Consider the following 56,979-nt stretch of genomic DNA (forward strand, 5'->3'; position numbering starts at 1 on the left):
AGGCCCAAAATTTTATTACACGAGGGACAATGTGCCCTAAATCTTAAGTTTAGTTAAATATGTTTTTAAATCAGCACCAGGGACAGTACTTACATTGAATAAAAAATGTCTCTTCCATAACCCTACCAGCTATGATCTTTCGATGTTGTGAGGATTAATATGAACTTCTGATCCTGTCACAGGCATTCATCAAAAGTGCAAACTATACCAGGCCATTCCAATCTATTGCTCTACTCAAAAAAAAAAAAAAAACGATTCTCCTAAGAAAAATTACTCTATGAATGGAGGAAGGGCAGGTGAATGAAAAGTCCACCTCCTCCATTCAGGGAGCATGGTGGAAATTAAGATTTCAATGGAAGTATCTTGTCTCAGCCAGGCCAACTCACCCCCCTTAGACACAACACAGACTTTTCTCCAGGTTTGTCTAATCAGTTCCTAAAAGACGTATGGCCCTACAAACAGGTATACGCTGAACACTTTTTCCACAGGGGTATCTTTCTATCTTATAAAGCGCTACAGGCCAAGATGTGAAACTCTACATTCCTCTTCTGGACATACACTCAATTAAGACATTTTTTTAACCACCCAAAATGTTCCCCTGACTGGTCTCGTTCTCATACTCCGTTTGAATCTGCTTGGGAAATATGACACAATGTCACATGATATCTATATTGTACGCCCTTTTGTTTTCTAAGTGCACCCCAAATACCAGTAAAATCTGTTGGACATGGGAAACACAACTTGACCTCAACCTTACAGACAAAGATTGGGATAGAATCCGGCTCACTCACATGCACAAGGGGTCAATGAATGCTACCATTCAGGAAAGGGGATACAAGCTTTTCTTGGGGTGATACAGCACACCCACACTTCTTCACAAATTTTCTTCTTCAACTCCCCTCTCTGATGGAGTTTTGTACCTGAACCTGTCTCCCTGCTACATATTTGGTAGTCCTGCTCGAAACTGCAGGAATTTTGGAGTGTGGTGCATGATGGGATAACTAAGATCACCACTTATACACCTGATTTTACTCCTGTCCAATATGTGCTACACCATATTTCCCTCCCAAAATCCAAATACCATAAATCGCTGGCTCTTCACTTAGTAAATGCTGCAAGACGATGTATCTCCGCAAAATGGAGCACCACTACCTCCCCGACATTAGCAGATTGGTACTGTTGGGTCAGTCATATAGCTGAAATGGAATAACTGATCAGTGTCGTGCAAGATAGCCCCTCTAAATTTACCCGCACATGGGCATGTTGGCTCCACTTTCAAGAAACATTGAGTGCGGTAGCGCCACAAACTGTGCTGGGCCAATTGGCTGACACCTGTTCTCATTGATAACCTGCCTTGAATGCAAAGCATTTAAAGGCAATTCGGTACTCTTCTAGTTCCCCCTCCAATCTGAGAACACATCCTGTTTTATATGATATACTTTGGTCTCCTTCTGGCCGTACAAGCCATGGGCTTCTCTCTCATACACATTGAAGTCCTCCCATCCCCATACTTTCCCTTCAAACCCCTCTATCCACTAATCTCACAGCTGTAAGGCTACATGTCCCCCTAAAGATGACTGCAACTCGGGTATTATCACATAATGCAACATCTGGTCCTCACTCCACCAACCATATACAGTTATACAAGAGGTATACCAATTCACGTGTAGAAACAGATATTAGACAATATATCTATCATTTTATGTGCTCTGCTCTCCTATTTTTTCTATACGGTTGAAGATACAGACAGTCATCCCATCTGGTGATTGGCTATAATGTAAACAAGCTGTATGATATGCAAGGTTACATGGTTTTTTTTGTAATGAATATGGTCGCTATTGGAAATTATGTACCTTACTATAGATGATTATGTTGCTTTACTTTTCTGTAATTTACTATAAAAACCTATAAATAAATAATAAAATTATTGGAAAATAAAATAAAAGATTTCAATGGAAGTAGCAGCCATCAGCACAAAGGCACATGTCCCTGGACAACGTCAATGTTTGACGAAACTCATAGGGAGGAGCGACGTGCTGACGTCACTGTCCTGGAAGGACAGGTTTTTGTAGCATATTTTTTAAGGCACTTTATGTACATCTTTGATGTAAGTGCAACCTTTATTTTATGTGCAGTAAATGTTTTTGCAATTTTACACTATTTGGAGCCTTTTGTATTTTGGGGACTTTCCATCACAACCATATCGGGACGATTAGTATGTCAATGCTGGAGAACCTCCTTCTGAAGTTTAAAAAGGCCCTGGCTGGGTATGGAGCCACAAGCGCTTATAACTTCTTGTAGTGAAAGGTCCATGTGAAATGGTAAGCGAGTCTTTTAGGGCCAAAACAACTAATCAATTAATCGACAACTAATCGATTATGAAATTAATTGATTAGTATTTTCATAATCGATTAATCTGCCAGACCAGTAACATAATGGGTTTAAAAAACTGAAAATGAGCTCTTTAGAGTACAAAAAGAGCAAATGATCGCTACTGTAAATATTACTTTTACTGTTGCACAGTAAAAAAATGAACCCCTTGCAGTAGCGATTATTTGCTCTTTTTGTATTATAAAGGGCTAATTTTTTTTTAACCCCATTATGTCACTAAACGTCTTAGGCCTGGTTCACACCTATGTGTTTTTGGTGCTTTTTGCAGAAACGCACTGCAGTTCATTTACCGTTCACATCAATGCTTTTTTCAGCTGCTGCGTATTTGGAAAGGGTCAGGGACTTTTTTCAGCGCAAAAACTATGCTTTTTTTTTTGGTTCAATATACTTCAATGGAGAAGCTGCAGAAAAGCATGTAATGTGTTTTTGCAGCAATTTCTGTTATTTTTTTTTAATCATCCCAACAACAAATTGGCCAAAAAAAGGCATAAAAAAATGCAAAAACGCAAATTGCAGCAAAATCACATGTGCAAAAAACCAAAACGCACAGCAAAAAGCACTGCAGAAACAGATAAAAAACAAACTGAACTGCATAGGTGTGTACCGAGCCTTATGCTGGCCACACGGATCAATTTTCAGACGAGAATATTCATACAAAAAATCTTTGTACATTCGCTGAATAAAGAATGTTTAAAATTTTCACTTGCTTTTAACATTCTGTTTTAAAATGAATGTAATTTCTGAATGAAAAACCACATACACTGTCTGAAAATTCCTTTGCCCAAGAAGTTTTCTATTATTTCAAAATGTTCCTGTCACTGTGGTTGAAAACAAACATCGATTTGACCCCACTAATGATTAGAAAATCAAACAAACGTTCTTAAAATTAAATTTTTTTTTGAAGGAAGACATTGTTTTTGTATGGCCAGCATATAATATATTACAGTTCTGTTTGAAAATCTGCAAAAGAGTTTTTAACTTTTTTCTTTTAAATAAGAAAATTTGATCTCTGAGTCTGATGATATTTACTAGATTCAACCTCTAACAGCATATACAGTATATCTCTTCTGTCCATTATTCTCAGAGTGGATTAAAGGTTTTACTCCCTAACCATACAGTTGGTTATTTATATTTACCACTGCATATAGAGATATTTAAGAATAAATTGCCTTTTTTTAAAAACTTTACATATTAACTAAATTATACACCACACTTTTAAGGTTATTAACCGATTAATCGAAACAACAATCAGCTAACTAATCGATTATGAAAATAATTGTTAGTTGAGGCCGTGGTTCTCAACCTTTCTAATGCCGTGACCCCTTGATAAAATTTCCCAAGTTGTGGGGACCCCTAACAGTAAAATTATTTTCGTAGCGTGGGTTGCCAAGACAAGTAATTTGCGCCCCTACCCCACGGACATTTAATGCTCCCGGAGTCCCTTCTACTCGTATTGTATTAAAACCTCTTATGGTACATTTTAGGATGTACCACTCTCTTTTTTCTCCTTTCTTTCCCTTTTATCTCTCTATCCTAATTTCTTGTTTGTTTCCCCCATCCCGCTCTCTAGCCATCTTTCTTGTTCTTTCTCTTATTCTTTTTCTCCCTTTTTCTTTGTTCCTCCCCTTCTTTTGCTCTCCCTTCCATGTATTCTCTATTTTTATTCATTGGTGGGGAGTGGGGGGAATGGGATGAGTGGCATTGCTGGTGGGGAGTTGGGATGAGTGGCAGTTCTGGTGTGGGGTGGGACCAGTGGCAGTGCTGGGGGGAATTCTGATCAAACAACTTAGTTGCTCTTGATCAAGGTCATCTGCTGATCTGAGAACTGTAGTGGGAACTTTTAATGGCAACTCTAATCATGTTGGGAAGTACATCGTTTATGCTGTGTTACTGCATCTGCAATTAAATACATGTGGCACTTCCATATATAAATCTCCTTTTTATATTTTGATGTGAAAAATATTTTATTGTATTTTCTTAATAAAGTAAAAGTCTTTTTATACAAAAATATTTGATACTTATTCAACTTGCACCTTAAAAACCCCCACTCTTTTGGTTCTAAACACAATTTTTCTTGGGATGTGGTGCTAGAAATTAAACTTGAGTTCGTGCTCACATAACTTTCTAATCACAGGTAGTGTTACTCACTATGTCTCCGACTTCACTGTGTCTCCAGCTCTGTGGTGTCTCACAGCAGTGACACCTATGCCAAAATCAGGAGATAGGGTCTCCTCCAGCCCCTCCCACTTCACATTCCTCACCAGTCAGCTGACCTCTAGTCTCTGCCCCCCACCCATGCCGTGAACTGAATGGGTGGCTGCAAAGAGGCTGAGTGGGCGGCCGCGGCTCTAGGAACAGCCTAGCTGGGCGGCCACAGGCTCCAGAGAGAGCCCTGCTGGGCGGCTGCGAAAAGGCTTGGAGAGTGGCGCGGGCTTCAGGAACAGCCTAGAATTTGGTGACCCCTGGCAAATCGTCATTCGACCCCTGAGGGGGTCCCAAACCCCAGGTTGAGAACCACTGCCCTAGAGTCTTTCAGCTTTTGGTGGTGGTGTTGATGCACAGAATCACAACTCTAGGTGGTGTCATTCACCAAAAACATTAACATACGTCACTCGTGGACTCTTCTGCTCAAATTTATTTTATTTACTTTTTACTTTTTATTTTTCACTCAAGTAGCGCCACTCAGTAAAGTTATACAATATTGGTACTGTGCTGATATCTCACGGAGGAGTTGCTGCTTGTACTCATTTTTCTTATTGTTTCATGTTAATATACATTTAGAGCACTTATTTTACTTTTACTACTGCTCCTGCTGCTTTCAAGCAAAGTCAGCAATCCAATGAGGGGAGAGAGGGGGTGGGGCCGCTGCTCGTGTGCCCCCATTGCAAGCTGCTTGCTGTGGGGGCAGGAGGGAGGGGCCAGAAGTGCCGGCGAGGGACCCAAGAAGAGTAGGATCTGGGCTGCTGTGTGCAAAACCACTGCACAGAGCAGGTAAGTATAACATGTTTGTTATTTAAAAAAAAAAACAAAACAAGACTTTAAGGTGATTGTAAAGTCTCTTTTTTTATATAACAAACATGTTATACTTACCTGCTTTATGCAGTGGGTTTTGCACAGATCAGCCCAGAGCCTCCTCCTTTCGGGTCCCTCTTTGCTGCTCCTGGCCCCTCTCTCCTGTCGAGTGCCCCCACAGTAGGCAGCTTGCTATGCAGGCACCCTAGCCGAACTGCAGCTCCATGTGTCTATTCAGACATGGAGCTGCCTTTCAGCCCTGCCCCCTCTCTTCCCTGATTGGCTAACTGACTTTGATTGACAGCCGCAGGAGCCAATGGCGCTGATGCTGTGTCTCAGCCAATCAGAAGGGAGAGTCCTACATGGCCATGGGATTCGTGGACAGAGATGGGGCTCAGGTAAGTATTAGGGGGTGCTGGGGAGGCTGCTTCACACAGAAGGCTTTTTATCTTAATATATAGAATGCATTAAGATAAAAAAAAACCTTCTGCCTTTACAACCCCTTTAATATCACTTTAAGCTTTCAAGTAGGACTTTTAGAGTTTAACTATTCTTAACAAGCAGTGAATACATTTTAACCGCAATGCGACCAACTGCCAGAGTTGTACTGCGGCAACATGGCTTGGCTGCGCGAATCCCCATCATGGTACGTCGGTGCCGCAGACGGCCACTAGGGGGCGTGTGCACACCCCCTGCTCACCCATGGAGCCAATGCGAGTGCCCAGCGGTGGTGATCACCGCTGGACTCCCGCGATTGCTCGGGGCACACCGAGAACCGGGATCTGTGTGTGTAAACACAAAGTTTCCGGTTCTCTGAGGGGAGAACAGACGTCTGTTCATATAGAGTATGAACAGACAATCTGTCATCTCCCCTGCACAGTCCCCTCCCCCTTGAGTTAGAACATGTACTAGGATGCACTTAACCCCTTCACTGCCCCCTACTGGGTAACCCCTTCACTCCCAGTGACATTTTTACAGTAATCAATGCAATTTTATAGCATTGATCGCTGTAAAAATGCTAGTGGTCCCAAAAATATGTTAAAATTGTCCGACATGTCCACCATTGCAGTCCCGATAAAAATCGCAGATTGCCGCCATTACTAGTAAAAAAAAAAAATAATAAAAAAGCCATAAATCTATCCCCTATTTTGTAGATGCTATAACTTTTGCGCAAACCAATCAATATACACTTATTGCGTTTTTTTTTTTTTTTTACTAAAAATATGTAGAAGAATACGTATCGGCCTAAACTGAGGAAAAAAAATTTAATACATTTTTTGGGGATATTTATTATAGCAAAAAGTAAAAAATATTGTGTTTTTTTCAAAATTGTCGCTTTTTTTTGTTTATAGCGCAAAAAATAAAAATTTGCAGAGGCGGTCAAATACCACCAAAAGAAAGCTCTATTCATGGGGAAAAAAAAGACGTCAATTTTATTTGGGTGCAACATCGCACGACCGCACAATTGTCAGTTAAAGCGACACAGTGCCGAATCGCAAAAAGTGCTCTGGTCTTTGGCCAGCCAAATGGTCCAGTGCTTAAGTGGTTAAAACAAAGTCCTCACTAACCTATGTAGCTGCAGCTAGTCTGAAGTTGTTCCTCCTTAAAATGACCCTGCCATTTTAGAAAAAGCCCCCTTACTTGTAGAAGAAGGCTGTAAATACTCACCTGTCAGGGGACTTCCCCCACCAAACCTAATAGAACTAAACCTTGAAGTACTCTGTAAAATGGACACTTCTGGGAGTGTCTCACTCTCCATGGTACCCTACAGCTCTCACTGGTCCCTTCCTCTGATTTTACTTTTCTGTAGGAGAGAGTGGTGATGTAAGGTAAAAAGGAGGAACTACACAGACTACAGCTGCTATGTCATTACCATCAGACCATATAAGATTTAGAAGCAGGCAGCAGAAAGCTGAAGGTTGGGTGTTTTTTCAGGGGTATGTCAGATAGAAATGTACTTGAAAGGCAGTCAACCAGCTGCAGGATAAGTCAACAAGTTCTGCAGGATAAGATCTGTTAGTCTGCACAAAAGTAATGCTCTTCCTTAGCATATACAAATCACACTATTTATTTAATTCCTGCTGGGTAACATACATTACTGTATTTCAATGTAATTCATTTTGAATGACACTCCAACACACTAAGGCAACACACTTGCATTGTCGTGCACTGCAATCCATGGCAACTCACGCTCTAGTGCTGAAAAACGGTCATGCACTATTTTTCCCATGTTTGGGGCATGTTTGCTGTCTATTTATTATTATTAATAGATTTTTATTGAAAAAAGTTAAAGTACAAAACACAGTATAAAGGGACTTTTTGTAATTTCCAAGAAGATGTTAGACAGCTGGTACAGTCTATTTATTTTCAATGGGCAACCTCAATGTAATGCATGTTAATGTGCAACATAATGCCCTGCAAAGAAGTAAATTGGCCCAAATAGGGGTAAATTATTTCTTGTCTCCCTCAGTACAAATTTTTTAGGCATTCCCCTTTTATTTAGCTGCTTATCTGTCAGCCATGGAGATCTAATATGTAGTCTTTGTACTTTATATAGTAGTTATATAGATACTTTGGCTCTAAATAATCTTTTTGGCCAGCATTATGCCCTAGAATCTTTTTTGTTCTCCCCACGATTTACCATAATATGGTTTATAATAGTATATATTTTATATTCTAGGGCTCATTCAAGAACATAATGCAAATAGTAATGACTTGCTTTAGCTTACCTAAATTTTGAGAAACTGGAACAATATTTTAACTGGTTGCTATGGGTTACTGCTGTTTTCCCATTCATTGCCTTACTAAGTAAAGGAGTATGGGTTTCATCTGTGCTGGATGTGGACACCATATGAAGGCAAGCATTAAGCTGATTTATCAGTACACAGATCTGAATTAGTAAAGGGATTGAGAAACACTTAATCATACCACTCAGCTCTTGCGTAATACATCTATTTTACATAATTGATCTGTTTTATCCTGCTATATTTGGTGTTTGGTCTGATTCATAAAATTGTCCATTAAAAAAGCAGGTTGAAGTAGTTGAACAGTGGCCAAGACTTCCAGATAGCATTAAAAGCCTTTTTGTTCATTACAGATGAACCTCAGCTTTTAAGTTAATCAGAAAGGGAGCAACATCTTGTCTGTTAAATGACTTCTGAAATGTACAATTTCTTTTGTATTTTTAAAAAAGTATTGAGGAACTTTTAGGCATGATAAAGTGATATTTAATTGTGTAGACAAGCAGATTTCTCAAGCAGTAGTAAAGGTTTCTATCATAATGTGCTGGTATGCAGTCCATACTAGCACATTTTGACAGATGTATTTTTCACATGAGCCCTCTAGCACTGAGCTGTCACCACTACCAGTGCTTCCATCTTTGCGCTGTCTTGCTTCTGTGTTTGCGCTCTCCGAATGGCTGGGCTCTAATGGCGTCACTCCCGCGCATGCGGGTAACTATTGCAGCACAGCATCTATTGCTCCAATAATCCCAACCATTTTTTAAATGTTAGGCAAATCTATATGAGACAAAATCTAAGTGTGTCTTAATTTATTTTATCAAAGCATGTTATAGGAGCCTGCACATTGTAAACGGTGGGAGAAAGGGACTCATTTGTGAAGGTAATCGCTAACAAGCCAATGTATCCATACACACAGGAATATAGTTAGTAGTTAATAAACAACATACCTATGTATAACTTTTGATTGAATAATCGGTACTGGACTTTAGCATTTAAAATGAAAAATTGTGTATACCCCTATTTTTAAGCTCATTTATAGAAAGGTTTAGTTTTCACGGCCCCAAAATTCCTACCCAATATATTATTCATATCAACTGTTACATAAAAAAGATATATGAATCTTAAAGAATAAGTGCACTTTTAAAAAAGATAGTATGCTTGCAAATATAACCTCCTACCCCCCCCCCCCCCCCCCTTTTTTTTAGCAGTTCTTTTGAGGGCTGTACAGTTAGTAACATAGTAACATAGTAGGTTTAAGTTTTCTTCTGTCTATTATTAATGGGCATCTGTGGACCCTTGTACCTGGTGCATGGGCCTGGGCTGTTGCTAAATATGACACCCACTGTGCATGCAGGCATAGCAAAGTCACCGCAATGCTGATATAAACCTGTATTCTCTGAAGTAAGGCTGGCCCTACATTATGTAATTTTCCTGTACAATTTTCCTGTACAATCTTCCTTTAGATTTACCAAAACCATATAATATGAGCTCAAACCTAAACACTTTAAATGTATATGCAATCAGTCAGGCCCTTGCACTAAATTGTCAAAGGTAAATCTAAAGGAAACTGAATAGGAAAATTGTTGGCCAGAATAAGTAACAACTGAAAAACAATCCCACGTGTCACCAATGTAAGTGGGTACTTCATCACTGACCACTTAATGAAGGGGTTACAATATTTCATCACTGACCACCATTGTAAGGGATGATTCACCACTGCCTATTAAAGTAATGGGGCACATTGCCACCAGCCACCAATGCAAGAAGCATTTTTCCTCTGACTATCAATGAAAGGGAGCACTCCACTACCGACCATGAAACTAGGGGGAGCACTTCACTCCACCAGTGTAAAGGGGCATTTCACTATTGACCACAAATGTAAAGCTGGCCATAAATTAATTTAAATTACACTAGTCCATCTAGTTCAACCACTCTAAAAAAACATACAAATAGAAAACCTCCATATACCCTATCTTATACCCACAGTTGATCCAGAGGAAGGCAACCCCCGCCCCCCCAATAAAGCATGGTCCTATCACTCAAGTGGGGTAAAGGCAAAAGTGTTCCTGATCCCCTGTGAGGCAATCGGATCAACTACCCCTTGCATTAATACCTCTAAAAACTGGTATCCAGTTATATTTTGTGCATTTAGGAATGATCCAGCACTTTTTAAAAACAACCCACTGAGCTGGCCAAAACTAGTTCTTGAGGGAGTTACACATTTTCGCAGCTCTTATTGTGAAGAAGCCTTTCCGCATGCGATGATTAAGTCTCTTTTCTTCCAGACATAAAGAGTGCCCTTTGTCCTCTGTAATGACCTGAAAGTGAATAACTCTACACCAAGTTCACTATAAGGACCACTTATGTATTTATACATGTTGATCTTATGACCCCTAATTCGCGTTCTCTGAGGAAACAAAAAATTCTGATCAGCTAATCTTTCCTCATAGCTGAACTTCTAGCTGAAGCTGAACTTATACATTGCTCTCTGATATCCTTTTTGTGAACTGGTGCCCAAAACTGAACTGTATATTCTAGACGAGGTCTTACTAATGATTTGTTGTCTCTCTCTTTGGAGTCTAACCTCTGTAGCATTACACCCCCAGGTGCCGCTGGTAGATTTGGATCCTCTGATCTTGTACAGCCCTATGTGAGGTCTCAACCTCACTGACATCACCAGTATACCTTCCTGTAAACCTCAGTAGGCACACAAGAATTAGATTTATTACTCTATAAAATAATAACAGTTTTTTTGGGCAGGTTAAGGTCATAAAAGTATCACAGAGTATATTGACATGTTAAAGTCAACCAGCATAAGCACAATAATGAACACACAATTAGCTTTACAAGTCCCTTATAGGATAGGGTGACCAGACGTTCCCGGTTTCCAGGGACAGTCCCCGGATTGAGGAAACTGTACCAGAATTTGTCCCTGGATTTGTCCCTGGATTGCAGGGCGGGTGCTGAGGCAGAGGGGGGTCGGTCCTCCCCGGGTGTCAGGCCAGCGTCTCCCGCTGTGTCAACTTTAATTTGAATCACTGGGTGCCGCCGTCACAAGGTCCCGCCTTTTGGTTTGTCTCCTTTGACAGACAGCACACTTGTCCAGTGTATATGTTCTGTCTATCATAGGTGGGAGCCGATCCAGGAGGTGGGCACCTGGTGATTCGTATTAAAGCTGAAACATCAGGAGACGCTGGCCTGTGTGATAATCCGGCCGGCTCTCCTCTTCCTCTCTTATCTCCTGCACAGGTGAGGCTGCATTGCTGGGCACAGGTGAGGCTGCGTTGCTGGGCACAGATGAGGCTGCATTCCTGGGCACAGGTGAGGCTGCATTCCTGGGCACAGGTGAGGCTGCATTCCTGGGCACAGGTGAGGCTGCATTGCTGGGCACAGGTGAGGTTGCATTGCTGGGCACTGGGGAGGTTGCATTGCTGGGCACAGGTGAGAATGCATTGCTGGGCACTGGTGAGGCTGCATTGCTGGGCACTGGGGAGGTTGCATTGCTGGGTACAGGTGAGAATGCATTCCTGGGCACTGGTGAGGCTGCATTGCTGGGCACTGGCAAGGCTGAATTGCTGGGCACTGGCAAGGCTGCATTGCTGGGCACTTGCAAGGCTGCATTGCTGGGCACTTGCAAGGCTGAATTCCTGGGCACTGGTGAGGCTGCATTCCTGGGCACTGGTGAGGCTGCATTCCTGGGCACAGGTGAGGCTGCATAGATGGGAACGGGTGAGGCTGCATTGCTGGGTACTTGGGAGGCTGCATTGCTGGGCACTTGTGAGTAGGGATGAGCTGAACACCCCCCTGTTCGGTTCGCACCAGAACTTGCGAACAGGCATAAAATTCGTTCAAACACGCGAACACCGTTAAAGTCTATGGGACACGAACATGAGTAATCAAAAGTGCTAATTTGAAAGGCTTATATGCAAGTTATTGTCATAAAAAGTGTTTGGGGACCTGGGTCCTGCCCCAGGGGACATGGATCAATGCAAAAAAAAGTTTTAAAAAGGACGTTTTTTTCGGGAGCAGTGATTTTAATAATGCTTAAAGTGAAACAATAAAAGTGTAATATCCCTTTAAATTTCGTACCTGGGGGGTGTCTATAGTATGCCTGTAAAGGGGCGCATGTTTCCTGTGTTTAGAACAGTCTGACAGCAAAATGACATTTCAAAGGAAAAAAAGTCATTTAAAACTACTCGCGGCTATTAATGAATTACTATTATTGAATTATTAATGAATTAAAAGTTCATTGATAAAAATGGCATGGGAATTCCCCACAGGGAAACCCCGAACCAAAATTTAAAAAAAAAAAATGATGTGGGGGGTCCCCCTAAATTCCATACCAGGCCCTTCAGGTCTGGTATGGATTTTAAGGGGAACCCCGCGCCAAAATTTTAAAAAAATGGCGTGGGGTCCCCCCAAAAATCCATCCCAGACCCTTATCCGAGCACGCAACCTGGCAGGCCGCAGGAAAAGAGGGGTGACGAGAGAGCGGCCCATTGGGAGGGTGCCCTCTGACGCACGGGGACTTGACGGGGACTTCCCTGTGGCATTCCCCGTGACGTCAGAAGGGTTACGTAACGGGTGACCCTGCCCCCTCTGATGTCACGGGAATGCCACAGGGAAGTCCCCGTGCATCAGAGGGGGGCGGGTTTACCGGGTGGCCTCGCCCCCGTTATTTAAGAACCGTCAGAAGATTAGAAGCGTCTCTCAGCGAGAGCCTCCCTCCATGCCATCATGGATGCGGAACGGTCCGAGGAGAAGAAGGAAAGAAGACGCCGACACCGCGGAGGAAGATGCTGGACGAGAACACCAGAGGAAGAACCAGAAGAACCAGAAGAAGAAGAAGAAGAAGATGGAGGAAGAAACCGAAGGAAGATAGAAGAAAGAAGATAGACGAAAGAAGATAGAAGAAAGAAGAAGCATTTAAATAAAGGAATTGTCAAAAACTGTTTCTTGTCATTTTTAACATTTTTAACATTTTTGACAGTTTTTTGTGAAATGGTAGGGGTACTTTTGTACCCCCTTACCATTTCACACAGGGTGGGAGGGCCTGGGATCTGGGGGTCCACTTGTTTAAGGGGGCTTCCAGATTCCGATAAGCCCCCCAACCGCAGACCCCCACAACCACCGGGAAAGGGTTGTGGGGATGAGGCCCTTGTCCCCATCAACATGGGGACAAGGTATTTTGGGGGGCTACCCCAAAGCACCATCTCAATGTTGAGGGCATGTGGCCTGGTACGGTTCAGGGGGGGGGGGGGCGCTCTCTCCAAGTGCCACAGCCTAAAGGCTGTCACAAGCTAAATAAAGCATACTTGCTACTGCCATCTTGTGGAAGAAAAAGTTCTGCAGCCAGTAACATTACCTCCTGTTACACCTCTTTTAATACACATATTTTGCTAGCTTTAGAAACTGCAGCTTGGCATTGCAATCTATTATTAAGTCTATGATCCCCCAGAGCACCCAGATCCTTCTCCACAATTGACTCCCCCAGCTATTCTCCTCCTTGTATGCATGTATGCATGTTTTTAGTCCCCAAGTACATAACTTGACATTTATTAACATTACAACTCATTTACTACATAGTTGCCCAATTGGGAGGGTGCCCTCTGATGCACGGGGACTACTACTTATTAATTACTCATTAATTACTACTCTCTGAATACAGTCTTTTAGACAGTTTTCTTTACAATTACAAATTGAATTTTCCAAGCCTAGAGACTTTAAATTACACATTAGTCGCATGTGAGGAGCTACGTCAAACACTTTGGGAAAATCCAAGTATTATATGTCCACAGGCACTCCTTTGTCTAAGTTTTTGCTTACTTCCTCATAAAAATAAATCAGATTTGTTTGACAACCTCTGTCTTTCATGAATCCATGATGTTTATTGCTTAAAATATTTCTTTTTAGCAAATACTCTTCTATGTGTTATTTTATTAAACTCTCCAGTACCTTCCCAACTAAAGAAGTTAAACTAATTGATCTGTAGTTAATTGGTAAAAAACGTTAAATCCTTTTTAAATATAGGCATCATATTGGCCTTACATCAATCCAGTGCTACCATACCTGTCATTAAGAGTCTCTAAAAATTTAAAACAATGGCTTAGATATAACAGAGCTCAGCTCTTTGAGGATCCTTGGATGTAAGCCGTCTGGTCCAGGTGCTTTGTTCACCTTTATTCTGTCTAAATGTTTGTGAGCCACGTTAATTTTAAGCCTCTGTGGATCATTTGGGGCTCTGTCAATACTATCCCCATTAAGGACTTGAGCTTCCTGATTTTCTTTTGTATACACAGAGTTGAAGTAGGTATTATATGAATTTGCTTTCTCCATGTCCCCAGTAATCAACTCAAAATTAGCTAGTAAAGAGCCTACATGCTCAGACCTGACCCTTTTACTGTTAATATATTTGAATTCATCGGGTTCAGCACAGACCGGATGAAATTTGATCCATCTTTGGCTGTTCCCCTTCATGAGAAGCTGATCTAATGATCTACTTCTTATGAATGATCTTGTTGGAAAACTTTTGTTCGTCCAGCACTGCAGCGCCGATCATTGTATTCTGACAGTGGAGGAGTCTCTGCTGTCAGAATACTACAGCACAGTGGAGAGAATTCCTCTAACCAACATGCTTGTGTGGATGAGAACATTTGCTCAGTTTCTTTGATCAGCCCACGTATGGTCAGCTTAACACAACTTTTCAACTTTTCACCACTGACCACCAAGGTAAGGGGCTTCTTATCTGCTTTTCGCTAATGTAAAGAAACTTCATCACTGGCTACTAATGTGAGAGGGCATTTCACCACTGACTTTCAATGTAATTAGGCACTTTACCACTGACTACCAATGTAAGGTGGCACTTCATTACTGACCAGCAGTGTAAGTGGTTACTTTACCAAAAGATATCCGTATAAAGGAGCTCTTACTGCACTTTATTATTGACCACAGGGATTCGCCCTGCCACTGACCCCAATATAAGGGGGCATTTTTCCACTGAGCACCAATGTAAGAAGGCACTTCATTGCTGACCATCTAGGTAAGGAGGCACTTTCAACTGATCACTAATATAAGGGGCGCTGACCAGGAATATAAGGGGGCACTAAACTGACCAGTTTGCACAATACAGACCCCAGACACACTTCTGATTGGTGCACTGTTTAAAGGGACACTAATTTTTTTTTTTTATATCAGTTGTTCTAAAAATAACAAATATATCACGGTTGTGTGTTTTTGAACAGGGACACGTGTTATGTTCACTGGTCCCCTGGGGGATTTAACAAACATTCTATACTTGTGGCAATATTTCTGCTATAATATATTATCAAAGCTCATCTGGCTGTACTTCTCCTATGGATTACAGGAGTGCAGTTTCTTTTGCACTCCTGTGACCCATTTTCAGCAGAGAGTGGGCTGACATCACAGAAGTCGGTCCAGGCTCTGCGTCATCAGGACCTTGGAGTCAGGATCCGCCAGATCCCTGGACCGACACCTGGCTCAGGCTCTCAGGGAGCCGCTGAGAGCCTGAGCCAGCCGCCCCCTCCACAGCCCAGCACCCCAATGAGCGGAGAGAGAGCAGAGCAGAGAGCTGTGACTGACAGTCTGCAGCACTCTGCTCACAGAGTTGTGAGAACCAGATGATCGTCGGTGTTTGATCGCTTGGTTCTCAGTGTAGAGGTGCTGGGGGACAGATACAGCATTAGACGCTGCATCCACCTAGGTAAGTATGAATCTTTAAAAAAACAAAACATACTTCTCTTTTGAGAACAGCTTCCTTATGTACCAATATATCATTATTATACCTCTGTGGCAGAAAAGAAAAAGCTTCCCCTGTATTCTGGGGCAGGTATCACCTTACCCTCCGGTTTCTTCTATAGAAAACTCCTCCATGACTTCCTGGTATCCATCCTGCAGGACGGGAAAACAGTTAGTAGAGTGAGAAAGTTCTTCTCCATCTGACCTCACTAAAGCACACCATTTACTTGTCCCCCCCTCCAGGAGATTTTTTCCGCTCACCTCTGTATTTCCATGCTTCTTCAATGCCATTATTGTCAGTAAGCATCATTCTTCCTCAATAAAAAGCAAGCATCTTCCTCTGCTGATGGATTATTTTATAACTCTCTTTCTCCTTGCATAGATCGTTCATTTGGCAGAGTGTGCAGGAGCTGAGCGATCACATAACAGCCTATGTGGAGAAGAGCTGTAGTATTTAAAACAGAGAAGAGAGAGAGATATGTCCCTGGAAGTCTGTAAGGCTCACCATCCACTATATAATCTGATTGTACAATCTCTTTTAGAGCTATCATCAACTGCTTCAAGGGTATCATCAAGGGCCTACTCTGGATACAGAGTGATTGAATAGATAGGTGTTTCCTCTTATTATATAGTTTTGGTAAATCTAAAGGAGAATGCACAGAGATTTTACAATCAGATTGTATAATGTATGACTGCCTTTATACACCTAAAATGGACTAAACATACTTTTGGTTCCATTAATTCTTAACGGTACCCCAAATGTGGAAGCAAACGTGAATTGTGCTGCATGCAAAATGCACTACAAAACATGATAAAAAAAACGTGCAAACCACAGTGCGCCAAAGTAAGCCATGAGCTACTTTGCCACCTTTGTTGCATGCAAGGCAGCCCATTGAAATCAGTGGGCTTCCCTATGCATGTTGCAGGAAACACATGCCAAAAAACATGCGCTGCCACTACACTGGGTGTGAATAGGGCCTGAAAGTGAAATTGGTGTGTTTACACCTACCCCCTCCTTGAGCTGGAGCTTTATTGCAATAACAATGACAGCAAAGTTTCTCCACCCTTCCCTGCCATGCATTTGTATAAAACTGACTATACACTATACAATCTGTACAATCTCTGTACAACTTATTTTATATTTACCAAAACTATTCAATTTGTATCAAATCAGGCAGGCTCTTGCATTACATAGTTGATGGAAGATTGTATATTCAGATTGTACAGTGCATGACCACCTTAAAGGAAGAAGTAGGAAAGTAGATGGAAATAAAATAAAAAAAGAAGTGGTATAGTAATGATGGAGGTGTGGTCCAGAGAGGTAAAACACACCCAAATCTGTGATGCAGTAAGGCAATGTATGGTGGGATATGAAGTTTCCTAGATGGTCACATGATGATACAGAAAGCTCAGAATGCATTTTTTTTCATTTTGAACAGAAAGGTGCAGGTTAAAGACTGTCATGGTCTAGGTAAGTGGGAGATAAGCACAAAAGTGAAATTCTGCCTGAAAAAGTGAACTTAGCCTTTAATTAAGTAAACATTGATTTACTAAAGGAGTAAAGCATGTTTATTTTGATAGGTCTGAATAATTCCTTTCTTCCTACCACATTAATGCATATTTCCTTACTGCAATTGCTGCTGAATATTTAGCACCATTCAACTATATAAAATCTATCTATCTATCTATCTATCTATCTATCTATCTATCTATCTATCTATCTATCTATCTACAATATCTGTATATGTACCAAGTTTTTTTTTAACAAGAGGATAAATAATGTACATGATTACAGAGAAAAGGAATATCACACTAGTGTGGCTATAATTTAACACCAAATTGCATTCCCCAGGTGTTTCTGATCCATATCGGTTCTTGCACAGTAGTAGTTTAGCTTACTTGAAGTGAAGCTGCCTGAAAATGCAACCCAAATAAGACTATTGGTAAGAATGCACTATAGTCTTACCATGACTGTAAACAATCCCAGGTGGGCCCTTACATAACTAATTATAATCAGAAGGTCAGTCAATAATGTCATCACAGTCCAGATTTGTGCCACGCTATGTCTCTTCTCTAAACCTGAAAGTCCAAGGCTTAAAAGAACTGGATTTCCAGCACTGGAGCCTCTAAAGGCACAACCTTTAGTGCCCAAATAAACTCCCTCTTCTAGGATTACCTCCTATCATACAGAACTTTTTCTTGTTTTAGTGCTAATTGGAAAATTTACATAGGCTGCCAATAATCACAAGCCTTCTGTGCCTAATGGTACATACAGCCCTGTTACTACAACTAAAGTGGTTGGTTTGTTCATTTACCCTGGCAGCTTGTTCTAGATTTATGAAGTAGATATAGGTCTCACTAAAAATATTATACAATTTAGAATTTAACATTTAAATGTTGGCAAATTAGAACTAGAAAAGACTAAATGAAGATGGATGCTCCCATATGCATACTTGTGAAATAAAAGTAAAATATTTTTGATTATTGTTATCTATGAAGCTATACGGTATATTTGAAGTTCAATGGAAGGGAGGTTGTTGATCAAGTTGTCATTAATTGCAGGAATAGTATTACATTTCTGTCACTGTCTCTAAGAGGCTCAATGATAATGCAGGCTATGCATTAGCTATATAGAGTGCTACATGTATGTATTATATACTGTATGAACCCAGAGGACAGTTTTACAAACTGAATATATAGTATATGACCATAATCTTCACAGGATGGTTTCAAATGTGAGATAAATCCAAACACTGACAAATCTTTTATCATAACAATCATCCTATAAGCATGTATGATCCAATCCCTAAACATGCATGTTTATATTAATAGACAAGTATAAGGCAATAGATCAGCTATCCCCAGTGGTGGCCTTGTCTTCTTACGGGGGAAGCTATATTTGGTTATACTGTGGTCAGAATTGCTATGTATCATTGATGAAACTCCTCAAATCCTATGCTGATCTTTTTACTTTACTGCTAGCTGTGTCTGTGCAGAGATGTGCCAGAAAAATTTCCAGTTCTCATGAATGGGAAGGTCTTTCAATACATGTTATGCCCAGATAGATTGTCTAGCTGAGATAGCAAGACATTATTGCAGTGGAGTTCCAATGTTACTGTTTTTACATTTTCAAAACATCACTCTTTAACTGGACGGCTACTGAATGCAGTTTATCTTTCACAAAAAAGGCCCAGAAATAGTAATCACCTTAAACAATAACTTTACGTATGTAAAGCTGCTCAGTCCAGTAGTACCAGAACCTTATCAGCATTTTTAAATAATATGCATTGAAGTATAATATTCCCTTCTAAAAAAATGTATTGTTGCATATCTTAATGAGCATCACAAATCCAGAAAAAACAGGGCTTTATTTCTTATTACTGTAGTGCATTGAGAGGATACATGCAAATCATTGCCTGGGTCCTTATAACCAGTTGTGTATCCAGACCTTATACTATAAACAAAGCCATTTGCATACAGCTGTTTTGGGTTCGCCATCCTGGCTTCTTTAAAGCTTAGGGACCGAAAACTGAAATGCTTCTATTGTCTCAAATTTGCATATAAACTTTAATACAAATCACACCTAATAATCATCGACTAACCAACAACTGACAATTTTAACATAAATAATTGTAGGATGCACACACATCTTCTAGTATTTCTAACTCAACAAAGGATCTTCATCAGATCTGTCATCTTCCTCCAAATTGCAAAACTTGGACAAGAAAATGAGAAATGTGACATTGACAGATAGTTGTAGAAAATTAAAGGAAAGAAGAGTCACACCTGAAGTCATCAGCAGTGGAGGACATCCATTCATCTAAAATTAATCAAACCACTGGTCAATTTCTGCCTCATGTTCTCTTAAGATACACAATGTATTACAACTTCTCCTGACATCTGTAAAGACCTGCTATGTCTCATTGATGAATTTCATATTTGTCTTCTTCTAGTCCTTGCGTTATCATCTTTCTTTCTTTACTTACCTTATAGCATCATCTCATGAGCCACAAATATCACTGTAAAGATCCAAGTCTTAAAATCAATTCAATTAGTGATTCTTGAGTCTTCATCATGGCACTCACTATAAACATCTCAGCATAATTAAAATGAGAGCATGGAAATGCAACAATAAATTACCATGAGGCTGCCACCAGACCTTCTTTGTATTTAGAATGTGTAGTCCAGCACTCATTTTATTGGTCACGTTGAGGATGGATTGATCTAGGTTTGACGTCAAGAAATTCACGCAGTTCATTTGTCAGTTTTCCAAGAATTGTCTCCATTGACAGGATGACTGATCTTCATTGGAAGTTTTTGGAATATGACACAATGACATGTCTGGGGACTATTTAAAAGTCAGCCCAACCAGGGAGAAACACATTCAAATACCAGGTCCTCGGCACAGTTCCATCAACCTACGGAGCAAAATGATGGATAAAGCCACTTCCGTTCATCTGTGCCTTGGGACATTAACTTTCTTGTTCATGATTTCTGCTCATTCAACTCAAGGGAAGCCTTATATATTGCAAGGTAAGCAAATATACAATGCAGTTTAATATTGTGCATCATCAGTGTATCATACATGGGGAATCCTAATGTTATTTGAAATGCATGCATATGTGTACAAGTGTAAACTAATGCAGCAAAAAATATTTTTACATAAATGTCAAAGAGCAATATGCCTAGAGCTTATTCAGTGAAGAATTGTTAAATACCAATGTTTAAGTAGAGTGTACGGCTATGGGATACTTGCACTTAAGATAAATACAAATGAACCTATCGTCATTACTTATTTAACTGTAATGTACTGGTCACTATCTCTGGAGAAATTCTACCACTTGAGACATTTTTATGACATATATATTATAAAACATTTAATTTACTGCAACGTTTCTTCATTGTTGGAAATGCATTTTCCTAATATCTGTTTGGGAAAATATAATTTAAAACTGGATATTTCTTAAGTCTGGGTAGTAGGTTAGTATTTTCCAGGTATCTATTTTCCAATCTTTCAACAAAGTACTCTCTTTCAAAACATGACTCAATTTATGTTAGTCTTGTAGCCATTTTCAGCCAGGCTCATTTCCATACTTCTTTAGGATTTAGGCAGCATATATAAGTCATGATATTCAGTCTGTACGATGTAGTTCACACTAGATGCCGTGCGAATTTACAGCTAATTTGCTGCAGATTCCGCACCGCATTAAAATCGCAACCCGTTCATGCTAACCAATTGTGGAGTGTATGTTAAGTTAACGAAACCCCAAAATCGGTCTGCAAAGTGTAGTGCGATTTGCAGAATCCGATCACATTGGTATGACCACCTATGCGATCTGATTCTGGTGCAGGCAAAAAAGGGTCCTGCGTGATTTTTTTGCGAATGCGGTGCATTTTGAGCCATACAAATCCATGGCTCAAACTACACCCCAGAGACACCGCATGTAATTTTCACAGGAAGCTGCTGCAGTTCCTGTGCGAATTACATGCGGTGTCCTGCACCGCATCAGTGTGAAGCCGGGCTTATAATTGATAAGACTGAACACCCTTTCAGCCTAGAGTTAAGGAACCAGGTGCACTGGTATACTACATTTTTAAATAAGATTTCTAGACACTCAATGATTAGTAACCTAGATGAGTGACGACAGAAAAAAAAAGTGGTGCATTGAGTCTGCAACTTTTTTATTATTTATTTTAATTTTTAATTATATATATTTTTTTACTTTTTTGTCTGAGTATAGATCTATGTTTGTCTCAGGCATGTTTAATCCACTTAATTTTGTCTGACTCATTACCTTTGCTTAAAGTCTATTCCATGCATCAACTATTCTTTTGATAAAAAAAAACATTCTAAGATTAGTTTTGAACTTACCTTCTGTTAGTTTAAGTTCATGCCTGCGTGTTCTTGATTTTGATTTCGTATTGCGAATACTACCTTGCTCAGCCTTATTCACACCCTTAATGTATTTATAGGTCTTCCTTTACCCTTTCTTTTCTTTCCTCCAGACTGTACATATTAGTTCCTGGAGTGTTATGATATGTTTTATCCCTCAGACCTTTCACTATTTTTGTTGCCTGTCTCTGGACTTGTTCTGTCTTATCAATATCTTTTTATGGGCGAGGACTGAACACTGGAGAGTGCAAAATCTGGTGCAGCTGTACATGGTAGCCAGTCAGCTTCTAAATTCAGCTTGTTCAATTAAGCTTTGATAAAAAAACCTGGAAGCTGATTTCTATGCAGAGCTGCACCAGATTTTGCACCCTCCAGTTTTAGTAAATCAACCCCAGTATTCTAAAGCAGTGGTCATCAACCCTGTCCTCAGGGCCAACTAACAGTTCAGGTTTCCAAGATAACTGATATACATCACAGGTGATATCATTTGCTGCTCAGTGATTGCAGTATTCTAGTCTGCATCTCCCCAAGGTAATACATAAAACCTGGCCTGTTTGTGGGCCCTGAGTACAGGGTTGATGACCACTGTTCTAAATGAGGTCTATTTAAAAATCTTTATAGAGCAGGGGTGCCTAACCTTTTTAAGAGCGAGGGCCACCTAAGTGACTTGGTAACCGGTTGCGGGCCACAATAAGCGAAGCAGGTGGATGACAGGTCCGTTTCCATTCCACATATGCATAGCGGACACGGGCACCTCTCAATCTACTCTACATCTGCCACTCCATAGCGGTAAATGGAGGGTCTGATTGGGTCGGACCAATCGCGTGAAATGGGCCCAAGGCTGCTTTCACATCGATGCAATGTGGTTTACCCACACCGCGGGTGCAGAGCAATGCACCTGTGGCTTTCCTGCAGGTCATAGACTTTTATTATATCCTGCAGGTGTAGTGCACTTTATGAAAGCGCACCAAACCTGTAGGCAATAACAGAAGTCTATGGCTTAGTGCAGGTAACCCGCAGGTGCACTACACTACACCTGCGGATCAGTTTGAAAGCAACCCAGTAACCACTGCAGAACAGATATGACCAGGGCTTTTTTTCTCAGAGAATAGGTGCAGGAACTCCCCCTTTCCGAGTCACCCATTTTATCTGCCTCTACCCACCTCAGTGCACCCTCTACCTACCTCCCATTACTGCCCTTTTAGAGAATACAGAACCAAGTATCGTTTTGTGGTGAAAAGTAATTAGTATGGAATTTGTTATTGATAGCAAGAAAAGCAGATCCCCTGTAGCCAGTAACAATAAAGCCCCCTCTAGCAACAATAGATCCCAACATTAACAATGGGCCACCTGAAACAAAATCCCCCGGCAGCCACAACAGAGCTCCTCACAGCCAGCATCAATAGACTCTCCAGCAGCCAGCAATAATAGTCCCCTCCCTCAACAGTAGATCTCTCCCAGCCATAACTGATCCCTCAGCGATATAAGCCCCACCCCCAGCAACAATAGGTCCCCCACCAGTAAGAATAGACCCTCCTGCAAAAATAGATCCCCTCCAGGTAGAATAGATCCCTCAGCAGCCAGCATCTATAGACCCTACAGCACACCCCAGCCCCCCTTACCATTACATACAGTCAGTACTGGAGGTGCCGTAACTGCGCTCCCCCTCATTCCCACTGAAAAAAAGCCCTGGATATGACCATATATATATATATATATATACACTGTGATTTTATTACTAAACTTACCTTTAATAACAGTCTTCCATTCAGGTATCGCTGGCTGTTGCTGTCCCAGGCAGAGTGCACTTGGTATCACTCTGCCTGTGACAGGATGCTATACAGGAAGCATCGGCTTATGCGGCCCTGCTCCGCAGTCGCTTGGTTCCTCTACCTTTATTCACAACACTGATGCTCTGGGATGGCAGGTCGGGAACCCACGATCTTGGCTTGCCAACCAACCATCCCAGAGCAGGAGGTCGCGTTCCACATCAGAGCGCTCCATGGGCCACATGTGGCCCCCAGTCACTGGTTGGGCACCCCTGATATAGATGAATCAGGACCTTCTTTCTCCTGCTGGTGGCCCCTCCAGAGATGAATCTATGTACTTTTCCCACTGCATGGACACACTTGGGTTGATTTACTAACACTGGAGAGTACACAGTCTGGTGCAGCTGTGCATGGTAGCCAATCAGCTTCTAACTTCAGCTTTGACAAAAAAAAAAATACTGGAAGCCGATTGGCTTCTATGCAAAGCTGCAGCAGATTTTGCACTCTCCAGTTTAAGTAAATCAACCCCACTGTTTGTTCAGTTTGCAATCACCTGAAAGAAGTACCCCCAATTTGTTTTCCTCTTTAGTTATGGCCAACACTGAACCACCAATTATGTACTACATCATTTAATCCTTTTTTCCCTAGGTGCGTTATTTTACAATTAGAAACACTGAACTGCACTGCAATGCCAAATCTTGTTCTATGGTACAGACACCTCCAGGGATATCACCCTATTTCACATTTTTGTGTCATCTGTAATAAGACATAGCTTACCCACCAAACCTTTAGTTAAATTACTCACAACAGATTAAATAGAACTGGTACCCAGTATAGAGTCTTCTGGTACACCACTAGTGATTGGTCTCTGTTCGAAACGAGCTCCATTTACAACCACACATTGATAGCTATCATACACACAATAGGGTTGATTTACTAAAACTGGAGAGTACAAAATCTGGTGCAGTTCTGCAAAGAAACCAATCAGCTTCCAGGTTTTATTGTCAAAGCTTAATTGAACAAGCGGAAGTTAGAAGTTGATTGGCTACCATGCACAGCTGCACCAGATTTTGCACTCTCCAGTTTTAGTAAATCAATCACACTCTGTTAATACCAGTTAGAAAAAAAAATACTTAATAGTCTGTAGTTATTGTAAACAGTCACACACAGGATACAGGCTAAATTGGGATTTGAAAATGTCATCCTGCATGCAGTAATTTAGCAACAGTTCGGTTATTCAGGAAAGTATCCAATGTGAAATGAGTAGTGGTTGCAGTTATCATTGTTGTTGCTGTTATTATTAAATGTAATGATGCTACTACTTAGCAATTTTATTGTCTTTTCTTTCTATAATAGCAATGTTTAGTAAAGACATTTACAAGCAATGATTTATTATTGAAATCAGTGCTTTTCCAAGAAGAGTTTGCAATTTAATTAGCCAATAGCTCTTTCTTAAATTAGCCTTTAAAAATTGTACATGTGCATATGTGCAGGCTTTGTGATCTCTGTACCCTTCACAAAACACTTATATTGTATTAGATAGTAGTTCCACTGGTGTGAGCACTGTTTTTTGACTATCTACAGTAATTCTACTTACTATTAAATGTTTTTCATTGAGTGGAGAACCCTATACATTTTATATGAGAATTCCGAAGGACTGAATATTTGTATTCCTATATAGAAAAAAAGCAAAGTTCAACTGGAAAATCACAGGGCATATACAGTATTATACTGTGTAAACTCAAAACCTATGTTTTCACTGCAGCTTGTCTTTAAAAAATTGTACAATTTTACATGTGTATGAAATTAACATACTATAATAACCACTAACAGTTTTTTTTTTAGTAAGGAGGTACACAGAGCAATAAGATGGGCAATCTGTAGTGACCCATAGTTATCAAGCAAAAGCCATACCCTTAAAGGTAAAGTGATTCCAGCTCGAACTGTAAGGGGTTAAAGCTCTTTGTGCATTCTCATTGCCTAATGCATGAGTTCGAAAATGCCATGTATAGACAAATAAAATTACTAGATATGCACTGTAAATGAAGAAACTTAACCATCAAAATAAAATGCTATCTATCGTTGTACTTATTTAAATGGTGAGCATTTACCTTCCTACTTATTGATATTTGTACTGCACATCCTTCTTGAGCTGTGTACCCCCTTACTGTATGTCACAAAGATAACCATTTTTTATCTTTATGTCATTAAAGTATTTCCCAGTATACTGTACCTTTGTATGTTCATAGATAATGAACTGTTTCCAGAGAAAGAAGATATAAATCACCAGGATATGCTATTGACACTTCTCCTCAACAAACACCTTCCACTGAGAAGACCTTCACATTTTGGTAAGAAGTTATGTGTCTACAATTAAGTTTAAATAATAGGGCCTACACAGTAACATTACAAACAGTAACAACATTATAAAGAAATTAAAATTTTGTATTTAAGATACTTGAATAAACCACCCTAGTAATGTAAATGTACTGGAGATGCGGCTTATGAAGGAGTTTTTTTTACAATCTAGCGAACAAGTGGGGGAAATGGCTTTTCTTTTTTTTTGGCTGAATTTGTCAAGTGAATCAGTTTGTACTTTGTCCACTTAAGACTACTCCCTATAATGTTAACTGTAGTCCCATTCTGCACATCAATTACACCATTTTTAGGTGTATACATTGCAGCTTCACTGAAAAAGCATTAGTGATGTTGGATTGATTTGTATAAATCTGTATGTGGTTTTGTGATAGACAATAAGCTGCAAGCAATCCACATTCTTTTTACATACATATTTGATTTATTTATATATTTTATTAGTGTCAAAATATATCTTGCTGAATTAATGTTAACAGGAACTATTCACTTTAGTCTATGCCATGGAATGTACATTGGGGTAATATTGGCAGGAACCAATTAACCTAATCATGTGTTTTGGAATGTGGAGAACCTACTATCACTTTAGTTCTTGACAGAAACAATACACATAGTCAGCGGAATTCATAAAAGGTGTTATGCGCTCTCTTTAGAATTTCATTGAGCCTTCCAACTACTATTGTCAGTGCTTGCAACGGATTCATGTACCTGTTGGGAACCGCTACAGGAGGTTTTTTTTTTACATGAGACGCCTGGCACTAAGGATTAACATTACTGAGCTCCCTTCTTGGTCTGTGTGCCTGTCGCACAGACAAACGCAAGGAACTTTGAGCGACTAGTTCTCCATCAGGTCTGCAATGTTTCTGATTGACAGGGAATGGCAGTGGGCGGATTCCATATCTACTATGGAATTCACACATTGCCGTTAATTAAAAGGGAGGTCGACTTAATGGGGAACTCTGAGAAACTAATTTTCCATCAGGTCCATGTGCCTTGTGATTGACAGCAGATGGCAATAGGTGGATTCTGCAGCCCTTAACTGGCAATGTAGAGGCTTTGAATCCACCCACTGCTATCAGCTGTCAATATCAAGGCAGGTGGACCTGATGTAAAACTAGTCTCTTAGGCTCGGTTCACACTGGGGCGACTTGGGATCGCCCCAAGTCGCCCCAAGTCGCTTTGCATTTAGATTACAATTGTAGTGAATTGAACCGTCTTAACTGACACTACTGAAGTCGCTCCGACTTCAAAAAAGGTTCCTGTACTACTTCTATCCGACTTGTAGGCGACTTGTACCCATTCAACTCAATGTAAGTCGCCTGCAAGTCGGATCTCTCAAGCGACTTTGCAGAGAAAACCCCTCCCTCCCCCCTCCCTCCCAGAGAGGTGATTGGCCACAGGCGAAGTCGCCTGTCATGGAGGCGACTTCAAGTCGCCTCGTAATTTGCCGAAGTCGCGCTGAAGTCGCGCTAAAGTCGCGCTGAAGCCGCGTTGAAGTCGCGGTACAAAGTCGCGCTAAAGTCGTGTTGCCCATGTGTGAACCGACCCTTAGCATCCCTATCAGGCTCTGTCTAAGTTCAGTTCAGCATTATTGGTTGCTATGATGCTGGCGGCCTCCTCCCTGGTAACCAGTGAAGCAAATACAGAACACAATAATAATGCTAAAACACAACACCACCCCAACAACACTCTGGCCTGTCTGTACACTGACTTAGGGTTGGTCTTATTGCCTCCAGTTTAATTTCATTGTCATTTTTAATTTTTTTTGCAGACATAGTGACACAATATGAAAGTAACGTGCATAAGAGCTATGTGGATCTGTTGTGCATGTTGGAACTGTTAATGAACCGGTTGCAAGGCTTGCATGAATTAGATGCAGGACTTTCTAATAGGCCAATACTGCCAGAAAAGTGTCAAATGTTTTATTGAATGGCCCCAGTTGTCTTTAGAGGGTACTGAAATAGGAGCCTAGCTCTGCTAAGCCACACTGATGACTATTTAAGTGGACCTTTTCAGGTCCTTGGCAGCTTCCTTTTAAAAAATGATCGCCTGACTCTTTTCCCCCAATACTTACATCTCTCTTGGAGAGGGGTATGTCAGAAGTCCTGTGATCTCTGCCTTATTTCCACTTTCCACTGGGACAGGTGCTGTGTAAGACTCTAATTAACTGTACAAGAAGAAGCAGCTTCACATTTGATTAATATGGATTTGGTCCTATGCTGTGGCTAATGGCTAACAGACTGAAGTGGAATTGGCCAGAGGATGCAGGAACTCTTGAGTGACCCTACTCCAGGAAAGATGTAAATGTCTGGATATTTGAAGTGCTATTTTTGAATGGAAGCTGCAAGGGGTACCAGTATACCTGTTTTTGATGCTAAGGCAACTTTAAGCCACTGTCCATTATATCTGACAACTATTACTGTGCAATTTTACAGAGATGGAGCTGGAGAGCAAGCTAGAGCAACTGGAACAGGTATGTGATCTAATTTCTTTAAGTCTCTTTAATTCCACACATGTATATATATATAGATATATATCTATATAGATATATATATAGATATATATCTATATATATAATTAACCACTTCAGCGCCAGAAAGGATTTACCCCCTGACTGGGAGTACAGAGAGATCGCTGTTCCTAATCACTAGGAACAGACATTTACACTGTACTCCCCTGACAGAACGGGATCTGCTTTGCTTACTTATCCCCATTCTGCCTCTCTGTGGAACGATAGCGGGAGGCCGGCGGATATCGCACGCATCAGCTCCGGCGCCGTTTTATCTATTACACAAAATGCCGTACGAGTACAGTGATTCACGCAATAGAGCTGCCCTGCCGCAGTATATTTGTGGTGGCTGGACCACCGTCCTAGGGTCTGGGGCATCCGCTCGTGCCGCCGGCGACCAACTTGGCTGTGATTGGACACACCGGGAGCTAATCAGCCGGTCCGGTGGACCCGATGTTCGCCGACACCTCACAATCATTCTGAGGAGAGGTAGAACGGCGATCTGCCTATGTAAACAAGGCAGACCGCTGTTCTGTAAGAGGGGAAGATGGAGATCTTGTGTTCCTGCTAAGCAGGAACATGGATCTCTATCTTCCCCCAGTCAAAGCATCCCCCACATAGTTAGAAAGAGCTCCTTAGGAGCACATTTAACCCTTTGATCACCCCTGATGTTAATCCCTTCCCTGCAAGTGCCAGTGCATTTTTTTAGCACTGATCACTGTATTGGTGTCACTGGCCCCCAAAAATTTTCACTTAGTGTCAGATTTGTCCACCGCAATGTCCTAGTCCTGCTAAAAATCGATGATGGCCACTATTACTAGTAAAAACAATAAAAAAAAATCCATAAATATATCCTATATTTTGTAGACACTATAACTTTTGCGCAAGATCAATCAATATACGCTTATTGAGATTTTTTTTAACCAAAAACATGTAGCAGAATACTGTACATATTGGCCTAAATGGCTGAATACATTTGATTTTTTACATTTTTTATTGGGTATGTTCTATAGCTGTTTTTTTTTCAAAATTGTCTGTCTGAAAAACTAATTTTCCATCAGGTCCATGTGCCTTGTGATTGACAGCAGATGGCAATAGGTGAATTCTGCAGCCCTTAACTGGCAATGTAGAGGCTTTGAATCCACCCACTGCTATCAGCTGTCAATATCAAGGCAGGTGGACCTGATGTAAAACTAGTCTCTTAGCATCCCTATCAGGCTCTGTCTCTGTCTAACATGTAGCAGAATACTGTACATATTGGCCTAAATGGATGAATAAATTAGATTTTTTAAATTTTTTTATTGGGTATGTTTTATAGCTGTTCTTTTTTCAAAATTGTCTGTATTTTTTTGTTTATAGTGCAAATGAAAAAAATGCAGAGGCAATCAAATACCACCAAAAGAAAGCTCTATTTGTGGGGAAAAAAGGACATCAATGTTTTTTGGTTACAGCTTTGCACGACAGCGCAATTGTCAGTTAAAGTAACGCAGTGCCATATTGCAAAAAATGGCCTGATCATGAAGGGGGGTAAACCTTCCAAGGCTGAAGTGGTTAAAGTGATACTAAACATGCACTATTTAATTTACATTGTCCCTTCTATTTCTGTATTTGGATGATGGCACTTTTATTATTTTAATGATTAAAAAAAAAAAAATCTAAATACCTTTTTCCTAATCGATATGCAGATACAGTTGTGCTCAAAAGTTTGCCCTGGCAGAAATTGTGAAATTGTGGCATTAATATTGAAAATATGACTGATCATGCCAAAAACTGTCTTTTAGTTAAGGATAGCAATCACATGAACCCATTTGTGATCACATAGTTTTTTGGATCCTTTTAAAATCCTAATGATAACAGAAATCACCCAAATGGCCCTGATAAAATGTTTACATACCCTGGAATGTTTGGCCTTGGTACAGACACAGAAGGTGGCACACAGGGGTTTAAATTGCAATTAGATGGTTATTTTCCCACATTTGTGGCTTTTTAAATCACAATTAGTGTCTGTGTATAAATAGCCAATGAGTTTGTTAGCTCTCACATGAGGAGGTAGAAAAGAACAGTCAAAAGACCTGCTTAACATGGTAATGAAACTTTACAAAGATGGAAAAAGATATAAAAAGATATCCAAAGCCTTGAATATGCCAGTCAGTACTGTTTAAGGAGCACAATATGATGATACTTGAACAAAAAAGAGCTGCATGGTCAAGTTGTCAGAAAAAAGCCTTTACTGTACAAGTTCCACAAAAAAGTCTGGTTACAATATTCCCAACAACACTTTGAGATGCCTCATTGGGCTTTTTTGTGGCATTAGCACAGTAAAGCCTTACTTCTGGCACCTCAACCACGCAGCTCCTCTTTTTTGTTCAAGTATCGTTGAATTGTACTCCTTAAAGTGGTTGTAAACCCTTACAGACCACTTTGTGCTACAAGTAAGTCTATAACAAGGCTTACCTGTAGCTACCCAGGATATCTCCTAAACCTGAATGGTTTAGGAGATATCCCCTGTATTTGCATGTGCCGACGTCATCAGCACATGTGCACTGACACAAACTGAAGCAATGGCACGTATATGCCATTGCTTCAGTGAGTGTGCCATTACAGTGCGCATGGGCGGGAGTGAAGTAATGGCGGCTCCAGCCAGTCAAAGCGCCGGAGCCACGATACCCAGAAGTAACCCCCGGGAGTGATGTTGGCTGCTGGAGCAGTGTACGGGCACCGCAACGAGGGCTTCGATCTCAGGTATTACATAATGAGCTAGTATGCTATGCATACTAGCTCATTATGCCTTTGTCTTGCAGGTGTTAGTTTTTTTTTTTTAAAGTGGGTTTACAACCCACTTTAAAAACAACCACACCATCTTTTTGGAGAGCAGCCTGTATTTCTCCTGCGGTTACCTGTGGGTTTTTCTTTGTATCCTGAGCAATTCTCCTGCCAGTTGTGGCTGCAATCTTTCTTGGTCTACCTGGCCTTGGCTTGGTATCCAAGAGCCCCTAATTTTCCACTTCTTAATAAGTGATTAAACAGTACTGACTGACATATTAAAGGCTTTGGATATTTTTTTATATCCTTTTCCATCTTTGTAAAGTTTCATTACCTTGTTACGCAGGTCTTTTGACTGTTCTTTTCTACCTCCTCATGGCTCAGTGTCTAGCCTGCTTAGTGCATCCATGTGAGAGCTAACAAACTCATTGACTATTTATACATAGGCACTAATTGTGATTTAAAAAGCCACAAATGGAAAATTGTGGGAAATTAACCTTTTAATTGCCATTTTAACCTGTGTGTCTGTACCAAGGCCAAACATTCCAGGGTTTGTAAACTTTTTATCAGGGCCATTTGGGTGATTTCTGTTATCATTATAATTTAAAATCGATCCAAAAAACTATGTAAAAAATGGCTGCAGGTGATCACTATCCTTAAACAAAAGACAGTTTTTTGGCTTGATCAGTCATATTTTCAATACCAATGCCAAAATCTCACAATTTCTGCCAGGGTATGCAAACTTTTGAGCACAACTGTATCACATGACCCAACTTATTTCCAGCTTGTCTGCAGGGAAACATAAGCAGGAGGAGCTTCTAGTCCTCTGTTGCTGGTCACATGTTCAAAATAAAACAAAACATCATATGGAATACAGAGTAAAAATACAGTAAATAATTATTATCAATAAACTGTTTTAAATCATCATACAAATGCAGTATATATTTGAAGTCAAATCTTTATTATATTTTTTGCAATAACATGGCGTGGGCATATTTCTGCCTGTTACAGGCTGTGTCACCCCCCTCCAGCCTGTGTCTTAGAATAAGAGGGAGGTAAAGCCTCCATCAAGCTACATATAATATCCTGCCCCCATTGTGTTTAGCTGGTTAGTGGGCATGGAGGAGGAGGGAGGGAGGGAGGGAGTGGACTGTCATTTACCAATGTGTATTTACACGCCCACATGTGTGAATCTATGGTCACATGGGCTGCTCAGATGTTATAGGGAGGAAATGCTCAGCATAGAAACTCGCGGAAAACTGAGCATGTGCAGAGTTACCAACACTGCTCTGCAAAACCATAGCTGAATTAGGGACATGGACAGAAGGGGGAGATAGAGAACAGCAGGATCAACCAGGTTTTTTTGCAGAATACAGAAAACAAATCTCATAGTGACTAAGTGAGTATGACCAGCATGCAATACACCATTTGTTAGTTTTTTCATGATGTGGGTTTAGTGACACTTAAAGTGAAGTAGGTCAGTGCTAGATATACTGAATATCTTACTATTGAAGTGTACTTGTTCTTTCAGGAACAGCTAAATTTAAAGAATATTGAACATTATTATATTATAAAGTTGACTAATGTACTACAGGAAATCTTTTTTTCAAGTAAATGGTGCCTGGACATGCAGTCGTTTACTAGTTAGACAAATACCATGTTTCTGCTTTTCTCTTAGGGTCCAGGCTAACTCTACCACAGATTTACTATAGGCACAGTCTTCTAGAATAATGCTGAACAGTTTCAAATATATAGCATCTGCTATAGTTTGATTATTTAAAAAAGTATCAAAACCACATCTGTTCTGGTGCTAATTTCTCACCAATGGTGGCATGAATATAAACAGCATGTTAGCTGGTTTCAATTAGATTTCTTTGCTGTCAATAGACCTAAGTGGCAATTGAAACTTTTGTTTCTAAAAAGTAGTGATTTCTCTGTTGCATTAATCTGACTTCCTACCCTTTCATTCAAGTATGATAGCTTTGCTTTAAAACAAACCTGTACTGAGATAAATATGCAGGCTACGATTACCGAACGTCTTCTGTCTGTGCTAGTTGCGTGGCTGTCTTTAATTGCAATACTTTATCAATTACTGTCTTGACCCAAGTATGCAGCAAGAGACATCAAAATGAAGTCTTAACTTGATCTAGGTCATAATTTCAGAAAGTATTAAATCTACTGGATCAGCATGACAGCCAGACAAATAGATTTTCAGAAGGATATGCTAGAAATGGCACCCTGCTCAATTTTTTATATACAGCAAGAATGTACATCTATTTAAAATAATTTATTTTTACCAAATGGCTACAGTACACGTGTCTTTTTGACACTTGGCATCTTGTCTTTATTATAAGGTGCTAGGTATATTTTCTTTCTACACTGCCACAATAATAGAGGTAATGTGCTTGAAATTAGTTTCCTATCTTGAATAAGAATAATTCATGACTGCATGTGAAAATTTAACTTTTTATTTTTTAATTACAAATAATTAAAAATGATGCAAAACAGATATAACACACATGAATAAAGCTGAAGCAATGTTTTCTTGACTCAGCTGGAAAAACTTAAAGAACAACTTTTGGAAGATAAAAGTGGAGATATGAGCTACACCATGGATAGGCTGTCACCATCACACCACACCAAACGAGGTAGGTTATATTACCAATTACTAAAGTAATTAGGGATGATTTACTGAACACGTAGAGAATGTTAACTAAAAATGTATTTCCACTTTTTAGTGATATTTCAGAAAAACCCACTATTCGTTTATATTGTGTTCCCCTTCACACAGCATGCCTAAATATTGTTTTTCAAAATATTTCTTACCTTTTACATGTTTCTTAGGAAGAGGTGTCATGGCTGACTAAAAGGTATTTTGAACAATGTTAGAGAGAGCTGGTCCCAAGTCTGTCCTTGTTAAAATGCAATGCAAGAAGCCCAGCCTACACGCCCTTTAACCCTTTGCCAGGACAGACAGGGGTTGATTTACTAAAACTGAAGAGTGCAAAATCTGGTGCAGCTGTGTATGGTAGCCAATCAGCTTCTAACTTCAGCTTGTTCAAGCTTTGACAAAGAAAACTGGAAGCCGATGTAGATGTTATCCCAATTTGGCAGCAAAAGTGGAAATACACTTTAAATAAGGTGAAACAATGGCTGATTTAATTACCCAACCATGTGCAAGGGAAATAAAAAAGAAAATATTTTTCTGGTGCAGCTGCGCATGGTAGCCAATCAGCTTCTAGTTTCAACTTGTTCAGTTAAGCCTTGGCAATAAAACCTGGAAGCTGATGGTTTCTATGCAGAGTTGCAGCAGATTTTGCAGTCTCTAGATTTAGTAAATAACCTTGTGTGATTATTTTAATCATCCAAACATGTGCAGTCAATAGTCCTGTTTTTTAGTTCCCTTGCGCATGATTGAGCATTCAAAGCAAATTCAAATTCACCTTTTTACTAGGATGAGTGAACATTTATTTTTTCCTCTCAATGCATTTTATAGTGATTCTGGCTATTTCTGAGCCAGTTTTAAAGGGTAAGTTCACCTTTTAGAGCATGTTACATCTATATTTAGAGATAGTCACAAACACAAAAACCTCCTGCGCTAAGGAGTGGGTCCACACAATGTAAATAGGCCATACTCCTATCCTGGCTGGTATGGATGCACCTCATCTCGCTGCCCTCTAAAGACTGGGGGAATCTGAACAACTGGAACCACAAAAAGAAAGAGAGGGCGCACAGACCTAGTGCATTATCCCAAAAACAATTGCTTTATTAATAAAAATGATAAGTACTCACAAGATATTAAATGTATCAAACTCATCACATAGTACAATGTCATCAGTGATGTTGTACTATGTGATGAGTTTGATACATTTGATATCTTGTGAATATTAGGCCTTATGCACTCTGGACCTTATATTAACGTTATAAAAACACCAGTAGCTTTGCAGTAAGTTTTTCAATGTTTTTCAACATTTTTGCAATAGCATTTTGTAGCGTTTTTATATGGTAATGGATCAAAAACGTTAAAAAACACAGGTGAGTCGCGTTTTAGAAGGTTTATCTGTGTTTTTAGGCGTTTTTGACATTAGAGCATTTTTACAGCTGAAAACACCTCTCAGAACCCCCTAGTTTTGTTTTTTTTTTTTCCAGACAAAAAACGCCCCAGCCAAAAACAGTTGATAACAGCCTATGTGTACATGGACACATAGGATAAGATGCTGGAGAGTTTATTGACTGTAGAAAAAACTTCGGAAGCCAAAAACAGCAGCTGTAAAAATGCCCAAAAATGTTCAGTATGCATGAGGCCTAATACTTACCATACTTATTAATAAAGCAATGGTTTTGGGATAATGCACTAGGTCTGTGCACCCTCTCTTTCCTTTTTTGGTTCTAGACATCCATATTTAGGGCGTAACATGTAGCATTCTCCAGAGCTGCCCCCGCCCCCCACCTCCCTGTGACAGCGGTCAGGGGATCCTCTCTCTGTACCTGCTGTCACATTTTGAAAACAGCACGGCTGTGCAGGGCACCGCTTGCACAGCTGTGTCATTCACTGACAGGAATCTGAAAATGATAAAACTACAAGTCCTGTCTTCCACCTCAGCAGACGACTTTTAGTTCTCAATAGACAGCGAGCGTGCCGATCAGTATTCACATGCGGCTGCAATGTTCTGCAAGCTCCTGTGAAATTTCCCGCAAAAATATATGCATTTATTTATTTTTTTTAAAAGTGAACGTATCCTTTAAATAGCCTAGCGTCACCACATTGATCTTTACCACACCTAAACATTTTTTTTAGGTTAGACCTCCGCAGGAACATATGCATTTATATTTTCATGGTTCAAATCTTTGCTTTTTATTGTGCAGTATTTTATTCATTCCTTAATTTTTTTCTTCTTTCTGCCAGCTTGTTTTTGGAAATACTGTGTTTGAAGAAGCCACATCAAACGAGGACATAATCATTTCAATTTTTATTGAAGCTTTGGAATATAAACCAAATTAACTTTAGCAAAAACAGAAACTGTGAAGTTATATTTTTATGCAACGTTTGTAATTTATTTGTGTGTTTTGGTGTTCATCTCAATGGAAAGCTGTACATAATCTATGGAGTTTTCAATTCCCTGGAGATTCATGAGTTCACAATGCATTAAATTTAATGCTTTTTTTTTGTCTCATTGGATGTGTCAAAATGAATTTATTGCTGTATTTTCAGACATTGCCTGTCATCGTGAAATATCTTTATTACACACCTATGTCTTTTATTTCTTTAAGTATCAGTTGCTGATAAAAAAAACTATTTTTTGCATTCATTGAATAAAATTCTATTCATTATATATATGATATCTGAATAGTCCTTATATTTCTAAAGTTGGTATATGAAAATTTACCAAGAAGCCTTTGCCACCCTGTGGTACAGTATTCTTTTTAGTCCCTAATGGGGACACAGGCATCAATAAATATAAAACATGGGTTCTACCATTTCCACGTTCTATCCAAAGCTAAGAAAAAAGTTTTATTTTTAGAAATACTTTAGTTACAGCTACAATGTACATTAATGTAGATTTTTTTTACCTTTTTGAACAATATACTTTTTACTCTTTTACAATAATTTTGTTATCCCACCCGGTTAGATTTTCTAGCTCAGCATACCACAGTTCCAACACAGTAGGACATTTTCTTAATGAGACCCTGTCACCAAACCAGTTCTTTCAACAAAAATACAGTTTTTTTAATGATAAAATCCTACCTTGTGTAGATATCCAAAACCCAAGGTTTGCTGCTGGGTGCCGTTTTCTTAGCAGCCCTCAGTGCTGTCACTTAAAGCGGGGTTCCACTCAAATTTTTAACTTAATCTTACCCCCTTCAGTTAATTGCAAAGATGTTCAAATGCCGCGCAAATTTTTTTTTTATTGCTGTAATTACCTTTATATTGTACTTTATTGTGGCACTTCCTGTCTCTCCTCCCATGGGAGTAGGCGTGTTTATTGCCTTTCCCCGGTGCTGCACTGTCTCCTGGGAGCTTAGTTTCAGGCTCCCCAAGATTCGGTGCGGAAACAATGATCATGCGTGTGGAAAAGCTGTGAATGAACAGCATTCACCGCATCCAGGAAATCAATGCTTGTGGGCTTCACATGCCCACAAGCAAGATGGAAACAGCCAGCATCACATTTTTTAAGTTATTCTTCAGTACGAAAACAGACAGAGGCGGAAATATTACACCCAAACTGTGAGTATTATTTTGGGGTTAGCAAAGTGTCTCAATGACTTAAAAAAAAAAAAAAAAGATTGGTCGCCGGACTCCCGCTTTAAGTGACATACTATAGTATTCCCCTTCACTCCTCCCCCGGCTGCTAAATTAAAGGTTATGTGGGGAGGTTAAGCAAGCACACAGAGTAATTAGACTCTCCCAGAAGAGGCAAAGGAAATGACATGCCAGGAGGGAGGAAAATGTGCTGGAAAATTGATTCACCTGGGGTAGTCAATTTTTTTTAGCAAGTTCAAAGGCACATTGTAAGTATTAAAAAAAATTATGGAAATAAAACTGCCTGTTATTTATTTTTACTTGATTTTTTCTGTATTTGTGCCTGCAATCCTTTTACGTTGGTGACAGGGTCACTATAAGTTAATTGTAAAGATGAAGCTATGCCCCTAGCTGTCCAATTTTTACTATGTAGCACTGGGGTTTTAAAGATCATGTGTAGTATCTCTTCTTATCAGTGTCCAGTAGGGGTGCTCAGCCATCATTCTAGCCTTTTGGCTGGGATGGCCAGCTTTATATTGGTATGATGGTGGTCCTTAGGGCCCTCCTTGAGGTTAAAAAACCAAATTAAGTGCCCACTGGGTCAGGAGTATTTCCCTGGTGTGGAGGGTTCCGAGGGGCCCATTGCCTCCTGATTTGAGCGGTGCTACCTGGTCTAGCCAGGGGCTGGGAAGGCAGAGAGCCTGCATTGTTAACCACCTCCGGAAAGGGGTGGCCCAGGGGTGCTCTGAATAATGGGAGGTAAGGTGGGGGTCTTTGGGTCTACCCTTAAAGCGGGGGTCCACCTAAACCGCAAAAAAAAAAAATATTAAAAGCCAGCAGCTACAAATACTGCAGCTGCTGACTTTACATGGCCACTTACCTGTCCCAGGGTCCAGCGATGTCGGCAGGGGACGCCGAGAACCCGCTCGGTTCTCGGCAGCTGCCGCCGCCATCCTAGGTGAGGGAATCAGGAAGTGAAGCATTGCGGCTTCACTTCCCGGTTCCCTACTGCGCATGTGCGAGTCGCGCTGCGCGCCCCAAGTGGTCCCCGCTCTCTCCTGGGAGCTGTGTGATTCCCAGGAGACAGCGCGGAGGGACGGGAAGTGTCGTAGACTCCCATGGGAGTCTATGCCGGAAGTGGGTGCAAATACCTGTCTTAGACAGGTATCTGCACCCCCCTCCCCCCTGAAAGGTGCCAAATGTGACACCGGAGTGGGGGGGGGGTTCCGAAAAGTGGAAGTTCCATTTTTGTGTGGAACTCCGCTTTAAGTCTAGGAGAAGGATGTGTCCAGTAGGGGTGCTCAGCCATCATTCTAGCCTGGACTTTAGGGGGGGGGGTCTGTTGGGCTTTTTGTCTAGGTGGACATCAGTGTGCCTTGCCCCTGTCAGAAGTCTTGCACCCTGAGGGGTTAGAGCAGGGTCCTTCCCCTTTGGGAGGGGATCATATGATATACTCTAAGTGCACTTTTTTGTTTTGTGCATTGTACCGGGGCGGGGGGCTCATAAAAAAAAAAAAAATTGGGATTTTATTTTAGCTCTTATCTAAGGAGGGGTAGATTTTCAGTACTGCACACTCATACAAGGAAAAAACAGAACAAGGTAACAACATTTCTTGTAAGATAAGTTTATTTGTACAAAATTTATTGAGGATTTTAACAAGACTGACAAAAGGCAGGGGTGCATACATTACATTTTTCTACATACATTATAACTGTGTAAAAGTAATGAAACAACAATGCTCCTTTATTAGGTTTTTTTAAAACAAATGACAAAACTGGCATTACTATAATTGTGTTTTAAAGAGAAATATTTAAATTTAAACCAAATTTGTCAGTAAGAAAAAGTGGTCTAACAAACATGATTGGCTAATATCAGGCACCATTCATAAGTACATCCAGCACCACCTTACATTCAAAGAAAAATATAAATGTGTACTCTAAAATCCTAGGAACCAAGGCAAATACCATATGTAAATACAAATTTGTCTCTCCTCCACATCCCACAATGCAATATGCAGTGACTTAATGAAAGGTGTGACATAAAATGACATGAGTTTGCCAAAGCATTTCATATACAGCACATGCGAGGGGTTCTTTGTTGTGCTCCAGAGCTTTATACAGAAAAAAGCTGTGTGCAGACAGGGTCAGGCTGAGATCGAGGCAAAAGAAGCTTCTGCTAGGGTGCTGAGGAAAGAGGGGGCGCACCGGGGTGGGAGCCTCTCCTGCCTCTGCCAGCAATTAGAGGGACCCTGTGTCAAGCTGTCAAACTGACAATGGGGTAGTGCAATTTGCAGGGCTCGGTTGTCAGTTTTACAGTCCAGTCGAGCTCCATGGCTATGAGCAATGACAATGCCTCCTTATTAATGAAGGCTGTAAACCTCGTTTAACCTTTTTGTCCATGTCATCAGTTACTTTTTATTGCACTGCATTACAGAAGCACACAGTATTAAAAAATGTTTTATTAACTTGGAAATAACTTCAACAAACTATGTAGTAGGAGCATAATCATACTGAGTTTATAATAGAGACAAATAACAGGATAACATTTACATTTTTGATGAGTTATAAGCTACCTTGGTTCCTAGAAGGAAGAACACATTTGCTGTTTTCATTATGAATAAATTATACTGATTAAAAGGACAGGCAACTGTGGCCCTCCAGCTGTTGCAGAACTACAAGTCCCATCATGCCTTTGCCTCTTGGAGTCATGCTTGGAATTGTCAGTTTTGCATCCCTATCCCATGAGGTCTTCTATGGAACAAAATGTGACAACATTAGGACCGGCTGCTGAACATGCAAATAATTTTAGGGCTGATATACATACATTTTCTTACTGACAAGTTTACTTTTGTTCAGATAACAAATGCCCTACCCAGTCCAACAGTTGTCAATGTGGCAGTTAAAGTTGAAGAAATTAACTTAAAAATAATTTGGATACCGTACCATGATCCATTTCTAAACCCAATTTTCTAAACCAGAATGAACCTAACATTTGAAAAAAAAATCCCAACATTGGATTACTATAATGCATTGGTTTATATTTATGCTCCCCAATGTTTCACTTAATATTGTTTAATAGTTAAAAATAGGTATCTTACCAGAAAATCACCAATTTACAATTTTTTTATTCACCCAAATCTTTAAGGCTGGGTTCACACCCATTTTGACAGGCTCTCTATGGAGCCGGTTCACATATCTCCGCAGCAGGTCAAGAGCGTTTTGCAAAAAAAATGCTGTGCGTCTTTTGGTCCGTTTCAGGTCCGAATTCAGCCCAAAATTCGGGCTGAAATCGGACCTGAAACGGTGAACCAACACGCACCAGACCCCTGCTGTGAGCCGCATGTGGTGAACCCAGCCTTAATGAAGTTCTTTTTGAACACTTTGCAGGACAAAATATTCAGTTGAGTAAATAAATTTGCCACCTACTCTCTGATTTGCAAACTTATCCTTCCACCGATCATATACAATCTAGATTTATAATTAAACAAGGTTCTGCAATTTTACCAGTAGCAGATTAATAGGTATTTTCCTGTACTTGCAGCATTGGGGAAATGTGCATCTACTGCAGAGATGTACTGCATTTTTTTTTTTTTTTGCTGAGACATGCACGTTAAAAGAGGAGTATGGTCAATGCTTTCTTTGCCATATTTCTCTTGTGAGTTACAGGATTGCACTTACTTGCACTCTCCTGTGACCCAGAATCAACCGAGTGCGAGCTAAAGCCCACTCCAGGCTCTGGAAGGATTCCGACCATGGTGTCAGGATCCAACCAGATACCTGATCTGCCGCTGGCTCAGCCTCTCAATGCGCGGCTAGGGGCCGGAGTCATTCTTTCCCCCTTCCCAGCCTGGCACTCCAGTGAGTGCTGGAGGGGCAGGGCAGAGCAGAGAGCGGCAACTGACAGTGCTGACCGAGAACTGAACGATCAACGGTCATGTGATGTTTCAGTTCACGGGTTTAGACCTGGCAGGGGACAGCTGCAGCATTACACCACTGCTGCAGCAAGGAGGTGGGTATGTATGTTAGTTTTTTTAACAACCCCAAACTTTGCCTTTAAGCAGTGTGTTTGGAAACCAATGCATTAATGTAAAGATGGAATTTTCCAATCCGTTTTTGTCTGAGCTGATAAAAGTGTTAATTTTGCTAAATATCGCAGGAATCACAGACATGCCACATTCATATCTGTCACTGTGAAATGACATTGCTCCACAATGCGCCTGTATCATTCCTTCTGACTAGCTGTCAAAGCCAGAACAGAAGACAGCCTTCTGTCTGTGTAAATACCAATCTAAAAAAATTGTTACATACATCAAAAGTAGTGGTTACACACTAATTATATATCTGTTATCTAACATTCTGTAAGAATGAGTGTCTACAATAACAATAATAACTACAACTATTTGTGTTTCATTCCTAATAGGGAACAAGTATTCAGATATGTTGTACAAAAGTTAAGTTTATTAGACAAAAAATAGAGAAAACTTTTCAACTATCTTAAAGAAAAGAGAGCTGCAAAAGTAACACAGGTACAGACTACCTAACAAAGTCTTATATAGGCATACCCCACTTTTAAGCACACAATGGGGTTTATTTACTAAAGCTGGAAAGTGCAAAATCAGGCTCACTTCTGCATAGAAACCAATGAGCTTTTAACCCCACCTTGTTCAATTAAGCTTTGGTAATAAAACCTGAAGGTCCATTGGTTTCTATGCAGAAGTGAGCCTGATTTTGCACTTTCCAGCTTTAGTAAATAAACCCCATTGTGTACTTAAAAGTGGGGTATGCCTGTAATATATTTAGTGGCTCATTCACACCAGCAGCTGTGCTGAAAGCATGGCTGCTGGTATGTACTGGAAGGAAACCCTGACGATGGGCCAATCCTGGTTAGAACTTTATTGAAATGCCACAACATTTCTTTCAGTTCTATTAGCCACAGTGCGGTGCGATGTGGTGGACTGTGTTGGACCATGCTGAGCTAAAAAAAGTAATATTTGCATTTTTTTCAGCACATACACAATGCGGCGGTGTGCACTGGCCTCATATGTAAACAAGGTGTTTTGCCTTGACCTGCATGGGACCGTGCACAGGGCCTCCCAGCACAGTCCCAACACACCTAAGGTGATCAAGCCCCAAAACTGCCAATACTAATCCCTCCAATGATCAACAACCAATATGAACCAAACAGGCAAACATCAGAGGCTCTTCACTATGCAACCAAGATGACCAGATATAGCTGACCACTAAATATAGATCACAAATATGTATGTAAGAATTCATCAAAATGAAAAATGGTTCAAGCAGAATTATACATTTGACTCTACACAGATGACTTCCTACAAGCATTTTCAAAGAATAACAATTTATTCTGTTCTTTATGAATGTGAAAAATTTAGCTATGTGTCAAATGTGAATGCAAAGGAAATCACCTCAGAATGAATGAGGCTGGGTTCACACCATTGCTGCATGTGGTTCCCAGCAAGGGTCCAGTGCGCCCTGGTTCACCGTTTCAGGTCCAATTTCAGCCCAAATTTTGGCTGAATTTGGACCTGAAATGGACCAAAAGACGCACAGGGCTCCTGTGCAAATTCGCAGTGGAGCCACAGCGGAGATATGTGAACCAGCTCCATAGGGAGCCAGTCAAAATCTCCTGTTATGCGAATTGGATGCGGAGAACCCACATCCAATTCACAATGGTGTGAACCCAGCCTAAAGGCAAAAGTGCAATTGTATTTGAGGATTTTTTGGAATGTTTCTGTGGACATGTAACAACCATTTATTGTTACAGCACTAATCTATTTTAAGCCCCTCACTGTAGCAATTTATCAATCAGGAAATTGGGGATAATAGCAAGAGCTACTGGATTGGCTAACAAAGCCATAGGGGTCATTTATAAAGTGCTGTGGGTCTTTTTTTTTTTTTACTGTGCAGTCATCATATACCATTGTTCCATACAAAACTCCACAATAATCAATCCATGTAGCTAACAGATCATCTCGTCTAAAATGATTTACAGTATATTATATGGTGTGAAGATTATTTTTCAGCTGAATTTAAATAGTGTGTAACTTTAGATATGTGTACATTAACTTTCTGGCATTTCCAAGATAATTAGTTAAGCGTGGGGTTTACAGCACCATATTTACAAGTGCTACAACAAGAAAATGTCAAAGCAAAAATGTAAGGTCATCAAGGTAAAAAGGATTAAAAAAAAAAACTTAATTTACAGTAATAATGTGAGAAAACATTAACTGAGCAGGACAGTACAAACAATTTAGCAGGATGAGTACATGAATAAAACCAGTGACTTGAGTTGTCACATAGGTCCCATATGCAAAATGAAAGCATAACACAGTGTATAAAATATCAGTGTGGTCCAGCCACTCTACATGCATAGTAGCCATCCTCGTTTCTAATTTATAGTATTCTAAAGAAAAAAAATGTCATGCATAAACCATTTAATGCAGACAAAAATCCCTATATGAATGAATAGGCCTCATCAATGATAGTATTTCCATAAAAAAACTAACTTAATTTACCTTTTTTTTCATAGGATTGCTACACGCCCCTTTTTTATGCCCCACAGCCTTTTCAGCAAAAAAAGATCCACTTAGGCCTGATTCACACCTATGCATTTTTAGTGCTTTTTACAGATTTGCACTACAGTCCATTCAACATGGTTTCCTATGGAACATGTTCTGTAGTGCAAATCTGCCAACTGCAAAAAGCACTAAAAATGCATAGGTGTGAATCAGGCCTAAAGGGAGCTTTCCCTGGAAAAGCTGTGTGCAGCTGGGCAGGGCAGCAAAACAAAGATCACTGGACTGAAGAGGAAAGTAAGTATTTGAACTGGCTGTCTGCACTCAGGGGGAGGTAGGAACGTTTTAAAGGAATGTTGTATCAAAGGTACAGTTGTCCTTTAAAGCCTAATTCCAGACATCATTTTTTTGATTAGGTGGGGAAGAGTTAAAATTTGTCAGTTTTTTTCTTCCCAGTTTGTATCCCTATTATGAAGATTTTCCCTCACTTCCTGTCATTGTGGTGGCTGTATAAGAAATGTGGGGTGTGAGCATCTTAGGGACAGTAAGGCACAGACAACAATAAAGAACACTGTAATGAAAATTCATTGTAAGGGCCTTTGAACGGCCATACATTGATTGAAATTCGGCCGGGCCAGCAGGAACACGCCAAATTTTTTTATCAGCGTGGCTCCCTGTTTAACAAAAGTCAATTGTTTAACCCATTCCCTGGCAGAACCATTTTTGCACACATATTTAAAAAATAATTTTAGGCCTGAAGATTGCATAAAACCCCCATACATTATATATTTTCTGAAAGCAGACACCCAACAGAATAAAATTGTCATAGTTCCAATTTTTTATGTTACGCGATATAAGTGCACCGGTTTGGGAAACAAAAAGTTTCAGTAAAGATGTTAATTTTAGGGCACACAAATGCAATACATAGCCCACTTTTTGGTAACATATTAAAGATTAGTTTTTGCTGAATAAACAGATACCTAGCATGTCAAACTTTAAAATTGTATGCACCCGTGAAATAGCAACAAACTTAAATACCTTATATTTTCCATAGGCGACATTTATAAGCCCCTATAGTTCATCAGTTTAGAATTACCCAGAAGCTAGAATTATTGCTCTCACTCCGGCGTGTACGGCGATACGTAACACGTGCAGCGCAATCAATGTTTCCATGTGTAGGTGCCACCAAAACATGCATTTGCATTTTTGTTCATAAATGCGCGTATGTTGGGGCTGGTCTCAAACATTTTTTGTGGGGGGGTGGGGTGGGGGTCATTTTAAGTGCTTGGGTGGAATTTTGTACTTATTAAAAAAAAAAAATTACGTAACTTTTTTTCATCACATAGGGACAAAATGTCCCCTTTGTGATGATTTTTTGGTGACAGGTTCTCTTTAATGAGACACCAGGGGTCTAAAAGACATGTGATGTCTCACCTGTCCTCTAATGAGACAGATCATACAGGCTGGGAAAGTGACAGGGGGGCCCGGAAATTATGTTTTTACACGTCGCTTGCGGGTCAGCAAGAAAGAGTAGAGCAGACGGATGTCTGCTTGGCTCCCTACCTTCTACTTGGTGGCAACCACCATGTCAGTCCTAAGTGTGCCGACGGGCTCATGGAGCCTAAGATACATGGTGGGGGTGCGCACGGCAGATGGCAGCCATTACCAGGGGTGTGTAGAAGTGATCAGGCAGCTGCAGAGCTGCCGGATTGCTTCCATCTGACAACCAGCATTCAGCTTGTCAGATATAGACACAATCCCGGTGGGAGCAGCCACTGGGAGTGTGTTTAAACCCCCCGCTGTCAGGTCCATATGACATTAATCTGGCAGTAAAAGGGTTTTTAATCGACTTTTCTTGAAGAGACACGTTGGAAAATTTTCAGGCAATCACGACTTCAGCCAATCAGCTGCAGCTGCTGAACAGTGTACCCTGACTGCGGTGGGTGCCACTATTAGAATACAATGTCTTGGCGGGGGGATTTCTCCATCCACTATGTTTTTGTGGATGGAGGAATCAGTTAAATTTTTTTTTGTTTTAAAAACTAACCTTGATTGACCAGCTTTAGGTCAGCTGGCTTAGAAGGGCCAATGAATCAGGGCTTTGTTATGGGCTAACTGTTGTAGGGAAAGCTGACAAACTGCATAGGGAGAGTTTCAGTCACTGTACTTTAATTCTAAGACTGGGTTCACACTTATGCGAATGGGATGTGGGTTCCAATTTGCATTACAGGAAACTGAACGGCTCTCAATGGAGCTGGTTCACACATCTCTGGGATGGCCGCAGAGCGCACTGCAAGAAGAGTCTTGTGTGTCTTTGGATCCATTTCAGGTCCGAATTCAGGCAAAAATTCGGACCTAATTCGGACTTGAAATGGTGAACAGGGAAGCACTGGGCCTCCTGCTGCGAGCCGCTTCACAGATAGTGTGAACCTAGCCTGATTGCTAGCTCTTTAAGCAGTCAACCCCTTTTTTGCCTTCTTTTTTATATTGAGAGCTTTTTTGCCTTTCATTTTATTTTGTGGTCAGCAATCACCTTTAGTTGCTGCCCTGTCCATAATATTTTGAGGATGGCAGTATTTAGCAGTTTTAATTTATTTGAGGCATACAGTATATTGTCTTTTTATTTATTTTTTGATGAGGTCTTTTCTTTTCTTTTATTAAATGTCTTTTTTTTTTGCAAAAAGACTTTCCTTGTTTCATTGGGTTTTATTGTGGGATTTTCATTTATTTTGGGGATATATTTATTTTTTTTATTGTTAAGGCGATAGGGTTGTTAGTGTCTTTTAAGTTAAACTGCTTTTTTGTGTCTTTTGTGTCATCATCTGTATTGTATTTCTTTAATAAAACCAAAACCTGTGCTCAGTGCCTTTAATAAATGTGGGCCAAAAATTGCTATTAAAATGGTCAAACTTCTGGACAATTTTATACTACTGTAACCTCTGCAGTACCTTAATGTTTTACCACATATGGCACTTTGCACTACTTTATTAAATAAGCATTTAAAAGGGTAATCTACAAGAGTTTGTGATATATGTGAAAAGTTATATATGTGTTTTTGTACATACATACTAGTATTGAGAAATTGATATGGATTTTACTGGATTTTTCCTCATGCAAAACCCATGCTTGGTTTAAGGACAATATGATGGGAAATTCCAATTCCATTCCAGAATTGGCATTTGTGGAACCCTAGAGTTTTACAATATGGCACACTAAAGTGATAAACACCACCATACTAGGCATGTATACAGGATGAATATCCTGGCCATATATTAGTTAATATGAACACTGATTATTATGCATTGTAGTATGACAGCAACATTTTTATCCATTTCTTCTTTCCACTCACTTACATTCATATTAAAACTTTAAACAACAAAGCAGTACTAAAGAGTAATAAAGATGTAAAGTGTAATAGCCGTGGGCCATGTTCACCATAGGGTACCTGTACAGTTAAGGTAAAAAAGTGGAGAATGCAACAAAATATAGTTACATTTTTGTTTGTTTTTGTCTAGCTACCTCTGGAAAGCTACGAATAGATACAGCATCAGAACTGGGGGTGGATGGGATATAGGGGCTGTGCAGAGGAGTCATAAGAATCTCTGTAAATCTTGTAATATGCAGCCATCTCTAATTACTCTGCTGGTTGTAAGGTGGAGGACAGAGGGGTTTGAGACACAGAGCAAACAATATCCTGTCTCAAATCCACATTTGGTTTTAATTTCCACTACTGATCTGTTGCATCTGGTTGCTGCATTTAAAGTGGTTGTAAACCTTTACATATACCCAGTAAAGTGATTGGCCTCAAGTGCTACACGGAGATTAAACAAATCCTCCTACATAAGTTGTACCTATTTATCTACGGTATTCTCTTCTCTACAGCCATTCAAAGTCCTGAATTTAAAATGTTTGTCTAATGCCCCGTACACACGATCGGACATTGATCGGACATTCCGACAACAAAATCCATGGATTTTTTCCAACGGATGTTGGCTCAAACTTGTTTTGCATACACACAGTCGCACAAAGTTGTCAGAATTTCCGCTCACTAAGAACGCGGTGACGTACACCAGGTACGACGAGACTAGAAAAGGCCAGTTCAGAACCTAGCGCGGCACCCTTTGGGCTCCTTTTGCTAATCTCGTGTTAGTAAAAGTTTGGTTGCGCTTTTTCAGACTCGTGGTTTTCATATCGTTTTCTGCTATTCAGTTTGTGCTTGTGGGTTTGTATCTGCTCTTCAGTGCGTGCAAGCAAGCTACGCGTGACTTTGTCATTCTGTTCTTGTTCGTTTGTTACTGTTTTTTAGGTCGCTCTTCACAGGCCTTGCTGTTCTTCAGTGCGTTCTATTACTTCGTTCTGAGCAGCCGACCGTTTTCTAGCCATGTTGCGTATACATACTCCTCGTAGAGTTCGTGCTGTGCGGGGGCTTGGTGTTGGGGTCCTGACCTTGACAAGTCCAGTCCATGAACAGGGTGGGGAGGAGTTCATGGACCAAGAATTGGTTGCTTCAGCGTGACCAGTTCTGTCATATGCCTTTGCTCCGTGAGATCCGTGAGAATAATCCTGATGATTTCAGGAACTTTCTCCGGATGACGGACCCCGTATTTCACCGTTTGTTGGCTTTGCTGGCCCCCTATATCAGCAGGCAGGATACCTGCATGAGGCAAGCCATCACTCCGGAGCAGAGGCTCGTCGCCACCCTGCGGTACTTGGCGACGGGGAGAAGCCTGCAGGACTTGAAGTTCTCGACAGGCATCTCCCCCCAGGCTCTGGGGATCATTATCCCAGAGACCTGTTCTGCCATCATCCAGGTCCTGCAGAAGGAGTATATTAAGGTAAGATTTTTATCCTTTAATATCACATTTTATTGTATATAATGTTTGCTAATATATTGTGTTTCTTTCATTACCTAATTACCATGATTATAATATGCTGTGAATGTCCCCTTTGTCCTCATGCATGCTGGATTTTTATGTCATTATTTTTGTTGTCCTTCATACATATTTGCCTTCACTTACCTCCCCAGCATGGTCTCCTGGCCCTATATTCACCTCATGTAGTCACTTAATAATGTATTTTATCAGCCCCATAGTAGTCCTTTACCCCAAACACCCCTAAAAAATGTTTTGAAATGTGATTTGTGCTTTAAATTCAGGCAGAGTGCCAGAGGCTTTTTTTGGGGTCCCCAAATCATTTTGAACCCTCCCTCCCCCCAACTGCTAAGTCAGCTGATACTAATTCTCTATCTATCCTCAATCATCTATCTGCTGACTTTGCCAAACCCATACACACTATACCCATTATGGATGAATTACCCAAAGCATGTAGTGCAAGGGCCTGCCTGCATACTTTCAAATGGTACTGTTTAAAGTTTGGGTATCCTGTTATAATCTTGATAGGTAATAGCAGAATGTCCAAATGTGCTAAAATGTGTAGAGTGTGTATATATATCTTTGTATTGTGACACTTCTGACCCGTCCAGTGGGCTGTCAATAGTGTAACTAAGGAGGGTCTGTTCAAAGTAATACACATTATATAGGCATTCATCTCTCAATGAAGTGGAGAGGGTTACCTGTCCAAGAGTTGCCCCCCCTATAATGTTAGAAATGACCCATGAGAGGGGGGGAGGGGGAATCTGATAGGTGTACCTTATACTTTGGTCTTTAAAAATTCCCATAAATAAATGCTATCTTGATGTTGGCCAAGAATGTTTGTGTCTAATCTGCTTTCCATGTTTATGTGCAAAAAGACTAATTTTTTTTTCATTTTACTCCACAGTTTCCTTCCACGCCACAGGAATGGCAGACTGTGGCCTCCCACTTTGCCCAGCGGTGGGACTTTCCTAACTGCGGAGGGGCAATTGATGGGAAACATGTCCATATCATCCCACCACCCAACTCGGGGTCGTACTATTATAATTATAAGGGGTTCAATAGTATTGTGATGTTGGCGGTGGTGTCGGCTACTTATGAATTTCTGTATGTGGATGTGGGGAAGAATGGCCGGATGTCCGATGGTGGAGTCATCGCCCAGACGGAGTTCTACAGGCATCTCCAGAATGGCAGCTTGGACTTGCCACCTCCAGAAGACAATGTGGAAGGACTCTCATTCGTCTTTGTTGAGGATGAAGCTTTTGCGCTGGGTGACCATCTTAAGTGGCCATTCCCGATGAGGACCCTCACCCTGGACCATAGAGTTTTTAATTACCGGCTGGCCAGAGCCAGCAGAGTGGTGGAGAACACATTTGGAATCATGGCCAGCCGGTTCCGCCTATTTCTTATACCCATACATATGGCAGAGTACAAACTGAATCACATTATCCTGGTGTGCTGTGTTCTACACAACTTTTTACGGCAACATTCTGCCAACTGTGCTGGCTCAGTTGTGCCTGAGGCCGGAATTCAAAATGAACCAACCCTGACGGCGCTTGAAAGTGGCCATCCTGGCTTGCCCCCCCTGAGTGCCCGTTTTGTCCGGCTAAGATACCTTGAATTCTTTGCGGGTATGGAGGCTATCAATATGCCAGACAATGTGTAAAACCTTTTTCAAATAAAAAAAAAACAGCCCAAAAAAAACAATTAAACAGCCTTGAAAAAAAATTTCAAAAAATTAAAAACCAAAAAAAATTGGTCAGATGTAACAAATCCAAATATATTGAGGGAATCCCGATAAAGAATAAAGAAAGAAGTTTGTGAGAAGTCTGTGTGAATATGAGCAGCAAAACTACTTCATTCTTCTCACATAATAAAGATGAACAGAGTGCGCTGTATTAAACTATTTAAAACATTGCAGCGTGACGAAAGTGCTGTATCCATTCTGAACGCTCATTTTACCAGACTGAGCTGTTCCGTCTCAGAATTTCTTCTGAGCATGCGTGGCACTTTGTGCGTCGGAACTGGCCACACACGGTCGGAATTGACGCGATCGGATTTTGTTGTCGGAAAATTATATAGCCTGCTCTCAAACTTTGTGTGTCGGCAAATCCGATGGAAAATGTCCGATGGAGCCCACACATGGTCGGAATGTCTGACAACACGCTCCGATCGCACATTTTCCGTCGGAAAATCCGACCGTGTGTACGGGGCATTAGTGTTAAGAAAAAAGGGGGTGGAGAGTGAAGTCACACTCTGCAGAGCTCAGTGAGGAGAGCTCCAACAGCTGATTGGAGGGAAAGGACACCCCCCCTTTGCACAGCTGAAGGTCCCTCCCCTGTCACCTTGGTGTCAGGAAAACTTGTCAGAAGTCATTCATGCTAATAGCAAATGTACAAAGCAGCAAACAGAAATGACACTTAGTGCTCTTAATGGAGATAAGTACACACTATAAAGAAATATGCTTTGTTCATATTTCATGTCTGAGGTTTACAACCACTTTCATTTAAATTCTACAGTTCACTACACTTTGTTCATCATCAGTTCTGTATCCACTGCTTAAGTATGTTATTATGCACACATTTAATCCTGCTGTAAATTATTTTGTGAAAAATATAGATGCCAGATATACCTATCTGTTTTAAAACTACAGCATTATTAAGGGTATTGGTTAAGGATACTTTTCTCATTACAGTATTACATTGAATTGAAGGGCATGTTGGGTAATCAGTTCCACAACTAAAAAAGTATATAAGGTCTTAATATGTATGTTCTGAAAAATGAAAAGAAGAAAAGTGCAGCTACTGGTCAAATTGAATTTACTCAAACTCACAGTCAGCCTAGACTTTACTCAGACTTTATACAGTCACGGCCACAAATATTGACACCTCTGCATTTCTGTCAGATAAGGCACCACTTCCCCCAGAAAACTGTTTCAATTACAAATGTTTAGGCATTCTCGTGTTTATTTCTTTTGTTTGTATTGGTATGACACAAAAAAGTGGAGAAACAAAAAGCCAAATCTAACACATTCTATGCAAAACTCCAAAAATGGACTGGACAAAATTATTGGCACCTTCTCAAAATTATAAGAAATCCTTGCATTCCATGTTTGTAATGCTCCTGTAATTTGTAATTAAAAACTCACCTGTATCAGTTACAGGTGCCAACAATATAGGAATCACACCGGTAACCAGTTAAGATGGTGAAAAATTTACTCAACCTGTCTGTTGTGTGTCTCTGTGTGCCACACATAGCACTGAGAAGAGAAAGAGCAGCAAAGAATTGTCTGAGGATTTGAGAACAAAAATTGTGGAAAGGCATGGACAATCTCAAGGTTGCGAGTCTATCGCCAGAGATCTTAATGTTCCTGTGTCCACTCTGTGCAACATTGTCAAGAAGTTTACAGCCCATGGCACTGTAGCTAATCTCCCTGGACGTGGACGAAAGAGAAAAAATAGATCAAAGATTGCAACAAAGAATTGTTTGAATGGTGGATAAAGAACCTCGAACAACTTCCAGACAAATTCAAGCTGACCTTCAGGCACAGGGTACGACTGTGTCAGCTCGCACTATACATCGCCATCTGAGTGAAAAAGGAAGGTTATGGTAGGAGACCAAGGAGGACCCCACTGCTGACACAGAAAGATTAAAAAAAAGCCAGATTGGAGTATGCCAAAACATACCTGAGAAAGCCTAATTCATTTTGGGAGAATGTGCTGTGGACAGATAAAACAAAATTACAGCTTTTGGGTAAAGCCCATCATTCTACAGTTTTCAGAAATAGAAATGAGGCCTTTAAAGAAAAGAATACAGTCCCTACAGTCAAACATGGTGGAGGTTTACTGGATGTATTGACCGTGTGCATGGTATTATGAAATCTGAAGACTAACAAAGAATTCTGGGGTGCAATGTAGGGCCCAGTGTCAGAAAGTTGTGTCTCTGTCAGAGGTCCTGGGTCTTACAACAGGACAATGACCCAAAGCACATGTCAAAAAGCACCCTAAAATAGTTTAAGACAAAGTGCTGGAAAGTACTGAACTTGCCAGCAATAAGTCCACCTGTGGAGAGATCTCAAAACAGCAGTTGGGAATGGAGCCCTTTCAATCTGAGAGACCTGGAGAGGTTGGCGAAAGAAGAGTGGTCCAAAATTCCAGTGGAGAGGTGTAAGAAACCCATTGATGGTTACTGGAAGCGACTGATTTCAGTTATTTTTTCCAAGGGGTGTGCTACCAAATATTAAATTGAGGGTGCCAATAATTTTGTCCAGTCCACCTTTGGAGTTTTGCATGGAATGTGTCGGATTTGGCTTTTTGTTTCTCTACTTTTTCTGTGTCATACCAATACAAACAAAAGAAATAAACATGAGAATGCCTAAACATTTGTAAATGTTTAGGAATTCTGGGTGAAGTGGTGCATTATCTTACAGAAATGCAGGGGTGCCAATATTTTTGGCCATGCCTGTAAAGGATTTTCACATGAGACAGACTGTTACCTGACAAAACATTTGTACATGTTTATATGTATACATATGTACTTAATCATTTACAGGATTCTATGCATATGTTCATTAAATGAGAAAATAAGAAACTTGCAATTTCTACATTTATACTTGCATATCAAAGACTTCATGTACATTTTTATTTCCTAAATATTATGCTGTGCTATATTATAGGGGTAGGAAGGAGTGGATACCCAAAGAGTAAATGGTCTGTTTTGTTTAGTGGGGACTGGCAAAACTACTGTACACAACAAAAAAGTGCATTCTTCTATATGCAGGACAAATTTTCAGTCACAAATGAAATGTTATTTCACGGAAATCAAATTTAAACAGAAACCCAGCAATTGTCAGATCACTAGGATGTGCGGTATTACACGTACACCCTGTGGTCTAAGCAAGACACACCCTGACTGTAAAAAGATCTGACCTGATGGATTGGATCTATTATTGTTTTGACAGTGGATGTGAAATAGATTTATAGATGGTCAATTCATTAATCACTGTAGCAGAAATCAGGAATTGGAGTCCTGTAAGATATCAGAAGTGTCTTTGTGGCATCCGTGATGTATCATATATCACCCAGGGTATACATATCTGCCAAAAAATAGAAGAACAAGCAAAATAGTAAATCATTTTGTTTCAATCATTACAAATTTGAGGTTGCCTTATCAATATACAATATATAACTGATCCCAACATTGCTTGCAACAGTTGGCAAATATACGGCTTTATTCCCAAAACATAATGATCACTTGAGACCTTCTAAAGTACTTGTTGTAAAGCATTTGTGGCATATCAGTAATCTTTTCTTTTTTTGTTTATAGAAAAAAGGAAACAAAATCACTCGAGATATTGCAGTAGATACAGAGATATATAGGCAACTATAGACATAAGGACCTGTGTCAATGGGCTTCATGCTGGTGTTGAAGGTATCAGTTTGAGAAGCTTCTGAGATCATTCAAAATTCATTGAAAGGTGCATTTGTCCTGTTGCTGTCCTCCTCCTGATCTTCATTTAAGCTGCTTTAGGTGGATTTCACATTTCCATAGATATGTACTATATGGGAATGCAAAACCTGTTTAAAGTGAACAATAGCCCATCAACGTAAGTCCTTAAGGGGTTGAGAGACTTCACACAATAAACTGAATATTCACTTTAATTATCCAATTAATTGCAGATTAAATAAGTAAACAGGAAATTTCTTTTCACATGATTGGATAGTTGGAGTAAATATTCACATTATTTATTATGTAAAGATAGTCAACTTTTTTAGCAAATCAGCCTCATAATATTAAACTATTTCTTTGCCCGAGTTGGGCCCTACTCTCTACCATCTCCCAAGCCTGTGTATTGGCATCCAATTTTGAGTTGCAGACTTTTATAGGATAAGTTGAGCTATATATTCAATTTCAGCAGTCATCATCTTCTGATCAACTATTGATTTTCTCTGAAGGTAATCTCTTCTTATTTATTTCCCCAACAACTTCTTTGTGGGGAGAAGTGCCAATTCCAGTAGGATACAATTTCCAAGGAAAGGCTTCTACCAGAGTAGGAATTTAGAGATCACAGGGTATAGGGAACCCAAATAAACCTAGAAAGATGCACAATGAGGTGCAGTAATACCACCAGGCTGAAGAGGGGCAGGGAGGGAGGTGAATGCAAAAGGCTGAGCAGATGATTCAAAGGACTTCTGACTTTGTGCTCTGTGGCTTGGGGGGGGGGGGGGGGCAGACTCTGGCCATCCATCAGGTACTACTTTAGTAGAAGATGAAGGATGGGGTTAATCCCAAAGATCTCCTCCATTGAGGCAGGCACACAGTCTGACCAAGAGCAGCATAAGGAATAACATTGTCAAGGGCAGATCCAAAGAGATGCCTTCTCCTAAAAGGGCAGGTAAATCAGGTGTTCCTTGGGTATATCATTGGTGTTCTGGACACATAGCTAAAGAATCCTATGCCTATGAGGCCTGTGAGCAGATTTCACCTCCATTTGAGACACAAGTTTAGATGCTTTCATGAGGTTATCACAGCTGAAGAGCACGGCTCCAGACACTTGTTCCAGAAGCTCCAGGGCAACAGAGTTTGTCGTTGTGATGGAGAGGGTCTGCATTAAGTGATTTGTTCCATAGTAATATGGTCTTACATATCAAAGTTACCACCAACAGAGGATGGAGGGTCACTCCAGTTAATTCAAACTGTGACCTAAGTAAGGGTAAGAATGCCAGTAATCTGTTTTATGCTTGTTAAGAGTGTCTACAGTGGGCAGAGGCCACAAATTCCCTTAAAACCTCCCTGCATAAATTGTCTGAAGAGGTCCATTATTTTATAGGTTGTTTTCAGTCCTTGTTAAATACCAATTGCATTGGGAAGGTCTTTGCACCCAAAGAAACTTTAAAAGACCCCAGGTCTAGAACAGCAGGCTGATCCTCCTGAGGACTTTGAATAATAGGGCCCTCAGGAACACTTAGAATAAGGCTTAGTAGCAATTTTGCTATAGATGGAATAGGGATGCACTTTGTGGCTCTCCGAACATATTGTTCCATTTATTGTGCAAAAAACCAGGAAAAAAAAAAGCTGAAGTGGACATAATGGGCTACAGAAGACTCTGATGGGGAAAACCCTATAAAAAATAGGGGTCCCAGGATCTAGATTACAGGCATTGGTTCTTTCTGGGTATGTGGAAAGATCAACCCCTGTTGCAACAGGACTGTCCCCTGTGTGACTTTAAAAAGACACATTACTCTGGGTAGCAGAAAACTACCAAGCCCAAATTGATGCAAAGCCCTGCATTATCTTAGAGGTGACCAAACCACTGTGGCGGACAGTGAAACAAGAACAGAGACTAGAAGCTCCATGAACTGCCTCAGAAGCAGGAACAGTATTGGGATGGTACTTTGTCTTTGTCTTAGGCTGATTGTCAGGAGAAGGAGTGTGGAGCATGTGCACACAACACTCCACCCTACAGATGATCTCGCTGAGCCTTAGCCATTGGTGGTGGCAGAAATTTTAAAATGGTGCCTAACAATGACAACTGTGAAGTAGCTCCTGGTACTTCAGTCCAAACGACGTAAATCCTCAAAGACTGGGGTACACTAGAAGCTACATCCTAGCTTGGAACCAACACAATGCAAAAGGACTGGAAAGTGCTACAATGCAGAGCCCAGTGCCATCTGGTCACATTTACATAAATCCTCAGTGACTGGGGTACACTAGAAGCTGCATCCTAGCTTGGAACCAACACAATGCAAAAGGTCTGGAAAGTGCTACAATGCAGAGCCCAGTGCCATCTGGTCACATTCCAATCTAGCTCCACAATCTTCCAGTCCAGTGGGGTCTGGGTATGGTCTCCAAGGCTGTTGCTGAGGACTCACTGGTCAGGATAGTTGCTGTGCAGAGACTAGTTTAAGCAATGGATTTTGAAGTATTGATTGAAGTCATCGACGAAAAAAAATATCTACAGTGTACTGAGTAACTTGACTGAAGGAAAAAAAAATAACATGCAAACATAAGAATAAAAAGGATGGCAAAAATATAGACTTTTTCTCAGCTGAGCTAAGGAAAAAGTATTCAACCTCTTAGTACACAGCAAAAAAAATGAAAGCATATCAGGGCTCGTTTAGGGTATT

The 56,979-nt window shown here is 40.4% G+C and overlaps 1 protein-coding gene across 1 annotated transcript; it reads left to right on the forward strand.

Moving 5' to 3' along the window:
- The first annotated feature begins 20,236 nt into the window (after window positions 1-20,236).
- UTS2B (urotensin 2B) lies at window positions 20,237-36,475 on the forward strand. The gene is made up of 5 exons (XM_073629099.1): window positions 20,237-20,432; window positions 25,811-25,912; window positions 28,370-28,407; window positions 33,761-33,854; window positions 36,113-36,475. The coding sequence occupies exons 1-5, from the start codon at window positions 20,237-20,239 to the stop codon at window positions 36,136-36,138; spliced, it is 456 nt and encodes a 151-aa protein (XP_073485200.1). The 3' UTR covers window positions 36,139-36,475.
- Window positions 36,476-56,979: the final 20,504 nt, after the last annotated feature.

The sequence above is a fragment of the Aquarana catesbeiana genome, linkage group LG04, assembly GCF_042186555.1.
Source record: "Aquarana catesbeiana isolate 2022-GZ linkage group LG04, ASM4218655v1, whole genome shotgun sequence".
NCBI classification, from domain to species: Eukaryota; Metazoa; Chordata; class Amphibia; order Anura; family Ranidae; genus Aquarana; species Aquarana catesbeiana.

What these genes read in the sequence shown, in the direction of transcription:
- UTS2B (XM_073629099.1), top strand. Translation starts at nt 20,237, where the DNA reads ATGTCTGGGGACTATTTAAAAGTCAGCCCAACCAGGGAGAAACACATT. An exon ending in GAGAAGACCTTCACATTTTG is followed by an intron (nt 25,913 to 28,369) that starts GTAAGAAGTTAT and finishes GCAATTTTACAG; the next exon opens with AGATGGAGCTGGAGAGCAAG. An exon ending in AGCTAGAGCAACTGGAACAG is followed by an intron (nt 28,408 to 33,760) that starts GTATGTGATCTA and finishes TTCTTGACTCAG; the next exon opens with CTGGAAAAACTTAAAGAACA.